At 39.0% G+C, this 72,089-nt stretch overlaps 1 protein-coding gene across 1 annotated transcript; it reads right to left on the minus strand.

Moving 5' to 3' along the window:
• Positions 1 to 28,739: 28,739 nt before the first annotated feature.
• LOC117280168 (uncharacterized) lies at positions 28,740 to 31,836 on the minus strand. Its single transcript, XM_070183552.1, has 4 exons — positions 31,701 to 31,836; positions 30,613 to 30,741; positions 30,269 to 30,531; positions 28,740 to 29,552 (listed from the first exon to the last, which is right to left on the minus strand). Exons 1-4 carry the CDS (start codon positions 31,834 to 31,836, stop codon positions 28,740 to 28,742), a joined length of 1,341 nt encoding a protein of 446 aa, XP_070039653.1.
• Between the last annotated feature and the right edge of the window lie 40,253 nt (positions 31,837 to 72,089).

The following is a 72,089-nucleotide window of genomic DNA, read 5'->3' on the forward strand; positions in this document are numbered from 1 at the left end:
GATTTTATATCAAACGCACGAATTTAAAATTGAGTAATTTGTGAAAGGCTCATTGATTATGTAGCCCATTTTTTCAAGTTTATAGTCAGGTATTGGATAGGCCATCACTATAAAAGAATGATCATACCGCTTATCTAGGAGGATAATTATACTACTTACTTAGGAGGATAAATATAATACTATAACTATACAGATTATATACATTGTATAGTTATAAAGTTATATTTCTATACTCCCTCCATTTCAAAAAGATTGTCTTGGTTTGACTTGGTATAACCTTTAATAAAAAAGGGAAGACTTTTGAAAAATATGATCTTATATAAGTCATAACATTTGTGTGACTGTAAAACTTTTGAAACTTGTAGTCTAAAGCCTGTTATAGCATTTGTATGGCTATAAATGCTTCCTATTAAGAAAATATTGAAAGGTACCAATTTTTTTGAAATTGAGCAATAGGTGTCAATCTTTTTGAAACACACAAAGTACATTATATGGTTATATAAAAATATAGTTTTTTCATAGTTTTTGAGTTAATTAAAACTAACATTTCTTTCCTTCATAATAAAAGAAAAATTTATGTAACTTCAGCTTTTATATATATATATATATATATATATATATATATATATATATATATGCTTTTGAGGCACTACATGGTGTCTTACCAGTAGCAGTAGTTTTCATGGACTTCCCTATGATCGAAAATACGTTTTACTTTAGCTAAATTAATTTGGCAAAAGTAATTATGGCTTTGAAAAATGTATTAATTAACATATTCCCAAATCTATCCTTGATCCAATAAATGATCTACAAAATATGATAATATTCAAAGAGTAATTTAGAAGATATAAAGAATAATGCTATTAAATGATTCTCTTAATAGGTATGTCAAAAACTTAGAAGCACTTATTTTGAACGAGAGATAGTATCACCTAAGAAATTATCCATATCTATTTTAAAAACTTGATATTGTAAGTAAAATTTTATATTACAAATATAAATAAATTAAGAAGAAAATTTACACATACTAATTCGTATAACCTAAACATAGTTTTATTGGGCCCATGTACAACATGGGCTATCCCTTGCTAGTTTGTATATAGCAGAGAATGAAACATAATTTTCACAAAAAGTCTTTCTCTATTTTTTTTAATTATTACTAAAACAATTAAATTATATAAAATTAATTAGTTTTAATTCTATGATCATTAAAATTTGAATTACTGTCAAATATCATACACAAAATTAATAAATAAAATTTTAGTAATTTTGAAGCTCTAAATATTAGAAACACTAACATGAAAATATTATTATGTTACATAATTCAAATAAGGACATGAGTTGAGTTGTTTAAGGTAAAATCTTAATTGATTTAAAAAATTTAATATTAGAATTTCCTCCATAATACAAATAAATAGATATTTAATAATCAAAAGTTAGCTGATATAAAAGTTTTAAATATTCTAAAATAATTATATTATCATTTTATCAAATAATTAAGTTAAAAGTATTTTACCTTGTTTTTCAATAAGTTTATGTTTTAAATTTTTTTCATATATTTCTCCCGCATAATCTCAAAACTTGGGTTTTGAGTTTAGAAAAATCGAAGGAGTACCAACTGATGTTATACAAGATATTTAAGATAGAACTTATATAATCCAAAGAAGGATTTAAGGGACAGAGTGGGAGTATCCTCCGTGGAGGACAAGATGCGGGAGTCTAGGCTGAGATGGTTCGAACATGTTAAGAGAAGAAGCATTGATGCTCCTGTCAGGAGGTGTGAGAGGTTGGCCATGGAGAGTTTGAGAAGAGGTCGAGGTAGGCCTAAGAAGTACTGGGGATAAGTGATTAGACAGGACATGGCGCTGCTTCAGCTCACTGAGGACATGACCCTTGATAGGAGGGTGTGGAGGTCGAGGATTAATGTAGAAGGTTAGTGGGTAGTTTTTAGTTGTTCACCGATTGTCTTAGTAGCATGCATGTCCATTCATATTCTTAGATTTTTATTACGTTATGTGGTTTTGTTCGCCTCAGGTATTGTATTCCCTATTGCTATTATTTGGTACTACTTATCTGTTATCTCTCCCTTTTTCTTTTCTCTTCCTTCTTTCTTCCTTCCTTGCTTTCCTCTTCTTCTTCTTGCCCTTCCTGAGCCAAGGGTCTATTGAAAATAACCTCTCTACCTGCATTAGGTAGGAGTAAGGTCTGTGTACAGATTACCCTCTCCATACCCCACATGTTAGGATCATACTGGGTTTGTTGTTGTTGTTGTTGTTGATTTAATGTACAAAATTTAGTTGATTTTAAACTTTTAATCTCTAAGCACAAAGTTTTTAAAAATTACATAATAAAAATCATTAAAATATGTTTCAGTTATAAAATAAAAGTTAATATCAAACACATAAGTTTTTTAAAATAATAAATATAAACATAAAGCTTAGATTGTTAAATAAAACTGAAAAACACAATATAAAGGCCAGAGAATTTAAAGTAAAATAAAGTGAAAATAAGAGAGGTATTCAAAACAAGATGAAAAAATATTCATTAAAAGATCAGAATGAGTAATAGACAATACATTTATAACAAGTAACAGATGAAAATACTTTTATTTTTAATACACTCAATGTCAATTACTATTATTTATTACGTACACATTTCACACAAAAGTCTTTACATAAAACTTTTGATCAACTTATTCATAGTTATCGTGGATTCATGGTAACGATAGTCCAAAAAATAAAGGAAGAAAAATTATATAGAACCTTGTCACGACCCGATATTTTCACCATCGGGATCGTGATGGCACCTAACATTTCACTTGCTAGGCAAGCCAACGTTAGAACAATTTATCCTTTTTAACAATTTAAATTTAATTAATGAAGAAGAACTGATTTAACTGTAATAATCCAAATATAAATGCGGAAGCTAAAACCGTAAAAATATCTGCTACAACTCCCTGAACCCAGTGTTATAAGTGCACGAGCTTCTAGAATAATATATACAAGGGTGTGAAATAATTACAAAGCTATCTAAATGAAAATACACAGCTAAATAAAATAAAGACGGGGACTTCAGGAGCTGCGGGGGTTGAGCAGCTGTACCTCAAGTCTCTGCAGGCTGTCCAATATGAGCTCTCTAGTAGCTGCCGCTGGGACCGTCTCCAAAATCTGCATAGTGTGTAGAGTGTAGTATCCGTACAACCGACCCCATATACTGGTAAGTGCCGAACCTAACCTCGACGAAGTAGTGACGAGACTAAGGCGGTCACCTACATTACAACCTAAATGTAGTATATAATAATGACAGAAAAATAGTAATACTAAACAGAATTAAATAACCAACCGAAAACAATAACCACAGCCTCAAGAATAAACCTGTGTCGTCCAAAATTACCAATCTTTAATAACTTAGATATAAATACCAAAACAAAACCAACACAACTCAAGAAATGAAAACATATAAGTTGTTGTCCCACCAGACAACACAAATTCCTCTCTTATTTCATCGTAATGATATCAACAACAGTAAATGATATATATATATATATATATATGTTGCAGCGCGCAACCCGATCCCACCATATGTCAATATCAGTATCATAATTCACTCTTATTTCACCATGTCAATCTACCCTTATTCCACATATTGCGGCATGCAACCTGATCCCACCGTATAGTACAAATTCACCCTTATTCCACCTCAACATAACGCCCTTATTTCACCTATTGCGGCGTGTAACCCAATCCCACCATATCAATATCAAGTACTCAATAAGCACAGTAAAACTCACGATTCAATTATAGGAAAAATATTTACAATTCCAAGACACCAACTGAACAAATGGGAACCTTGTACAATATGATAATCTGAATAAGTAATACTACACAGCGAGACCAATTCAGAATTTACAATTACATGTACAGATAAACCAACTTGAGAAAATAATAGGAGATTATGAAACTATGGAAAGAACTAATATCATGAACATGAGGAACAATGACTACAAATAGCAATTAGGCATGGAAACACATTTAGAGCATATAACAACTAAGACAGGGAAAGAGATAATATAAGAAGGACGGGGAAATAGGGAAAAACAGATAATTCGGCGGCGCATAAGCACATGTCACCTCATATATACGCCGCTCACATAAAATTCACATAGCAAATAGTCTGAGGGTTCCTAATTCCCTTAAGTCAAGGTTAGATACAACACTTACCTCGCTCCAAAGGCCACTCAATGCTCAATCATAGCTTTTTTTCAAAAATCCACCTCCAAACCACTCGTATCTATCCACAAACATCTCAATAATATCAATTATTGCTAAAGAAATCAATTACAATGCATAAATTTAGATTTCCCAAACTTTCTCCCCAAAAGTCAAAAATTGACCCCGGGCCCGCTTGGTCAAAACCCGAGGTTCGGACCAAAATTCATTTACTTATTCACCCCCGAGCCCGATTATGTAATTTATTTCGAAGTTCGAATTTCAAATATACAAAAATCCCTGATTCTACCCAAACCCTAATTTCTACCATGAAAATCCTAGATTTTAGGTTGAAAACTCATGAAATGTAATGGGTAATTGAAAGAAATTAGGTTAGAATCACTTACCAACAAATTGGGAAAGAAAAACTTTTAGGAAAATCGCCTCTAGGTCTTCTAGTTTTGAAATTTTAAAGGAATGGAAAAAATCCCGTTTTGGTTCTGTTTTGAATAACTGGGCGTCAGGTATTCATCCCATTCGCGTGAATCCTGACGCGTTCACGAAGAGCAGTGCATGTTAGTCTTATGTGATAGCGAGAGGCTACATGCGTTCGCGAAGGTTTAGCCCCCCTGACCTCCGCGTTCGCGAGACAAGACCCGCGTTCGCGTAGTGTAACCTCAAGTCTCTTGCCGAGCCTAGCTAACGCTACGCGTTCGCGTGTGACGGGTCGCGTTCGCATAGAGCAACCCCCCATTTGCTTCACGTTCGTGACCATAGTCTCACGTTCGCGTAGTGTAAAATCCTTCCCTAACCCAGATCCCCTTCGCGATCACGAGAATGGCTTCGCGATCGCGAAGCACAACACACCAGAAACCTAGCTGCAGCAAAAACATCAGATTTTTCTAAGTCCAATTCACCCCATAGCCTATCGGAAACTCACCCGAGCCCTCGGGGCTCCAAACCAATCGTGCACACAAGTCCTAAAACATCATACGAACTCGCTCGCTCGATCAAAACACCAAAATAACGCCTAGAACTACGATTAAGACACCAAATCAAATGAAATTTTCAAGAAAACTTTAAAACTTCTATTTTCACAACCGAACGTCCGAATAACGTCAAATCAACTCTGTTTCTCACCAAATTCGACAGACAAGTTATAAATTTTATAAGGACCTGTACCAGACTCCGGAACTAAAATACAGACTCAGTATCAATAAATCCAAACATCAGTTAATCCTTAAAAACCATAAAACTTTCAAACTTTCAATTTTTCAAGTAAAATCAATAACTCGAGCTAGGGACCTCCAAATTCGATTCCGGGCATACGCTCAGGTCCCAAATTACGATACGGACCCCGGTGGCAATGCAAGCCTATAGGCCACCTCTCTCACTCTCTCCAGAATCTCAAAGGGCCCGATATACCTAGGGCTCAACTTGCCCTTCTTTCCGAACCTCATGACACCCTTCATGGGTGATACCCGGAGCAACGCTCTCTCCCCAACCATGAATGCAACATCACCAACTTACGGTTGGCATAACTCTTCTGCCTAGACTGAGCTGTGCGAAGTCGATCCTGAATAATCTTGACCTTATCCAAGGCATCCTGTACTAGGTCTATACCCAACAACTTAGCCTCCCCCGACTTGAACCACCCAACCGGCGACCGACACCGCCTACCATATAATGCCTCATAGGGAGCCATCTGAATGCTCGACTGGTAACTATTATTGTAGGCAAACTCTGCAAGGGGCAAGAACTGATCCCACGATCCTCCGAAGTCTATAACACATGCGCGGAGCATATCCTCAAATATCTAAATAGTGCGCTCGGACTGTCCGTCCGACTAAGGATGAAACTTTGTGCTCAACTCAACGTGCGTGCCTAACTCACATTGTACTGCCCTCCAGAAGTGCGAGGTGAACTGCGTACCTCGATCAAAAATGATAGACACGGGCACACCGTGAAGACGGACGATCTCGCGGATATAAATCTCTGTCAACCGCTCCGAAGAATAAGTAACTGCCACAGGAATGAAATGCGCTGACTTAGTCAGCCTGTCCACAATGACCCAAACTGCGTCGAACTTCCTCTGAGTCTGTGGGAGTCCAACAACGAAATCCATAGTGATACGCTCCCATTTCCACTCAGGAATCTCTATCTTCTGAAGCAAACCACCAGGTCTCTGATGCTCATACTTTACTTGCTGACAATTTAGACACCGAGCTACATAAGCAACTATATCCTTCTTCATCCTCCTCCATCAATAATGCTGCCGCAGGTCCTGATACATCTTAGCGGCGCCCGGATGAATAGAATACCGGGAACTCTGGGCCTCCTCAAGAATCAACTCACGAAGTACATCCACATTAGGCACACAAACACGAACCTGCATCCTCAAGACTCTGTCATCTCCAATAGTAACCTGCTTGGCACCATTGTGCCGCACTGTGTCCCTAAGGACCAATAAATATGGGTCGTCATACTGCCGATCTCTGATACGCTCAAACAAAGAAGACCGAGTGACTGTACAAGCTAGAACACGGCTGGGCTCTGAAATATCCAACCTCACAATCTGGTTGGCTAAAGTCTGAACATCTGATGCAAGCTGCCTCTCACCGACTGGAATGAACGCAAGGCTGCCCATACTCGCTGCCTTTCTACTCAAGGCGTCGGCCACCACATTGGCCTTCCCGGGATAATACAAGATGGTGATATCATAGTCTTTCAATAGTTCTAACTACCTCTTCTTCCTCAAATTGAGATACTTTTGCTTGAACAAATACTGAAGGCCCTGATGATCCGTGAAGACCTCACACGACATGCCGTAAAGATAGTGCCTCCAAATCTTCAGTGCATGAACAATGGCTGCCAACTCTAGGTCATGGACAAGGTAATTTTTCTTGTGAACTTTCAACTGCCGTGACGCATATGCATTCACCCTTCCCTCCTACATCAATACTGCACCGAGCCCAATACGGGACACATCACAATATACCGTATAAGATCCTGAACCTGTGGGCAACACTAACACCGGCATTGTAGTCAAAGTTGTCTTGAGCTTCTGAAAGCTCGCCTCACACTCATCTGACCATCTGAACGGGGCACCCTTCTGGGTCAATCTGGTCAACAGGGCTACTATAGATGAAAACTCATCCACAAAGCGACGGTAATAGCCCGCCAAACCCAAGAAACTTCGGATCTCTATAGCTGAAGTGGGTCTAGGACAGTTCTGAACTGCCTCAATTTTCTTAGGATCTACCTGAATGCCCTCTGCTGATACAATGTGGCCCAAGAAAGCGACTGAATCCAACCAAAACTCGCACTTTGAAAATTTAGCATATAATTGGCTGTCTCTCAGAGTCTGAAGCACAATCCTAAAATGCTGCTCATGCTCCTCTCGACTGTGGGAGCAGATCAAGATATCATCAATAAACACAATCACAAAGGAGTCCAGATAAGGCTTGAACACTCGGTTCATCAAATCCATGAATGCTGCTGGGGCATTTGTCAACCCAAAGGACATCACTAGAAACTCATAATGCCCGTAACGAGTCCAAAAAGCTGTCTTAGGGACATCAGATGCCCTAATCCTCAACTGATGGTAGCCAGATCTCAAATCAATCTTCGAAAATACCTTGGCACCCTAAAGCTGATCAAATAAATCATCAATCCTCGGCAATGGATACTTGTTCTTGATGATGACTTTGTTCAACTGCCGATAATCTATACACATCCTCATCGATCCATCCTTCTTCTTCACGAACAACACAGGTGCACCCCAGGGCGAGACACTAGGTCTGATGAAGCCCTTATCAAGCAAATCTTGCAACTGTTACTTCAATTCTTTTAACTTTGGCAGAGCCATATGGTATGGCGAAATGGAAATGGGCTGAGTGCCCGGAGCCAAATCAATACAGAAATCAATATCCCTGTCGGGTGGCATCCCTGACAGGTCTGCTGGAAATACCTCTGGAAACTCACGAACAACTGGTACTGAATCTATGGAAGGAACCTCCACACTATAATCGCGTACATAAGCGAAATAAGCTAGACACCCCTTCTCGACCATATGCCGAGCCTTCATATAAGAGATAACCCTGCTGGTAGAATGGCCAAGAGTCCCCCTCCACTCTAATTGAGACAACCCCGGTAAGGCTAAGGTCACCGTCTTGGCGTAACAATCCAATATAGCACGATAAGGTGACAGCCAATCCATACCAAAGATAACATCAAAATCGACCATATCGAGAAGTAGAGGATCTACACTAGTCTTAAGACTCCCAATGGCGACCACACATGAATGATAAACACGATCTACAACAATAGCATCCCCCATAGGTGTGGACACATACACATGAGCAATCAAAGAATCACGAGGCACAACCAAATATGAAGCAAAATAGGATGACACATAGGAGTAAGAAACTTCTCTAGTAAGAGCAGGCGACCCAGCTGGTATGGTCAATAAATAATCCCTCCACCATATCTTGGCGGAACCAGACATATGAAATGCAGCAAAACCGACCCCATTGGTCTCCACTATGCCCATGTTCCGTAGCACCTCATGACAACTGTCAAGATACTCCTGGGGATCCTCTGAAGGAGCTCCAATGAAGTGAACTGGGAAGAGTTTGGTAAACCTGTCCAATCTCCATAAAGCCTTGGAAGACATAGCTGACCCATCATCAGCCTGTGTCGCAGAACCGACTGAACTACTCTGACTGGATGAGCTGCTAGAGTCTGATATTGGGGAGCCATCTGCTCTAGAGTGTGAGTAGTAGCAATATGTGCTCCTCCTCCAGCCTGAGAGACGGCTTGTGCCATGGGGAATGCGCCAGTATGGGCCATACTCTCCATAAGGCCCACCAAACGGACCAAAGCATCCTGAAGCACTTAGGTGGCAGTGAACCCCTCCGGGACCTGAGCTGGTCCGACAGGCACAGCATGGGCTGGAACCTCCTCATCGAACTTTACCTGAGGCTTCACTGCTGGTGTTGCTGCTCGAGCTCTGGGCTGAGCTCTGTCCCTGCCTCGGCCTCTCGCACGACCTCGGCCTCGACCTCTGCCCCCGTAGGAGCTGCCACTGGGGGCTCTGACTGCTGCTTAACTAAAGCTGCAGTACAAGTTCTCGCCATCTGTGAGAGAACAGAATAGAAGGATCCAATCAGCAATGATAGAATAAAATTGCACGACAGAGAAGAATAGAAGTGAAATTGTTCCAAACTCCATAGCCTCCAGAAGATAAGTACAGACGTCTCCGTACCGATCCTTCAGACTCTACTAAGTTTGCTCGTGACTCATGAGACCTATGTAACCTAGTGCTCTGATACCAACTTGTCACGACCCGATATTTCCACCGTCAGGACCGTGATGGCGCCTAATATTTCACTTGCTAGACAAGCCAATGTTAGAATAATTTATCCTTTTTAACAATTTAAATTTAATTAATGAAGAAGAACTGATTTAACTGTAATAATCCAAATATAAATGCGGAATTTAAAATCATAAAAACATCTGCTACAACTCCCTGAACCAGGTGTCATAAGTGCACGAGCTTCTAGAGTAATACATACAAGGGTCTGAAATAAATACAAAGTTGGCTGAATGAAAATACACAGCTAAATAAAATAAAGACGAGGACTTCAGGAGCTGCTGGCGCTGAGCAGCTATACCTCAAGTCTCCGCAGGCTGTCTAATACGAGCTCTCTAGTAGCCGCCGCTAGGACCGTCTCCAAAATCTACATAGTGTGTAGAGTGTAGTATCCGTACAACTGACCCCATATACTGGTAAGTGCCGAACCTAACCTCGACGAAGTAGTAACGAGGCTAAGGCGGTCACCTACATTACAACCTGAACGTAGTATATAATAATGACAGAAAAATGGGAATACTGAACAGAATTAAATAACCAACCGAAAACAATAACCACAGCCTCAAGAATAAACCTGTGTCGTCCAGAATTACCAATCTTTAATAACTCAGATATAAATACCAAAACAAAACCAACACAACTCAAGAAATGGAAACATATAGGTTGTTGCGGCGCGCAACCCGATCCCACCAGACAATACAAATTCCTCTCTTATTTCACCGTAACGATATCAACAACAGTAAATGATATATATATATATAAATATATATATATGTGTGTGTGTGTGTGTGTGTTGCAGCGCGCAACCCGATCCCACCGTATAGTACAAATTCACCCTTATTCCACCTCAACTTATCACCCTTATTTCACCTGTTGCGGCGTGCAACCCGATCCCACCATATCAATATCAAGTACTCAATAAGAACAGTAAAACTCACGATTCAAATTATAGGAAAAAACTTTACAATTCCAAGACACCAACTGAATAAATGGGAACCTTGTACAATATGATAATCCGAATAAGTAATACTACACACCGAGACCAATCCAGAATTTACAATTACAAGTACAAATAAACCAACTTGAGCAAATAGTAGGAGATTATGAAACTATGGAAAGAACTAATATCATGAATAGGAGGAACAATGACTACAAATAGCAATTAGGCATGGAAACACATTTAGAGCATATAACAACTAAGACATGGAAAGAGATAATATAAGAAGGACAGGGACACATGGAAAAATAGATAATTCGGTGGCGCATAAGCACTTGTCACCTCACATATACGTCGCTCACATGAAATTCACATAGCAAATAGTCCGAGAGTTCCTAATTCCCTCAAGTCAAGGTTAGATACAACACTTACCTCGCTCCAAAGACCACTCAATGCTCAATCACAGTTTTTTCTCTAGAATCCACCTCCAAACCACTCGTATCTATCCACAAACGACTCAATAATATCAATTATTGCTAAAGGAATCAATTACAATGGATAAATTTAGATTTCCCAAACTTTCTCCCAAATAGTCAAAAATCGACCCCGGGCCCGCTTGGTCAAAACCCGAGGTTCGGACAAAATCCATTTACCCATTAAAAACCATAAAACTTTCAAACTTTTAATTTTTCAACAAAAATCAATAACTCGAGCTAGGGACCTCCGAATTCGATTCCGGGCATACACTCAGGTCCCAAATTACGATATGGACCCACCGAGACCATCAAAATACGAATCCGTGTCCGTTTGCACAAAACATTGACCAAAGTCAACTCAAATCGTTTTCAAAGTAAAATTTCATATTTTCACAGTTTTTAACATAAAAGCTTTCCGAAAACAAGCCCGAACTGCGCACGCAAATCGAGGAGGGTAAAAATGAGATTTTTATGGCTTCGGATCACAAAATTGAGTTTTAAAACATAAGATGACCTATCGGGTCATCACAAATCTATAATAAATAAGATCAACTTATTCTTCCCGTTAAAGGTCTTTTTCACTTTCTCTTGTGCTTTGGTCATGGCATATGGGGTTTTCATCAGTTCAGACATTGCCCATTAAATTATTGTGGATGAAGTTTCAGTTCTCCCGAAAAACATGTCATATATTATTGAAGTTTGACCATTACTATCATTTTGTGAAATCGTGGAACTAACTTATGAAAGTACAAGAAGGGGGGTGTCTTTTAGTCGACTAACTTGGCTCGTAGTTGACTATCGTGATTATGCAGACAATAGTTAGTATACCAAATAAAATTAAAAGCAAGTAACAAAAAAATAACAGGAGAGACAGAGATTTTTATACTGTTTCATGTACCGGTGTGGTACCTACATCCATATCTCTTGGCTCACAAGGGTTCTCTTAGATCTTCAATGTCAGTTATTATGAGAGTGGTTTTCTTACATTTACCACCAACAAGTCACAACTGATTTCTTGACACAATCTTTCAATAGCTTTCTTTTCTCTCTATCTTCTGATAGACTAGTAAGCTTAGGAATATAGTGTTTAGTAAGAAGTAGAAAGACTGAAAACTTGGATGAAAGTTGCGTAATCTTTTACGTCCTTTCTCCTCTTCCTTAATAGTGCTCGATGAATTCCTTGATTCCTTTTTCTAAGATTTTGGAAAATCATTGATAGTGCGACTTTCCTTTTGGGGAAGTATTCTCTAAGAGTAGGACCCAAGGGTAGCCTCATGAATCCAGCGTGTGAAGTACAACCAGATTCCTTCTTAATGTGCAGAGTAGCTCCTTTATCTTCTCAATCATTTGCTCTTGAGCCTTCACCTGATTTCTCGTACTTGATTGATTCCCTTTCCTTCTTGTATCCTTGAAAGTATTTTGCCTGTTTTACTGATTTTTTTTCCTTTCTTATATTCCTTTGATGGACAAATTTGAATGCCATAGCCGTTGGCTCTTAAATTGCTTCTTACGCCTCTTACGCCTCCATAGCTTTGATTAGTGAATCTGCACACATAGTAGATTCACATTAATCATGTCTTTTTTGTTTTTAGTCATCATTAAAATTCTAAACCTAACAATCTCCCCCTTTTTGATGATGACAATAAACCAAAAAGAGTTTGACGGATTTGGGGACACTTCCCTTTCAAGGTTGTACTTTTGCTCCCTCTGCCTTTGCTTCTTGTTTGTACTCCTGCTCCCCCTGTCTTTGTACTCTTTTTCTTATCTCCCTTTGACATCAAACAAAAGGAGCAAGAAGAGATACAGATAATAACAGATAATAATAATAAAGCATGCAGGACATATTTATATACAACTAAACAGTCATAGTCAAGAAAAAGTGGGCATAGTCGACTGTACGCCTGATCAAACACAACCAAAAATAAAGTTTTATTAGAAACACAAATAAAATATTGTTTAGATAGCCCAGAAAATTAGTTCCTCCCAAGGAAATACTTCAAGTGTTGATCACTTTGGTATAGAAGCTATCATAAGAGACATCAATCTCCTTGGTGACTTTGTTCAACTTCTCAGTGACATCCTGCATAGTCCCGATCCCTTGCCTTTTGTGATTTGAAGTTTTGATCCTTAATCTGGCCACGCCTGCTCCAGTTTCCTTTGTCACACCCTGATTTTGTTCAAATGTTCCTACATAGAGGTTAGCGATTCCTTGATACCTACAATGTTTTGATGCATTAGTAGCAGCTGTTCTGAGGAAGAGGATTTGTTTGCTTTAGATTTAATTCCTCCGGTGCCCTATTGAGGAGTGAATTCTGATGCTTTGTCTTTCTTGAACCAAGTTTTCTCAACCAGAGTGTACCCCATCATAGCAAAGGCAGTCTTGTCATAGGTGTTGGATATGATCTTAGGGGCAAAGGAAAAAAAAACCACTTTCATGACTTGCAAAATATGAGAGATTAGTAAACCGTAAGGCAAGCCGTTAGCAGAGGAAGATACATCCCTAATGCTTTCAAACATATACTGACGTACCCAAGCAAACCAGTCAATAGCTTTTCTATTCACAAGACAGTATAGAAAAAACACATCTCTAATAGACAAAGTGCTGAGAGATCCAGTGCGGGGTAACAGAGTGGTAGCAATAATGTGGGCTAGAACACGATGCTCAAATTTCAGGTTTTTAAGACCTATATCGGGGGGGGGGGGATTTCAGACAGACCACTTTTTGTTTCTTTAAAAGACACTTCAAAATTATCAGGTCAAGAATATTGCATAAAAAACTATACCCAACAAACTTAGTTGCAAAGATCTTTTCAAATTGATAAGAGTCAAGAATGATGCGAGTTCCCAAGATCATAGATTCCAAGTTATCTTTGTCATTCACAAAAAGACTAGCATAAAACATACACACAGGCTCTCCATAACAGTGTCACCAACAATCGCAAATAGAGAGAGAAGTTTTTTAGTTTCAAACACAGAGTAAACATCATAGTGAGAGTTTTTCATAGATTTCAAACTTACAGTGCGTCCATAGGCAATCGACTTCCTTTGAAGGAAATAAATTTGGCTTTCTCCTCGGGACCATAGAAATTCGTCTTGCCCTCAAGCCCAAATTCTACACTTTCGATTTTTTCCTTCTATTGTGACAACTGTTTGGAGTTTGGCTCCATTGGACATTTTTCAGCTCTCTTTTGAGTAATGGGGATTCCTTTTATGAATCACTGGACTCATCTTCAAACTGTTGATGGTCTAGACTCTCTGACGATTCAACATCTATGAGATCATCAGTTTGTGGGGTCTTCTTGAAACGATGACTTCTTCGAGGCGTAGAGGAAGACGTAGAGGGTTTGATTTTGGCCATGAGAGAAAAACAGAGTTCTTTTTTGTGAGTAGGTGATATGAACGAGAAGGGAGTTAAAAAGATAGGTAAATTAGTGATGAAGGGTTGCCTCGGTTTTGGAGAGACGTGTGAAAAGCAACTGAAAAATTACCTTCTAAAGACGCACCATCAATTATATAATTAATGCATGCACAAAGTAATCAAATCAATTAGGGATATTTTAGGCGTAAATTTCAAAAATATTATAGAGAATTCTTTTGAAAAAAGTATGAGACTTAGAGAAATTAAACAGAATTTAAACAAATGCCTATTTTATCACGAAGAAAACAAAATCTTTCTTCAAGCAGAAGTTTTGTAAAAATATCTGCCAGCTGATTTTCAGTGTTAATAAATTCTAACACAATATCACCTTTTGCAATATGGTCACAAATAAAGTGATGCTTGATTTTAATGTGTTTATCTCTAGAATGATGCACAGAGTTTTTTGAAAGACAAATAATACTAGTGTTATCACACATAATTGAAACACAATTGAGATGTAAACCATAGTCTAAAGGTTGATGCATAATCCATAGAACTGTGTGGAGCAGTTTCCTACAACCAAGTATCCCGCTTCAGTAGTAGATATGGAAACACGACTTTGATTCTTGTTGTGCCAAGAGATAAGAGATTTTCAAGTAATTGACACGTTCCACTTATGCTTTTCCTATCAATTTTATCTCCTGCAAAGTCTGCATCTGAAAAACATTTGAGATCAAAGACATTTAAGATTTCATACCATAGTCCATTGCTGACTGTCCCTATCAGATATATGATAATTCATTTAACTGCAGTTAAATGAGATTCTTTGGGAGCTGACTGATACCTTACACACTTACAGACACTAAACATGATATCAGGTCGACTAGAAGTAATAAAGATTAGAGATCCGATCATACCTTGTTGCACCCTATTTTGCACAAGTCAAAACAATGTACAACTTATAGTACTCTACAAGGTTAGTTAAAATATAGAGTCGCTACCTAGTATTTAAAGTTTACTAGGACGCCTATACTACCATTATGTAATGTACATTTGATTATGGTCTGCGAAATCATTGAGAGTCCAGCTAAGGGTTCAAGTTATCTTGAGGAGAAGGTGTTAGGCATCCCTCAATATCCACAAAATGTGGTTCCTCTGGACTCAATCAAATAAATGAAGAAATGTTAAAAAGAATGATTAATTTGATATATACAAAGAACGATAAAGTAGTTTGAATGAAGAGTGATTGAACAAGAATGTTACATGGTGAAAGATAAATGTCATATATGATAAATTATATATAAAAGGGGGATGAGGTATGTGAGAATTATATTTTTTTTTTTATAAATTGACAAAATGCTAAGCAAATATGTAGTAACAAGTGAAATATTTATAAATTAACTAGATGAATTGTAGTTAAAGAATGCACTTGGAAGAATTTGATTTATGTCCAAACATTAGCTATTTAAGTAAAAGGCTAAATGTGAAAAAAAATAAATTACTCTACATGATTGGCAAAAGGTGAAAAAGAATAATCTTTGAACAATCTTTGCATATCATGAATAAAGTAAAAGAATTAATTTGATGAATAGAGAACGAATGTGGTATAAAAAGATGTGTCAAAATATTTATGGCATAAAACTTATCCCGCCAATATAAAGAAATATTTTGCGCTAAAGAATGGGTTATCATTCAATGAGCAACTAAAGATCAGCTTTAGAGTCATGGTCTTGAAATACAATTATGTGAGGCAAGCCCAAATGACTACAAGACCCAAGTCTCTCAAAGAAAAGCACAATAATTTAATTATAATATTTTTACAAATTATGTCTATCCGAAGCGCATTAATTAAAGAATAATTTACATACAAAGAGGTTCGAAAAACTTGCTAGTAAAACTTTAAGAAAATAATATTTTTTTTATGTATAGGGAAGAAGATGTCGTGTTTTATCTTAAGCATAAAACCAACCTAACTGATTATGTGCATGTCAATCCTAGTTAATCCACCAAGTAAAAATAAATTTGACATCCTAAGTATACGTATAAATTTTACGAATTATCTAATGCACGACATTATAGGTTAATCAGATTATTAACTAAATGCAATCTACCCTAAGTATTTAGCAAGTAGGTATGTATCCAAGCAGGCAAGCAAACACAAATTCTATCTACGATTTTACTATACTTTACGTTTTGACTACATCCGAGAACGAGAAGTAAGAAGCGGGAATTTCACGGGGTAGGTTTCATCTTCGAATGTCGTCTTCCGAAAACGACTTCACGTAATAGTACCTCGCACTACAAGAGAAGTAAAATTAGCAGTAAAATAATATGTAATAGTCAAACTAATAGAGTGACATGTTTTTGAAACGGGTTTTGTTTTAAAAGTGTTTTTGGAAAACTTCTCTTGAAAATGATTTGAAAATATTCTTTGTTTTTGAAAGATTGTTTGCAAAATGTTTTTGGGGAATTATTTTTGGAAAATAGTTTTGAAAAATTATTTTAAAAAATAATATAGGAGGCTCAGATATATGTAATATCCGTCTAGACATGAGAACGGGAACCGCCTTGGTTGCGACTATGGTAGCTAATCGTGTCGCCTCCGAAGGGTTATTGGTTCGTCACGTTCTTGTCTTTTCTTTTTCGATGTTTATCATCACATCCTCGTTATTTCGGGCCCAATTCGGAGGGACATTCGGAGCGTCGTGATCTCAAAAAATTATTTTCATCGACTTGTGTAATACTTTATTAAATCCGATTCGAAAGCAAACCGGCTACAGGATGCACAATATTCACCAACTATCACTGTAATGTGATATATATATTCCAAATTGGTAATATCTAGCGTTGACCAAAGTATCACAAGGCAGCAGTAAAGGTGGATGGTCCTATAGCTAACGATGAACGGATCAAACGAATTATCCAAAGGGTCGTTGGCATGCTAGAATAGGAATTCTAGTAAGTGTATACGGTTAAAATCGGGCTCACCCCTTATGTGACCAATTAGACTGGAATATGATTAGTTAGGGTTCGATCGCGAATTATATCGAACCAAGGTGAGGTCCGACCCCGGGACCAGGCAAAATCGAGACCAGGCGAGATCGAGAGAAATTTGCCAAGCTGGATAACAAAAAGACAAAGTATCTGAGATCAGTTGTAAATCATGGCAAAAATCTCGGCGCGTATCAAGGAGGGGCCAAATAATTAGTAAATCATAGGATTTTTACCTTATATAGAATTGTACCAAAAGTAGGACACCCTACTATATAAAGGGGGTCAGATCATTTGTAAAAGATATGATATCAACGCAACATAAAGCAATATACTGACACTTTCTATCTTTTATTATCTTGTTACTCTATTAGCCTATTCATACTTCAGTTAAAATATCTTTGGTTCAAAGGTAGTCAAACTCAAGGGCCAAGGCAATTCGATACGTGTGGTTTGGATTTATTCTTCTATTGTCACTTTCAATATTAATTTATCTTCTTAATTTGTGCCAAGTTATATCACGTATCCTTAAAATCGCGTATAAATTCAATTGTTATCCGTTTTTTAGGGTAAACAGTTTGGCGCCCACCGTGGGGTTAAGGATAATAGTGATTATTTGGTGCAAACTTTCATAACACACACTATTTTACACTTGTTCTTTGGAGTATTTTTGATTCCAGGACCAAAATGTCGAACTCACAATCGGCACCCCTTCACATTGATAATGATTCCGGCCACCATGGCGAGAATGAAAACATAGCACCAGGGAACGACGTACCTCCAGTCGATCTCGATGGAGTTCCGGCTGTAGATCCGGTTGACGTCAGTTCGCATGTATCCATCAACGCAAATTTGGCCGTCGATCCCCAGGGCAGTGTCCTTAGGGATATTCGATCAGCCGCTCAAAGCACCCATGGCAACGAAGAGAGTGGATCAGCCTGCGAGTAATCTTCGAAATGTTGCAGGCTCAACAGGCAGCGATAGCCCAGCTCCAAAACCAGAATCGCCCACCGGACAGGATCGAGACCGAGCCATCCCAGGAAGTTTTCCACAGGGTCAAATCAGCTTCAAGAAAATCGAACGAGAAAGAATCGGGAACCGACCCTGCAATCATGAAGTGCTCAAAGAGTTGACAAAATGAATCGAGTCGGGGGAAACGAAGATCGAGGCAAATGATAAGAATGTGAAAACTTACAATTCCAGGGTCGATTAAATCCCGGGAGCACCACTGATATTGAAGGGCCTGGACTCCAAAAGGTTCATGCAAAAGCCTTTCCCCCCGCGCGCGGCTCCCAAGCATATTCCCAAGAAATTCTGAATGCCCGAAATTCTAAATATAACGGAACGACCGACGCGAACGAGCATGTCACCTCTTACACATGCGCTATCATAGGGAATGATCTAGAGGATGATGAGATCGAATCAATGTTGCTAAAGAAATTTGGAGAGACCTTGTCAAAGGGGGCTATGGTACGGTACCACAATTTTCCACCTAATTCTATTGACTCATTTGCTATGCTTGCAGATTCTTTCGTAAAGGCACACGCCGGAGCCATCAAGGTCGAAACTAGGAAATCGGACCTTTTCAAGGTAAGGTAGAAGGACAACAAAATGCTCAGAGAATTCGTGTCTCGATTCCAAATGGAACGGATGGACTTGCCACCAGTCGTCGAAGATTGGGCAGTTCAAGCTTTCACCCAAGGACTCAATGTTCGAAGCTCGGTGGCTTCGCAACAGTTGAAGCAGAATTTGATAGAATACCCGGCTGTCACTTGGGCCGATGTACATAACCAGTATCAATTGAAGATCAGTGTCAAAGACGACCAACTCGGATCTCCTTCCGGGTCCATTTATCCTATCAAACCCATCGATAGAATTAAGGGGGATATCGACCGAGAACCGAGGTCGAATAGAAAACGATATCAGCCATATAATAGAGATCGCAGGAGTGGCGGACCTGGGCAGAATCCTATATGAAATGAAAGGAGAAGTGATCGAGGTCAGATCTCTTGAGGGCTCATGAGTAAGAACGGCTTCGACATGCCCATCGGACCCAAAGAGACACCTCGGTTATCAGAGTACAACTTTAGTGTTGACGCAGCTGCCATCGTATCAGCTATCGGACGTATCAAAGATACCAGATGGCCTCGACCTCTACAAACCAATCCAACACAAAGGGATCCCAACCAAATATTCAAATATCATGGCACACATGGCCACAGAACGGAGTATTGTCGACAATTGAGAGAAGAAGTAGCCCGGTTATTTAACAACGGGCATCTTCGAGAATTTCTGAGCGATCGAGCTAAGAATCATTTCGGAAATAGGGATTCCAATAAATAAAATGAACAAGACGAGCCCCAACACGTCATTCATATGATCATCAGAGGGGTCGATATTCCTCAAGGTCCGATGATAAAATGCACCAAAGTATCAATCATAAGGGAAAAACGGACTCGAGATTACATACCAGAAGGAACTTTATCTTTCAACGATGAGGACGCAGAAGGAATCATGCAACCCCATAATGATGCACTGGTAATTTCTTTTCTCATGAATAAAACTCGAGTTAAACGTGTGTTAATTGATCCATGTAGTTCGGCCAACATCATTCGATCGAAGGTCGTAGAACAACTCGGCCTACAGGACCAAATCGTGCCTGCAGCCCGAGTGCTAAACGGATTCAACATGGCTTGCGAAACTACTAAGGGGGAAATAACGTTGCCGGTACCACTTAGGAGACCAAGTTTTATGTGATCGAAGGGGACATGAGGTACAATGCCCTGTTCGAGAGGCCATGGATCCACAACATGAGGGTTGTGCCCTCGACCCTTCACCAGGTATTAAAATATTCGATACCAGAAGGGATAAAGACGGTTTACAGGGAGCGACCCGCCGCAAAGGAGATGTTTGCCGTCGATGAAGTAATTCTGATATCAACACTCTCATCGACAAAGGACTCAGGTTCAAAGTGAAACAGGAAGCCAAATAGCAATCATCGATGCTAGCCTCGACCCAATCGGACAAGCAGGGGATTGACGAAGTCGACGATTACGGGGTTCCTCGATCCTTTATAGCTCTTGATGATTCTAATGCTACTCAATCGACGGTTGAAGAGTTGGAGCGAGTCATACTGATCGAACATTTGCCCGATCGAAAGGTATACTTGGGCACGGGATTAACTCCCGAGCTCAGGAAAAGACTCATTCAATTTCTTATTGCTAATATGGATTGTTTTGCTTGGTCCCATATCGATATGACAGGGATTCCACCGGAGATCACCACTCACAATCTAAGCCTGGACCCGAAATTCCATCTGGTCAAGCAGAAAAGGAGACCGCAGTCTGAGATCAAGAATGCTTTCATCAAAGACGAGGTAACTAAACTCCTTAAAATAGGGTTCATCAGGAAAGTCAAATACCCGAAATGGCTAGCAAACATAGTGGTAGTGTCACGACTCAAAATCCCGCCACAGACATCGTGATGGCACTTAGTCTGTAAGACTAGATAAGCCGATTATAATAATAATTCAGGCCATATTTTTTAATAGATAATCGAAACCAAAAGCGGAAACAAATATAAATATGATAACCTCCCAAGACTGGTAATACTGAGTCACGAACTCTAACTGAATACATGAAATGATCTCAAGGATCGAATACTCAATACTGTTTGATTAATAATTAACAGTACAATAAAATGAAAAGACTTCAAGGAACTGCGACGACCAATCAGCTCTACCTTGAATCCTTGCGATCACACTTTAACTCTGTCTGAGTCTGATAGCTCCAATACCTGGCTCTGCACAAAAATATGCAGAAGTGTAGTATGAGTACACCACGGTCGGTACCCAGTAAGTATCAAGACTAACCTCAGTGGAGTAGTGACGAGGTACAGTCGAGACACTCACTAGTCTAATAAACCTGTACAATATATTATACAAAAATAATAGGAAATAAATAACAATGATGGCAATAATAATCAACCAGTGATATACACAGTAGGGCGATAAGAACACCATAAATATTGCGCAATAAATAATGAACACAAGTACAACCAATTAATCAAGTCCTTCCAATATAAATCTTTCGCCTATATGTTTTTCAAATAGAAATCTTCGGGATATAATACTTTCAAATAAATCTCTTTCGAATAAAAGTCACCCTGTGACACAGCATTTCAAAATCATAAAAATACGGGTCTCAACCCACTTTCATATTTCCACGGCACCTCGTGCCAGTTTCTCTATCACAACCGCACGGACAACTCACGTGCCAAATATCATCATCATTTAACCACGGCACTTCGTACCCACATTTCATATCACAACTGCACGGACAATTCACGTGCCAATATCATCATTATTTACTCACGGCACTTCGTGCCAATATTTCATATCACAACTGCATGGACAGTTCACGTGCCAATATCATCATTATTTACTCACGGCACCTCGTGCCCATATTTTATTTCATAATCCACCTGGCAATAACCACAGGCTCCCAATTTCAACATAGATCAAACTATTATCAATTTATTAATAACAAGATAAATTGCACAAGGTATAAAAATAAACACAAGAAAAATCACAACATCACATGAAAATTAACAACGCAATAACCCCACATCATCACATATCATCCCTGATAATAGCCACCCTTATCTCTCTTATAGCCACCCTTATCACTCCTATAATAGCCTCATTTATCCCTCTACCCTGACAATATCAATAGTCACCCTTATCGCTCTTATAGCCGCCCTTGTCGCTCCTATAGCCACTTTTATCGCTCCTATAGCCACCCTTATCGCTCCGCCCATACAATATCCGAACACACATAACAATAGTGAAATGCCACCATGATACCCACATAATATCAACAGTGAAATGCGACCCTTATATCCTCAAAATAATAACTCAAATAATACAGCAATTTACACGGAATATTATTACGGCAACATAACAAAATTAATTCATATCACAATGTGCCCAATGGCCACAACCAATTCCAAAGATATAGCAAAATTAATTAATTTCACAACAAATAGCCCAAGGTTCTACACAATGTATATAAAACCTCAAAACAACAACAGAGATGGAAAATACTCAGTATAGGGCAACGCCTTCATTAATCCAAATTCTTGATAATTATATAACGCCTCGGTTTAAACTTATTTTATTAATTATTTGCAGATAAAAAATCCATAATATAATTATTTTCAGGAAATATCAAATCACCAAACTCACGAAATTCACATAAATATACAAGCAATAACCACATCAAATTGTCATATAAAAATAAATTCAACAAACGCGAATTGAGGCATGGCAAATAGATGATTTAATAAATACCAACAATTATCCAATTTACTACACAATATGCCTAAGACTTTAACCCAAGCAATTTTGCACATATAAGCCCGAGTACGTACTCGTCACCTCGCGTACACGGCTTTTCACATTTCACAAATGGCACATAAGACTCGATGCCTAAGGGGTAATTCCCCCCTCAAGGTTAGGCAAGATACTTACCTTATTGAAGTTAGATCGATATTCTATAATAGCCTTCTTGCTTGAATTGACCTCCGGACAGCTCAAATCTATCCAAATTAATTGTATAACTTCATTAAAATTCATCGGAAACAATTCTGAACAACTCGGGGCCCAAACTTAGGAAATTTTATTCTAAAAAGTCAATGCGGGGCCTGCCCCTCGGAACCCAACAGAATTTTTATGAAATCCGAATACCCATTCTGATACGAGTTCAACCATACCAAAATTATAAAATTCCGATAACGGATCGCCCTTCAAATCTTAAATTAAAGTTTAGAGGATTTCTACAATTTTCAACCTGATTCACTAATTTAGTGATAAAAATAACAATAGATTCATGTAATTTAACCAAAATCAAGTTAGGAATTCTTACACCAATATTTTTCTTGAAAAACTCTCGAATATTCGCCTCACCCAAGCTTCCTTGGTCCAAAAATGGAAGAATGAGACGAATTTGGACTTTATTCTGCTGCCCAGGGGTTTGTTCTTCGCGTTCGCGACCCTCCCCTCGCGTTCGCGATGAACAAATTCTCCAACAGCCATTTTCAAACTCTTCTCAGACAACCTGTAGTATAATGGTCATAACTCTTTGTACAAAACTCCAAATGATGAATGTACAAAACTCCAACAGCCATTTTCAAACTCTTCCCAGACAACCTGTAGTTTATATACCATAACTTTTTGTACACAAAATCTAAATGATAAATAGTTTTCCTTTTCTGATAACTAGACACAAAGGGCTACAACTTTTGTTTTTGGATCATCTCCAAATTCTTTATAGATTGCGAGATATGAGCCTCCAAAATCAGACGACGGACAACAAAAATTCCTTCTGTGCGAACGCGAAGAAAAAAGTCCCATCAGCAAAATCCTTCTTCGCGAACACGAAGAACAATACCAGAACCAGCAACCAGCAGCATCAAAACACCCAAACTTGGTCCGGAACCACCCCGAATCAAACCCGAGGCCCCCGGGACCCCGTCCAATCGTAGCAACCAGTCCCAATACATAACACGAACCTGGTCGAGGCCTCAAATCACATCAAACAACATGAGAACCACGAATCACACCCCAATTCAAGCTTTATGAACTTTAGAACTTCAAACTTCTACATTCGACGTCGAAACCTATCAAATCAAATCCGATTGACCACAAGTCATAATTGACATTACTAACCTACTCCCAACTTCCAGAATCGGAATCCGACCTCGATATCAAAAAGTCCACTCCCGGTCAAACTTCCCAAAAACTTTCAAATTTTTAACTTTCGCCAAATGACCCCGAAATGACCTACATACTTCCAAATCCACATCTGGACGCTCCCCTAAGACAAAAATCATCATGCGGAGCTATTCACATGCTCAGAATCCCAAACGGACATCGATAACATCAAAATCCACTTCAACCCAAACTTAGGAAATTTTTAAACTTTAAAAATTCCAACCTTCAGTAATAGGCACGGAAATACTCCCGGGCCACCGATACTCGACCCGAACATACGCCCAAGTCTGAAATCATCATACAGACCTATTGGAATTATTAAAATTCCATTCCGGAGTCATTTTCTCAATAGTCAATCTCCGGTCAACTCTTTTCATTTAAGCTTCAAAAATGAGAATTGTTCTTTCAATTTAAATTCTGAATCTTCCAAAAATCAAACGACCGTACACGCAAGTCATAATACATATTACGAAGTTGTTCGGGACCTTAAGTAGCTGAATGGGGCGTAGATTCTTAAAATAACAAGTCGGGTCATTTCAAGTAGTCCCTAAAAAGAGAATAAACTGAGAATGTGTGTGGATTACAAGGTTTTAAATAAAGCATGCCCCAAAGGACTCTTTCCCGTTGCCTAACTTCGATTGCATGATCGACGCCACGGCCGGCCACGAGATCCTCAGCTTTCTCGATGCCTATTTCGGGTATAACAAAATATGAATGAACCCCTAATGATCAAGAAAAGACCTCTTTCATCACTAAGTACGGCACATAATGTTATAATGTAATGCCACTTGGGTTAAAAAATGTCGGTGCCACTTACCAACGTCTAGTAAATCGAATATTCGAAGAACAAATAGGAAAATCTATGGAAGTTTACATTGATGATATGTTATTTAAGTCCCTGCGAGCAGAGGACCATTTAAAGCATTTGTAGGCAACTTTCAGTATACTGAAGAAATACAACATGAAGCTGAATCCGGAAAAAATGCGCGTTCGGAGTCAGATCGGGTAAATTTGTTGGGTTCATGGTATCCAATCGGAGAATCGAGATCAACCCCGACAAGATCAAAGCCATTGAGGATATCATGGTAGTAGACAATGTGAAGGTCGTACAAAGGCTAACCGGGGGCATATCTGCCCTGGGACGGTTCATCTCGAGGTCTTCCGACAAGAGTCATCAATTTTTCTCGTTGTTGAAGAAGAAAAATAACTTCACATGGACCCCGGAATGCCAACGGGTCTTGGAAGAACTCAAGCAGTACCTATCGAGCCCGCCACTGCTTCACACATCGAAGGCGGACAAACGGCTATACTTGTATTTGGCAGTATCAGAGATAACGGTAAGTGGAATCCTAGTTTGGGAAGAACAAGGTACGCAATTTCCGATTTATTATGTTAGCCGGACCTTAGGTGAGGCCGAAAATAGATATCCTCACTTGGAAAAACTGGCGCTCGCTTTTCTAAGCGCCTCTAGGAAACCAAAATCGAACTTTCAGTGCCACCCTATATGTGTTGTAACAACTTACCCATTGTGAAATATAATGCATAAGTCCGAACTCTCGAGGCGACTGGCCAAATGTGCTGTAGAAATCAGCGGGTACAATATTGAATATCGACCCCGGACGGCTATTAAGTCTCAAATTTTGGCAGATTTTGTGGCCGACTTCACGCCATCCCTAATACCCGAGGTCGAAAAAGAGTTACTGGTAAACTCGGGGACATCTTCGGGAATCTGGACCCTCTTTACGGACGGTGAATCGAACGTAAAGGGGTTCGGACTTGGCATCGTACTGAAGCCACCCATAGGCAACATAGTCAGGCAATCCATTAGAACTGTGAAATTGACAAACAACGAGGCCGAATATGAGGCCATGATTGCAGGTTTCGAACTGGCGAAGAGCTTAGGGGCGGAGGTGATTGAAGCTAAGTGTGACTCCCTCCTTGTGGTAAATCAAGTTAACGGAACGTTCGAAGTCAGAGAAGAACGGATGCAAAGGTACCTGGATAAGCTACAAGTAACATTACATCGATTCAAAGAGTGGACCTTACAGCACATACCTCGAGATCAGAATAGTGAGGCCGATGCACTTGCAAACTTAGGCTCTTCGGTCGAGGACGATGAGCTTAAATCGGGGGCAGTCGTACAGCTCATAAGATCGGTAGTAGTGGAAGGTCATACCGAAATAAACTCTACAAGCCTAACTTGGGATTGGTGGAATAAATACATAGAATATTTGAGGACCGACAAAGTACCCGCATATCCTTAAGAGTCGAGGGCCCTGCGCACAAAGGCAGCTCGATTATGCTTGACCGAAGATGGAACCTAGTTCAAAAGAATGCTCGATGGCCCACTAGCTATATGTCTGGGACCGGGAGATACCGAGTACGTTCTGAGGGAAGTCCACAAAGGCACCTGCGGGTATCACTCAGGCGCCAAATCATTGGTTCGAAAGGTATTCAGAGCCAGCTATTACTGAATCGATATGGAAAAAGATGCGAAGGAGTTCGTACAAAAATGTGATAAATGTCAAAGGCATGCTCCGATGATTCATCAACCCGGAGAACTGCTGCATTCAGTCTTGTCGCTATGGCCATTCATGAAGTGGGGAATAGACATTGTTGGCCCTCTTCCATGGGCACCAGGTAAAGCTCAATTTATCTTATTTATGACTGACTATTCTTTTAAGTGGGTTGAAGCCCATGCGTACGAGAAAGTCAGGGAGAAGGAGGTCATTGACTTCATTTGGGATCACATCATATGTCGGTTCGGGATGCCATCCGAAATCGTATGTGACAACGGGAAATAATTTATCGGCAGCAAAGTGACCAAGTTTCTCGAAGATCATAAGATCAAAAGGATCTTGTCCACACCATACCACCCCAGTGGGAACGGACAAGACGAATCGACCAACAAAACCATAATCCAAAACCTTAAGAAAAGGCTGACTGGTGCTAAGGTAAAATGGCAAGAGATCCTGCCGAAGTTCTTTGGGCATATCGCACAACTTCGAAGTCCAGTACCAGGGCTACCCCGTTCTCATTGGTTTATGGCGCCGAAGTTCTAATACCGATTGAAGTCGGTGAGTCGAGTATCAGATTCTGATATGCAACAAAGGAATTAAATGACTAGGCCATGAACACGAGCCTGGAGCTATTGGATGAAAGGCATGGAGCCATCCTTGTTCGATTGGCCGCCCAAAAGCAACGGATCGAGAGATATTACAATCGAAGGGCCAACCTTTGATACTTCAATGTTGGGGACTTAGTACTAAGGAAGGTCATACTAAGCACCCGAAATTCGAACAAAGTGAAATTGGGTCCGAACTGGGAAGGACCATACCATATTCTCGAGGTCACAAAGAAAGGATCGTATAAGCTCGGAATGACAAACGGAGAACAGCTACCGAACAATTGGAACGTAACTCACCTAAAATGATATTACTGCTAAGGTACGACCCCATTTCATTTCTTTTTATTTTCGGACTAACACTTGCAGGTGGTCGGAAAGGAGTGGCACGAAGTCTTTAGGTCTGAAAGCACTCGTTGCACTCTTTTTCCCTTGAACCATTTTTGTCCCAATTGGGTTTTTCGGCAAGGTTTTTAACGAGGCAATAGTAGATCGTGCTAACTTTGAACCAAAGGCCGATCACGAATCGGTGTCGAAGACAACACTAACAGTATCCGAGGTTCCTCTACAATCAACCTCGAATACTGGGGAGCATTACCCTTGGATATCGACTTTTGCGAGAAAATTACTTCGTAATAAAAGGGTCTCGATAGGTAAGATTCGTTGTAAGGGCCAAACAATCAAACGAACCATGCCCACATAGGTTGTTCGAGCCCTGGCATAAAATATGTACGCATATGTATAACTGTTTTTCACAAGAATAAAGAGAAGTACTTTCCTTGCAATTATCTTATGTCTTAGAAACATTTTCTATTTACAATTTTGTACTTTCGATCTCTTAAGGAAATGAGCTCAAGGGCCAATTATAACCAGAGTTCGGATGGTCACTCCCTCACTCGGGGACTGTCGTCCGAAAAATAAACTCATACAGATCGAACTATTAAACATCAGGGCCATAAGACCTCTAAGGCAACCCCCAAATTTTAAAGGCCACGGCCATACCCACTCGAAGACTGTTATCTTAGGCAAGCCTAAATAACTCGGGAAAGCAAGCTCACTGGTCTACACCCGAATTAAAAGGCTACGGCCATATTAACACGACTCAGAGACGTCCGAGAACCGTAACATAAAATAGGCCTTCGAAATTTTCATAACCGATTTTAAAGGCTACCCTCGGCAAACTATAATCTGAGTTACTTACTTTGGGAGAAGGTTCCCGGTAACACCGAACCTCCAAGATGACTCAAAAATAAAAATAATGTAAAGGCAGGGTTTGTTCGAACTTACACAACCTAAGCTATTTTGTGCTAAGGCATTCCGACTTTGTGAATACAAGTAATAAAGCAGAGGAAAAATTTGAAAGCCAAAAGGGAAAATAATGCCTTGTATATATTTACCCAATAATCTTTTTACAGAGGCCAGAATGGCTTAATTCAAAAATTTACAATGGCCGAAACGACCTCAAAAAAGATGCAAAAGAAAGCAAAAAATATAAAGGCCTAAGTGGCCTGGTCTTCATCGGAGGTAGCATCTTCGCCCTCGGGATCTTCCCCGCCTTCAGACTCGCTTAAACTCTCGGAATCTTCCTCATAAAAGGCCAGCTTCCGGGCCCTGGCTTCTTCTGCTTTGGCGTTCTCGATTTCAGCCAGTATATCAAAATCCTGAGCATGGACTCCCTCGAGGGCTTCCCTTGCTTTCCACCTTGCATGATCCACCATGCTCTTGGCCTGTGCCTGGATGGCCTCGACGTCAACCTTGAATTGGGACACTTTAGCATCGGCTTTGATATTGGCCATGGACACCTCAGATTTGGCCGCCTCGAGTTCATTAGCCAAATTTGCCTTATCAGAAATAGCCAAGTCCAATTGGGATTGAAGCTCCTCGATTTTCTTGACCTGCACCGAGGCCTTCTCTTTTGCAGCTCGGAGCTGGGTCTCGATCGACTCCAGTTGTGCTTGGGCAACTTCCCTTTTCGAGGCTAAGATGTCCATATTTTTCTTGAACTCCTCAGCCTCAGCTTGAATTGTATCTACCTGTGCCTGAATCTCCCTGATCTGTTCAAGCCTTTGCCGGACCTCCAGGATCAGATCGTTAGTCACTATCTTCAATTCGTCTTCACTATCATGAAGCACTCGAAATACCTGCTCGGCCATCTCGGCATGCTCATTCCGAACCGTTACTAAATCGGCCCGAAGCTTCTCACTGAGAAGCTTGTAGGTGTCACTTTTCTCAGTGAGGTCCCGAACCTCAGCCTCGTGGTGAGTTAATTCCTCCCGACATCGGAGAAAAGTCTCATGATGCAGCACCGAAGCCTGCAAGCATAAGAGAATGTGTTATGGTTATTTACAACTTTAAATTTAGAATATATGAGAAGAAAGACACACAAAGTTACCCAATTTAATGCTTCTTGGGCTTCATTGAATAGGCAGGTGGTTTCCACCTTGTCCATCACTGCCTGATCTTCTTCGGTCACCAAGTACCGAAGGTAGCTAGCGACCCCCACGGGGGCAGAGAAAACCCGGGCATCCTCCGGGATAGAGAAAGCTATTGACCGTCTTCAGTCAGGATCGGCGCTCGGGGCCGGAACCGGCTCACCAATTTTGGGCTCGAGAAAGACCCACTGGCTCCCGGCGATGGTACCTTCTTTGGCACCAGCAAGTCTCCGATCCCAGTGACATCCTCGAAGGCAGTGGACTCAAATCCGTCCAAGAAGTGGTGGATATCAGTCGCCCTTGAGGCCTCTCGTAAGAACGTGTTTTAACATACCGGCCTCGCGAATCATGGCGTCTGAAATCTGAGGGGACCCGGTAATGTCGATTGCCCCAAGCTCGTCTCTCGGAATACCATCCTCTACTCGAGAAGCGTCACCCCTAGTATCTCTCTCGACCCCCTTAACTGGGGGCGGAGTGGCCTCAACCCCTTCTGGTTCATGAGCTTCGGCTAAGACTCCCTCATCGACCTCCTCATGTCGGAACGGTCCGATTTCGGCATCCGCCAGTTCAGAGGACCCTTGCATCACAACACCTACCCGCACACGGGCCACCAACTGGGATTTCTCTTCTTCTTCTTCTTCCTTGGACTCGTCCCTTAATCGGCGGATTGAGTCCGAGGATAGAGTGTCGGTGCTTCCCTTGGGCTTGCGCGACCTCTTCTTCAGTTTCTTCTTTTTCGAGTTCGGGGAATTCGGGACCCTTTTCCTCTTCTTTTCATCACCCTGCTTTGGAGCAGGGGACTTGAGAGGCACATCCTCCTCACCGGATGGAGGCATCATGGCAACATCTTTGGGGAGACCTACAAAAGAAAATAGAACTATAAGAATTCGACTATATGAGGAGGGAATTAAACATTATTACATCAAAAGAGAAAACTTACCATGATTACGGACCTCCCATCGACCCTTCGATAATTCCATCCAAGCACGCTCGGAATATGGTTTCTGTGACACAAGGCCCTCGACCCATTCCTTGAGGTCAGGAACTACGTCCGACACCTGGGCCACAACTGCAACACCAAAAATTTCGATAAGGAAGGAGATAAGAGGTAAAACAACAAGATTGAACATTCAAGGCGAAGTACTTAGGATTCGTATTCCATTTCTCAGGAAATGGCATGCCTTCGGTAGGGATCAGGTCCAAAGTCTTTATTCGAACAAATTGGCCCATCCAACCTCGATCCCGAGCCTCGTCTATACTCGAGAACGGGGCCTTGCTGGCCCGGCGAGAAGGTTTGATCAGCCCTTCTCGATAGAGTCGGGGACTGTAGAGGCGCATAAGGTGATCGAGGGTAAAGGAACATCTCTCAATTTTGCTTACGAAAAATCGGAGGAGAATCACTATTCTCCCGAAGGAGGGGTGGATCTGGCCAAGAGTCACATCATACCTCTAACAAAAGGCAATGATGATGGGGTCTAAGGGACCCAACGTGAAGGGATAAGTGTAAACACTTAGAAAATCCTCCACGTAGGTAGTGATCGATTCCTCGGGCGAAGGAACCACCACATGCTTATTGACCCAGTTGCATTCCACCTTAACCTTGGTGAGGAGGCCATCGATGATTGTGCATATGTACCTCGAGACCGGCTCACATCGGCCCGGTACCGAGGAGGTCTTTTCAACCTTAAAATCGGCAACAGTAGGGCACCCTACTGGAATGAATTCCTCAGGGTGAGGTTCCGCCGCAGTCCCGCCATCGGCGGGTGGTGATGAAGAAGCGGCCTCCTTTTGCAGTACAATCTTAGAAGTTTTCGTCATTGAAAAACAAAAGAAAAGAGAATTAATATGGTATGCGGTCTGATGAAAGTTTAAGGAATTTGGGTGCAAGAGTTGCAAAGCAAAGGGATTTTTGAATAAGAAACAAGAATAAGAGGAGTTTTGAACGTAAAGTTTGAATGAGGAAAAGCTAGGGTACTTATAGCTTGCTGGTGACGGCTCAGAACCGGTAGTGGCCGACCAGCGACTGACAGACATTTAATGCCTTGATAACTGGACCGACGGGACGTTTCGATATCCATTTATCGCTTACGTCATAGTCAGGTTCGTCACTTACATCATGGCCCATCGAGACAGGATTTGGAAGTTCAATATCGTTTCTCGTCATCTTCTCTCCGAGAAAACGAGAGGACTATCTGTATACGATCAAAACCGGGCTCGCCCCTTATGTGACCAATCGAGACTGGAATATGATTAGTTAGGGTTCGATCGCGAATTATATCAAACCAAGGTAAGGTCCGACCCTGGGACCAGGCAAAATCGAGACCGGGCGAGATCGGGGAAAATTTGCCAAGCTGGATAACAGAAAGACGAAGTATCCGCGATCAATTGTAAATCATAGCAAAAATCTCGACGTGTCTCAAGAAGGGGACGAATAATTAGCAAATCATAAGATTTTTACCTTATATAAAATTGTACCAAAAGTAAAACTCATAAGATTTTTACCTTATATAAAATTGTACCAAAAGTAGAACACCTCTACTATATAAAGGGGTCAGGATCATTTGTAAAAGACATGATATCAGCACAACATAAATCAATATACTGACACTTTCTAGCTTTTATTATCTTGTTACTCTATTAGCCTATTCATACTTCAGTTGAAACATCTTTGGTTCAAAGGTGGTCAAACTCAAGGATTAAGGCAATTCGATACATGTGATTTGCATTTGTTCTTCTATTCTCAATTTCAATATTAATCTGACTTCTTAATTTGTGTCAAATTATATCATATATTTTTAAAATCGCGTATAAATTCAATTGATATCCGTTTTTTTAAGGTAAATGGTAAGGCATCATTCCAAATTTGCAATTAACACAAATGTTGAGTGAAACACCAAACGGTGGTGCGTCGTCAAGAATTGATTTCCCTTTTTGTATACCTATAAACGAATCAAGGTCAGAGAAATGGTCACAAAGCTCACTGTAGAACAGTGGTTCGCCGGATTCTGTGCAGGTCTGCCGGAAAAGTACACTGGCCGCCGGAAAATGCTACAACAACACTAAATTAGTAATAAAACTAAAATAACGATAACCATAGTCCGAAACAGCAGTAATGAACCGAAACAGTGGCAAAGATATAAGGCTCGCGGAACGATAGCAAGTCACCGGGAAATCTAATGAGAGCAGACACCGACCAACAGAATCACATAGACAATAACAATAAAATGTAGGAAAATATAGAAATCCAGTCAGCCCTGAAGATATTGTCGTAGCGATAATAAGCCGCCGAAAGAAAATCACTAACAGAGGTCGCCGAAAAAATGTTTTCCCGATGACAGCACACTCAAACAGAGCCACATCAAGCTGAGGCAGCATCGAAAACTCAAGACGCTGCTTCAAACGGCGAGTCGCCGGAGCAGCGGTCAAAACGACTGCACGAGTGCGGTCGGAGAACCTAAATCCGGCCAGATCTAAAGAGATCTGGATTTTATTTGAAACAAAAATGACGAAGCAGTAGATTTTCGATAAAGGAAATTCCGGTCAGATCTGTTATCCGGTGGGATTCATACAGGGGCGGACGGAGCAGAGGTGGTCGCCGCCTGGCCGGTCATCACCTCCGGCGACGGCGACAGAAATGGAGGGAAAGAGAGAGAAGCCGGCTGATGGGAGAGAGGGTGAGAGAGTCTCCTCAAAATGGGGGGAAGATGATGGGGAGAGTCTCAAAACCTTGAGGGAGTGCGGCTCTCTCTCTTGAAAGAGAGATGATATATGAAGTTAGGGGTCGTTTGCGGTTAAAAAAAAGTTATTCATGTATTAAAATTAGGATAACTTTACACATTATTTGATTAAAAGAAGGGAAAAAAATATTTTTCACAGAGAAAATAGAATAAGTTATACAATATTTAGTTATTTTTTTTTCTTTTCCATATAAAATGTATCATTGCTAGTACAATATTTGGTTCATGTTTTTCTTTTCCGCATAACTAATACATGTATAAGTTATGAGGAAATTTATATATTATTTATGCAGGGTAGAAGGTGGAATAACTTATACATGTATTAGTAATACTTGTATTAAAACACAAAATGATAAGAATACCCTTTATTCAAACTTGTATTTTTTTTATTTAAAAATATATATTTAAACCATACAAACAATTTTAATAAAATAAAGTAAGCTAATAATAAATAACACTCAAATTACATTTATATTACTAATCCTTATATAACTACCGCATAACTAATCAATGCATAACTAATCCCAACATAGCTCAACCTTGCATAACTTATCCCTGCATAACTAATACATGCATAACTAATCCCTGCATTACTTATTCCTGCATAATTAATACATACATAACTAATACATGCATAACTAATACATGTATAACTAATACCTGCATAACTATAACCGGCAACCAAACGACCCCTTAGGGTTTCCAACACACCCTTAAAAAAATCTGATCCCCCTCTATTAAAAGCACCCATTTTTATTATATAGTGCAAATAGGCCCATCCCTTTACCTATTGGATGAGAAACATCATCATTATTAGTTTTTTAGTTATTACCCAATTTATAAAATTGTGATTAGTCATGTGAGAGGTCAAGTCAAATGTCTAGTCATATCACATATCGTGTCGTGTCATATGTCATATCGCATCACTTGCGTTATCACATCGGACATTGATGGGACATTAGGTTTAACTGGACTCGATCCGTATTTTTGAATTAAATTCTATCGGCTTCCAAGTAATTAACAGATTGTGTTGTAAGAATTGAAAATGATTATTTAAGACTTGTAATATTTATTGAAAATGTAACTACTACAATTGTATCGTAGTAATTATTTTTTTTGAAAAGATAATAAATTGATAAAATATCATAGTATTTGAAAAATAGGACAATTATTAATGAATTTTTTAAAATTTATAAAAATGCACAAAAATGGTAGTATTTAACCAATTATAATAAAATGATAAAAATTCTCATATTTTGTAAAAAATAGAAATAATTATCAATAAATTGCATTATAGTTAAAAATATGCAAAATATTATATTTTATCATTTTTAGAAAAGGAAACCTACATAATTTATTTTTTAAGTACGGATGGTCAAAATTGACTGTCAACATACCTCGATACATTTTTTCATCAATAATCTTACCGTTTCTATCTTCATCATGGGTGATTGATGGACTCGTGAGAGTCCATATGGCTTTGGCATTGGACATGCCAAATTTTTTTATGAGCTCTTTTGTGTACTTTGTTTAGCTAATAAAGATCCCTTTCTGTGATTGCTTGATTTGTAGCCCAAGGAAGAATGTTAATTCTCTCATCATGCTCATTTAAAATTCCCCTTTCATGATGTTTGAAAAATCCTTGCATAATTCTGAGTTAGTACTTCCAAAGATAATATCATCAACGTAAATTTGTACAATTAAATTGCCTTCTATTGAGCGCTTAATGAAGAGATTAGTGTCAATATTACCTCGATCAAACCCATGTTTGACTAGAAATGAACTTAGCCTTCCATACCATGCTCTAAGGGCTTGCTTTATCCCATATAGAGCTTTGGATAACTTGTAGATATGATTTGGAAAGGATTCATTTATAAATTTTGGGGGTTGCTTAACGTACACTTGTAAGCAGCATAGGCTAATAGTATACGAATTGACTCTAACATGGAAACAAGAGCGAAAGTTTCCTCATAGTTAATTCCCTCTTGTTGCGAGTATCCTTGACCAACCAGCCTAGCTTTATTTCGTATCAATTGGCCAGACTCGTTTAACTTGTTCTTGTAAACCCACTTTATTCCAAATTAGGGGGTTTAGGGATAAGCTTCCATACCTTATTTTTCTCGAATTGATCAAGTTCCTCTTGCATTGCATTTATCCAACTATTATCTCCAAGATCCCCATGTACCTTTTTTGGCTCAAGTTGTGAGATGAGGCAATATTTGACGCCTGCTTTTGAGATCTTCTAGTTTTCATGCCTTCTTGAGGATTACCTATGATGAATTTATGTGGATATCCAGGTTCACTTTTCCATTCATTTGGGACAGCTGAGGCTGACTCCTTTTCGATAAGAATTGGTTGTTCAGATGTAAGTGATTCCTAATTTTCGATGTGACTGTCAGTCGATTGATGCTGCTGTTTAGTCGCCTCATCGTGAATGTCCTCAACTGCATGAACAAATTTTGTAACTATGGCAATTTTCTCATCATCAGGAAATTTTTCATTCCTCAAGCGAGGGTTAGCATCAACAAATACAACATGAATGGATTCTTCAATAGATAAAGTTCATTTATTAAAAACTCTATATGCTCTACTTGAGGGAGAGTATCCAAGAAAAATAGTTCATCGCTCTTTGGATCAAACTACCAAGATTGTCTTTTTCATTATTATGGATAAAGCATTTGCAACCAAATAGATGAAAATAACTGATGTTGGGTCTTTTACCTTTCCATAGCTCATATGGAGTCTTTTGGAGAATGGGTCGTATCAAACATCTGTTAATGATGTGACATGCGGTGCTTACTGCTTCTTCCTAGAAGTGGTGTGGAAGAGAGTTTTACACAATCATGGTTCTTTACATATCTTGCAAGGTTCTACTTTTGCATTTATCACTCTATTTTGTTGGGTCGATCCGGGGGATGAGAAGTTGTGAGAGATTCCTTGGTCATTGCAGAAATTTTCAAATATTCTGCTTTCAAATTTTCCTCTGTGATCACTCCATATGGAAAAGATCTCATATCCATTTTCCCGTTGTACCTTCTTGCAGAAGACTTCAAAATTATGTAATGCTTCATCTTTATGACTCAGAAAAATAACCCAGGTAAATCGAGAAAAATCATCTACTATAACAAAAGCATATTTTCTACCACCAATGCTAGCAGTTTTGGTTGGACCAAAGAGGTCTATATGCAAAAGCTGAAGAGGTTTTATAGTACAGACTATGTTTTTGACTTGAAAGAGGATCAGGTTTTTTTTCCTAATTGACATGCATCGCAAATTTGATCTTTTGAAAAATCTAGTTTTGGGAGACCAATGACCAGTTCCATTTGAAAAGTTTTTGAATAGTATGCATGCTAGCATGATCAAGTTTTCTATGCCATACCCAGGGATCATCAATCATAGAAGCTAGACAGAGTTGATTTCCCAAGCTATTAATATTACTGAGTGTATAGACATTTCTATCTCTATTCCCAGATAGAATGGTTTTACCTAGTTCGTCTTCAATAATCCAACCATGCTTTTTAAAACGAACAGCATAGTCATTATCACATAGTTGACTGATGCTGAGTAAGTTGTAACCAAGTTCATCTACCAAGTAGACTTCGTCTACATCACATGATGAGCTGAGGGGGACTCTTCCAACTCCAATTATATTTTCTTTTGATTTGTCTCCAAAGGTGACTGATCCGCCATCCAGTTTAGTGATAGTTTTGAATAGTTGTTTGTCACCAGTCATGTGTTTGGAACACGCGTTGTCAAAATACCATTTTCCTCTTCGATCCTTCTTGCGATGTTCCTACACCAATAAATTACTTATTTTTAGGTGCCCAAGCCTGCTTGGGTCCTGGTTGGTTAGTATTTTGATTATTAGCCTGATGTGAGGCCTTAGATCGCCAAACTCATTTTTTATTGTTCTTAAACCTGCAATGGTTAGATGTATGACCTAGTTTTCCACAATAAAAACAAGATGGATCATTAAAACTTTCAGAAGCCTTTTCTCTGCCATTTCTATACCTGCAATGGTTAGAGTTGTGACCACATTTGCCACAATGAATGCATGCCGAATGATTTCTTGTCCTAAATGAGTTTTTACCAAAAGTTGACTGGTTTGATTTATTGAAACTGTGACTGGTGGATTTTTGCAATCCATTTAGTTGAAGTTGAAGTTCATGAACTCCTTATTAAAGCATGTCTTTTTCAATTTCACATACTTCTAGTTTCAGTGCCTAGTCTTTCTTTTCTCTTTGAATCTTTCGAAGTTCATGTAGAACTTTCTCAATGTCTGCAAGAGCAATATCAATAAATTCTTGGAGTTTATTACATTTAGGACACATAGGCGAACATACCTCACTTGTTCCTTCATCTGCCATGAAGCCAAGCTCACCGAAATCTTCATCACTGTCTTCTTAGTTGGCATGAAACACATGTTGGCAATTTCCTCATGATCAGATTCTTCTTCATCGCTCCATGCTCCAAATAATTTCTTCTTTTGATAATTTCATAGCATCTTCCGTATTTTCCACATTCATAGCATCTTCCATTATTTTTGTCATTCTCATTTCCCATTCTCCCTCTTTTGAAATTTGGTTTGCCTCCTCTAATATTTTTGTTTCTTCTCATCATGCTTGTTACAACTTTTAAAAGCATAGCTATGTTCTCATGTTGTTCTCCATCTTCTTCTTCTTCTTCTTCTTCTTCTTCTTCTTCTTCTTCTTCTTCTTCTTCTTCTTCTTCTTCTTCCGACTCAGCCACTGTTGTTTTAAATGCAATAGTTTTCTTTTTTTCTTGCTGTATTTTTTCGTCCAAATGAGTTTTCTCAAAGGAAATTAGATCACCTCTGAGTTCATCATATGATATTATGTCGAGATCCTGACATTCCAGTGCAATGAATTTGGATTGCCAAATGGTAGGTAGGCTCCTTAGTATTTTCCTGACATGTTCTCCACTTTTGATTGGTTTACCAAAGAATTTCAGGTCTCTAATAATTTTGCTGAATCGAGAGAACATTTCTTCCACTAATTCTCTATCTTTCATTTGGAATAGTTCATAGTCACCAACCGGTAGATTTATTCCTATTTCTTTGACTTTGTTTGTTCCTTCATAGGTAACTTCTAGCTTGTCCCACATTTTCTTCGCAGTTTCACAGCTTGAGATCTTTTTGTATTCTTCACCACTTATTGGATTATACAGAAGGTTCTTGGCTTTGGCATTTACCTGCACCATAGCAGATTATTCGTCAGTATATGACTTTGCATATGTTTTCATGCGCATTTTTTAGTGTGAAAAATGTTGTCCATTGAAGTAAGGTGGTCTAACTTGTGAGGTTCCTTCTTGAAATAGTGCTCCAACGACAGTGTTTGATCCCATGATATTTTCTCACTTTGCTGTTAAGCAAATGTTTTCCTCTGAGTGTGAGACCTGCTCTAATACCAGTTGAACGTACAAGAGGGGAGTGAATTGTAAAAATTCTTTTAGTCAACTAACTTGGCTAGTAGTTGACTATCGTGATTCTGCAGACAGTAGTTAGTATACCAAATAAAGGTAAAGGCAAGTAACGAAAAATGAACAGGAGAGATAGAGATTTTTATATTGGTTCGTGTACTGGTATGGTACCTACATCCAGTTCCTTGAGTCATACGGGTTCTCTTAGATCTTCAATGTCAGTTACAATGAGAGTGGTTTTCTTACGTTTACCACCAACGAGTTACAACTGATTTCTGACACAATCTTTCAATAGCTTCTTTTTCTCTTTATCTTTTGATACACTATTAAGCTTAGGAATACAGTGTTTAGTAAGAAGTAGAAAGAATGAAAATTTGGATGAAAGCTGCGTAATCTTCCACATCCTTTCTTCTCTTCTTTAATAGTGCTTGATGAAGTCCTTGATTCCTTTTTCCGAGATTTTGGAAAATCATTGATAGTGCGACTTTTCTTTTGAGGCAGTATTCTCTAAGAGTAGGATCCATGGGTAGCCTCATGAATCAAGTATGTGAAGTACAACCAGATTCATTCTTAATATGCAGAGTAGCTCCTTTATCTTCTCAATCATTTGCTCTTGAACCTTCTGCCGATTTCTCGTACTTGATTGATTTCCTTTTCTTTCTTGTATCCTTGTAAGTCTTTTGCCCGTATGACTGATTTTCTTTCCTTTCTTGTATTCCTTTGATGAACAAATTTTAATGTCATAGCCGTTGGCTCTTTGATTGCTTCTTACGCCTCCATAACTTTGATCAGTGAATCTGCACACATAGCAGATTCACATTAGTCAGATCTTTTTATTTTTAATCATCATTAAAATTCTAAACCTAACAGCTTAAACTAGCATTTCATGTATATATTGTCATTTGTGAGGTGAAACTGAAGTTCGTCATTCCTAACTCGTTGTTGCCTTTTTCCATTTGCTAGCTAGATTCTCTCTATGTTCATTAATAAATTTTTCCAATATTATATCAATCTTTTGATGCATATTTATCAATCTGTTTCTCAATACACTGATTTGGTAAAGTAATTTCCAAGAAGGAAACTTATCTGCCACGTCAAGCCCGGCTAATAACTAAAGGTGGTAGTTCCTTAATACTAATCATTAGCAAATCATCTCGATCTTCCCATACTTTTCCAAACTGATCTACATTACATATCATGAAGTTGGTATGTATGAAGGAGTCCAGAACCAAAGTGTGATTCTTTTGGACTCAAAGAACCATAGTATGTGGGGAAAAAACTGGGCACCATAAACGTGCCGTTAAGGTATAGCGCGGTGAATAACCGCGCTATACATAAAAGTTGGGCCCACCAATAATTCTTCTGGACTTAACTGACAAACCAATAATTTATAGGGGTATAGCGCGTATATTTAAGGCGCTATACATCAAATAATTGTACCCCCCGGACTGGTTTTTTCCTTATTTAAAGGGTTTCAGGATTTTGTAAAAATCCATTCAGGATCCTTCAAGTCTTCCGAAATATTTGTTCGTTAAGTTATTTTGCATTTTGTTATAATGTCTGAAGAGCAAAGAATTAGGATTTCATTATATTGGAGGGTGAGGTTGTGGTGGTGAATAACTCAGTACGCTATAGTTGTTCTCCACAATGTCATGTTAAGTTACAATTTACAATGGAGTACGATACATTGGTATCGTTACATTAGTATCGTTGTTATGTAAAACAAATGAGTGTGAGTAAACGTTTGGTGAATATTAAAGTAACCAGAAGATATTTGTATTTTGTTACTCCGCAAGGAGTTGCTTGTTATGCTGAGTTTAACATCGAAGACGATGAAACTCTGAGAGACTTTTTGAGGACTCTGGATGAATACCAGGAATTACTTGTGATAAAAATGTTGGAAATGTACGTCAAGGCTGTAGACTTTCGCAATAATGAGGTTCCGCAAAGTAGGGATATCCCTCAATCATTGGGTGGTTATTTTGGAGCAATTTTAGCCGAACAGGTTCCAGGTGAAAGAGTTTGGCCTGATCTAAACTTATCTCCACGGGAGAATGAGGAGCGAGGAAATAATTTCTCCCCAGGTTTACATAATCCATAAGCCGAGTAGTAAACTTCAATTTTTCTCTATGTTATGATGTTTATTTTTATGTATTGAATTTATATTAATACTCATATATTCCCCAGGGGATACCGACCAGATATGAATTTTACAAGTTATAAACCAACTACCAGTTAGAATATGCCTAGTTTTGATGTGTTGGATTATAGTGGTCCATCCGGGAGTCATCATCAGCAGGATAATACGCATCATGAGATATCAACACATTATGATTTGTAAGTGAAGTGATAAAGTTTATATGTAAAGTTTGGATCAATTTTAGAAACTCATTATTTTATTGGTTGTGTAGTGAAAACGAGCAACTTGAAGGTCCTGTCCTTACTCAATTGCCTGAAGACGACATGTTTAATCGAGATCTGGCATATGCACAAAGTCAGGAAGAGAATAATGATTATGAAAACAATACTGATGAGTCTGGAGATGACACACCCTTCCCCGATAAGGGTGATGATGTTGAGAATGAGAATGATGAACCTGATTTGACGAGGGAGCATGCTCCACCTCCCGTTAGACCAAGAGTGTACGAGTCCCACGTGCCGTTTCATTCAAGAGAGATTCCCTACCTTGATTATTTGCCAAGTATGTTGGATGTGGCTGCCCTTACAAGGGATCTTGACGAAATTTGGACAGCAATGTGGGATGAATCTAGAGCAACAATGTTGTCAAACATCATGTTTTTTGCTGATAAAGCGTGCCTAAGCAGGGCGGTGCGAATGTACAGCATAAAAGAGTGTCATGAGATCGTGGTTCATGATTCTTCTCCAGACGTATACAAGGTGATTTATCGTAGATGCTTTACGGGTTGTAATTGGATGCTGCGTGCGAGGAAGCTGAAAACAAATATGTGGGTTGTGGGTAAATACATTGGCACCCATAATTGTGAAATGGACACATTCAGTGGGAATAATTTTAACTTGAATGTTGACTTGAATTCTCTTGTCTTGATTCCACACATTGAAGCGTCCATAAGGTACAAGATCAAAAAGTGTATAACATCTGTCCACCAGGTATATGGATGTACCATTACCAAAAGAAAGGCATTTCTCGGGCGCAAACGTGTGATTGAAATTGTTTATGTTAACTGGGATAAGTCCTTTACCTCTCTACCCAGGTACATGACCGCATTGCAACACTTTAACCTCGGGACTGTTGTTGAATGGAAGCTTGAGCAGAGTCCGGGAATACTAGAACATATATTCAGATATGTGTTATGGGCATTTAAACTAGCCATTGATGGTTTTGTGCATTGTCGACCAGTAATATCCATAGACGTCACTCATGTCTATAGAAAGTATGATATTAAATTGTTGATCGTCGTTGCAGTAGATGCTAATGGAAGTATATTTCCCCTAGCATTTGCTATTTGTGCCAATGAAAGCTAAGAGACGTGGACATTATTTTTGAATCACTTGAAGGGGCATGTTGTCAGACAACATTTAGGTATTTGTCTAATATCTGATCGGCATGGCGGTATTTTAAGTTCTGTACAGAATTTGCGTGCATGGCAGGAACCGTATGCCTACCACCGTTACTGTGTTAGGAACTTGAAAGCCAACTTCTAGAGGGCTTATCCGAACAAGGACTTGCATGATTTAATGTGGATGACTGCAACAGATCACCAAGAGTGTAAATTCAGGAGGCGAATGGAATTGATCAGGCAGGAAGACCAAGGAGCCTATAGTTGGTTGATGCGATATGAGCTTGACAAGTGGACTTTGCATGCGGATAGTGGCAACAAATGGGGAATTCTGACTACAAATGTGTCAGAGTCTTTCAACGAGTTATTGAAGTCTGCACGTGGATTGCTTGTCACTGCCATGGTGCGGATATCATTCAAGCAGATGGCAGAGAGTTTTGTTGAAAGATCGAGAGGTGCATCGTCGTTGATGGAAAGGGGTGTTGAATTTATGCCAATACCAATGAAAAGATTTGAGAAATACAGGAAGCAAGCACAATGACATTCATTTTTACAGTATTACAACGAGCAAAATATTTTTGAAGTTCGCACTACTATTCATCACAACCGGGGAAATAATACACACACCGTCAATGAAGCCAGAAGATTATGCTCATGTGGAAAATGGTCCATCTATCACATGCCGTGCTCACATGCCATGAAGTGCTTTCAACATACAGGTTTCGCGGCAATGAGGTACGTTGATAAAGAATATAGTGTTGCTTCATACTTAAACACCTATAGTGGACAGTTGCAGCCAGTGGGTGCTGAGCATTATTGGCCGCCGGAACCATTTAAAATGGTGTGTAACAAGAAGTATGTGCGTCAACGACAAGTGCAAAAAATAACGCGTATACAAAACTAAATGGATGTTGGTGATACCGTTTATGCGCGTAAATGTGGCATATGCTCGCAAACTGGACACGACCATCGTAAATGTCCTTTAGCTGGTTTGGGTAGTGGTGGTAATTCAGCTCCCGGTGGAAGTTTATCCAATGTGCCCAATTATGAAGGATACACGTAGTGTTTTGTTTGTAGTAGTTTGTTGTAATAAGTGTATGTACATGTTCAGTTTACAAAATATATGAAATAAAATTATGTTTCCATTGGGGTTAAATCTAATTGATATTTAGCATTAATACTTAAGTACAACAATTTAACATACACCCCAAAAAAAAATAACAATTGTCATTCGCCATTATCATCATTGTCTGGCACTATTTCATTGTCACTGTCTTCATCTTCTTCGTCAACATCGTGTACGTACCCTTCAGGATCGAGGGCATCGTAATCTAGGCCCCAGTTGACACACATTTCTCGTATTTCATCGCTATAATCAATAAGACCACTTGCTTGATTTCTACAATAATATGGGACTCCTATGTTCAACGTCTGTGGTAGAAACTTATGTAGTCCCTCCCACTCGACAACTGTTGGGAAAATAGGATAATCATTTCTCTATGCAATTTCTCATTTTCTAATAAATCCCAGTATTGATTTTCCGTTCCTCTCAGGAAGTTAAGATCATCCATTGCATGATGAACATCTAGTGCCTTTTCCATCTCTAGAATATTCTTCATCAAATGCCGAATCACTTCTGGTTCATCTTTGTGTGTGTTTGTTTGGAAGGTTTGAGACAGTGCTTGTGGCAAAACAAGCCCATGCCAGCGACATAGTACTTTATAATCACATCGTTTTGAGTAAAGGGGAACCCATTGTAGTTTTTCGCCCCAAATTTGCATACCTTCAGGCTTTGTAGAATGCGTTTCGCCCTCAATAATGTGCCCTGCAATTTTGAGATCAGTGTGCATATTGATAGGCTTATTTTCCAAGGTACGCAGAACACCATACCACTTGTCATCAACCAAATAAGTATAGCAACCTAGCATATTTTTTTCAAGGTAGGAATCGATAGTGTTAAGACGTGTTCCATGGGGATCTGTTAAACTACCTTCACCCTTTTGCCTCTTTTTTGAACCACTTATTAAGTTTTAGTGGCATTTTTTAAATGGATGTTGTAATGTTTCTTCCAATGGTCTTTGAATACAGATGTCTTGGTTCAGTTTAAGAAGCTGTCTTATACCCGAAAGAATCATTATCACGCAAAGCATAGCGCACCACCAATATGAGTTATGTGTATTGTCTTGTCGACCTGTAAAAGCTGCCGTTCTGGAAAGGCTATCTTGTACCCTAAAGAATCATCATCACGCGAAACATAGCGCGCCACCAATATGCGTTATGTGTATTGTCTTGTCAACTTGAAAAAGCTGTTGTTCTGCAAAAGTTGTCTTGTACCCTAAAGAATCATTATCACGCAAAACATAGCGCGCCACCAATATGCGTTATGTGTATTGTCTTGTCGACCTGAAAAAGTTGTTGTTCTGCAAAAGCTGTCTTGTACCCTAAAGAATCATTATCACGCGAAACATAGTGCACCACCAATATGCGTTATGTGTTTTATCTTGCCTATAAAAGCCTAGCGTATTTTAGTTATTATTTGCGCTTAACCAAACAAATAGAAAAACTTTCCATAAATTGTTCATTTTTCTTGTATTAAGAAATGTCTGGACGCAATGACGTACCAAGGTGTTATTGTGGCAAACGTGCGATTTTGAAGCCATGTTGGTCAAATAGTAATGTGGGGCGCAAACACTGGATCTGTCAACAACTTGTAAGTTATTGTTTTGGAAATAATGTTTGTTAATATTTTTTATATAACATGTTAATTAATAGTGTTGTGTTATAATCCCCATTGGTAGAACGGAAATCAATATAGATTTGAAGAATGGTATGATGAACTCATTAACCAAGAATACTACAAATCATGTTTGCAGTATATTTGGAATATGACTGGTGAATACGAATTCCAGATCTTTAAACTACAACAACAACTTGCGGCAGTGAAAGAGAAACTAAAAGATGCAGAAGAAGAAAAAAATAGGTTGGAAGAGAAATTTAAGTGGTTGAATCACAGAATAATGGGTGATAGTGACTAAACAAACACATGGATGCGTTGAGTGTAGTATTTTATTTTTATATTTTACGTGTCATGTATTATCATTAATTGTACCGAAATTAAATTATGTTAAGTTGTCGTTTTTGTTTTTGTGTTGTAGTATTAAACTAATAAATAACCTGAGAAATAAAAACACATGCGCAAATAATGTAAAACATAAATAATGTTGCCATTATATACTTAATGTCATATATATATAGATAATCATAAATGTCAATGTGTCCCACAACCTGTATGCTTTAAAGCATTGGCTGGCTGTCACGATCCAAAATCCGACTAATCGTGATGGCACCTAACCAACCCGCTAGGTAAGCCACTTAACCCCAAGAACTGGTAGTACAAATCATGAGCTTCTAAGAATAGAGTTTACAAAGCGGAAATAAAATAAATACATAGTCTGTTTGAAAAGTACATAGACAGAGTTTTATAGATCTAAGGCTACCACGAACAAGAGGCAGCTACAACCGGGACGTAGGTACATCTTCAATCCAGCTCCCATCGAACACAGTAACATCAGCAACAAACATCTGCACGCAAGGTGTAGAAGTGTAGTATGAGTACAACCGACCCCATGTACTCAATAAGTAACAAATCTAACCTTAGGTTGAAAGTAGTGACGAACTAACACAAGGTCGGGTCCAATACCAATATCCCACAATAATTCATAACAGCATAATACAATAACGAAGATGTATCTCAGAAGTAAAATGCTCAGCTCGTTCACAGTTCCAGAAAAATAGTCATGCTTTTCAAGTATCTAAGTGAAAATTCAAATCTTTTACCGAAAATGCCAAAAATACGAGTAAGTTTGAAAATTATAATTTTTCCAAATATCCTTTCCACAATAAATAAGATGTTTCATTTTCTTTCCAGATAGCAAGTGTGAAATACCTCTCTATGCCCACATATCAATGTGTGTAAAAATTCATAAATGACGTGATACCGTATAGTATGAGGAAAAATGTATCTCTATGCTTGTATGTCATGTGTGCATGCCAATGCCATGTATCTCAGAGATGAATCATGTACTCACACTCTCAGAGTACTCAATCTCACTGTCTCACACTTTTCACTCATCATGCTCAACCACTCGGTACTATATATGGCCCATACGGCCCAAGGAAGATCCATCCCGGAATATATACATCACTGACCATCAGTCACTCAGTACCGAGGAAGGCCAATCCGGCCCCATGGAGAAGATCCATCTCCAGGTATATAATGCTTCGGACAAGATCCATGTCCAGGGAAGATCCATCCCTCAATATAATCAACCGCGCACACTGGGCGTGTGCAGACTTTGGATGGGCTCCTACAGCCCAAGCGCTATCATAAGTCAGATCCAGGCATAAATCAATATAGCATGATGCGGCGTGCAGCCCGATCCCATAACTGTCACTCATAATCAGGCTCTCGACCTCACCTAGTCATCAATCTCTCCTGTCTCACTCACGGGCTCATAATGTCATGAAACTAGCCCGACAACAATGATATGATGTATCAATAAATAACAACTGAGATTGAGATATGATATGAATGCATAAATATGACTGAGTACGAAATATCAATGAAATCAGTGAGATGACAGCAAGAAACGACCACTATGGGTCCCAACGGTATCGCCATAAAGCCTAAACATGATATCTAGCATGATTGACGGCTCAATTACTTTATCAAATGGTAAAAACACGGATATCAACAAAGTAGGACCACTATACAGTGCCATGGAAGCAACAGAGTCCCAATTCACATGGTGCACGCCCACACGCCCGTCACCTAGCATGTGCGTCACCTCAATACCAATCACATAACACGTATTTCGGGAATTCATACCCTCAGCACTAAGATTAGAAGAGTTATTTACCTCGAACAAGCCAATACCAATGTTGAGCAAGCCAATCAATGCTCCAAAGATACCATCCCGCGCGTTCCGACCTCAGAACGGCTCAAAACTAACCAAAAACAACTCAAATTCGTCTCCAAACGTCCCGAATCTAGCCACAAGCTGCTCAATACAATCAATATAGGCTAAAGGAATTAATTCAACAAGAAAAATATGAAATTATAGCCAAAATCTAAAACCGGCCCAAACCCGACCCCTGGGCCCACGTCTCAAAATCTGACAAAAGTCACAAAATCCGAAATCTCATTCACTCACGAGCCCAACCATACCAAATTCATCAAAATCCGACACCAATTGGTCATTCAAATCCTCAAAACTAACTCTCTAAATCCCTAGCCTCAAATCCCCAATTTACACCTCAAAAACACACCATCTAGGTGGAAAATCAGTGGGAAAACATAATTATTGAAGAAAAATGAAGACAAGGAACTTACCTCAAGAATCCCACTTGAAAAGCCTTCTCAAAATCTCTAAAATACGAGCTCAAAATGATGAAATGAAGCCAAAAATCTCAGACCCCGCTGATATAGGTTCTGCCCAGGCACTTCCGCACCTGAGGAGCCTGGGCTCGCACCTGCATTCCCGCTGGTGCGAAAAATCTGGGCGCACCTGCGAAAATAACTAACTCTGGCTGCCTTCGCTCCTGCGATGCATGGTCCGCATCTGCGCTATCGCATGTGCGGAGAAACCATCGCACCTGTGACCCCTGCTGGTCTCCACCCTTTCCACACCTGCGCTCAACCTGCCGCACTTGCGGCATCGCATCTGCGGTCCCCTCTCCGCAGGTGCGGTCACACCAGCAGCTCTCAGACTCTTGCAAGTTCTCAAATCACATTCCAAGTCCGTTAACCACCCGAAATCAACCCGAGGCCCCCTGGGACTTCAACCAAACATAACAACAAATCTTATAACATCATACGAACTTAATCAAATTTTCAAATCACCTCCAACATCATCGAAAACATGAATTACACACGGATTCAAGCCTAAGAAACTTCAAAACTTTCAAATTCTACAAATGGCGCCAAAACCTATCAAATCACGTCCGATTGACCTCAAATTTTGCACACTAGTCACATTCGACATTACGGACCTGCTCCAACTTCCAGAATCGAAATCCGACCCCGATATCAAAAAGTCCACTCCCGGTCAAACTTTCCAAATTTCAACTTTCGCCATTTCGAGTCAAATTCAACCACGGACCTCCAAATCACAATCCGGACGGGCTCCTAAGTCCAAAATCACCCAACGGAGCTAACAGAACTATCAAAATTCCAATCCGAGGTCAAATGCTAAAAAGTCAAACTTGGTCAACTCTCCCAATTTAAAGCTTCAACAATAAAATTCTTTCTTCCAATTCGATTCCGAAAAACCTGAAAGTCAAAAATGATGATTCACACAAGTCAAAATACATCATACAGAGCTACTCATGCCCTCAAACAACCGAGCGAAGTGTAAATACTCAAAATGACCGGTTGGGTCGTTATATCCTCCCCTACTTAAACATGCATCCGTCCTCGAACGTGCCAAGAGTTATTCTAAAAGCCATCAAATCGTCGTGTAACCTTACCATGCACATACCCGGGGGTGATCTCTCGTCACCCTATCCCATATAGGCCCGACAACACAGCATAACTATAGTTTCTTAATTCAACCTAGCCCATAAACCTTAGAATCCAATTTCCAACATCCGGAATTTCTATAAGATCAGAATCTCGCATTTACACACTGTATAAGTCTGAAAAATATGTAACAAGCCTTCACCATAACCCAAGATGTAATCACATGATGTACCACATAACTCAAATATTCATAGCGATAATTTCAAATCACAGTAGCTGCTCAAAATAACCCAATACCGATAATAAACCTCATATCAAACAAAACCTCGTTCTAAAACCTTCGTACACTCCGATGATGAAAGAAACATGCAGAACTCATAACCATTCATCATATCAACCAGTCATGGAATTCCCTCTCATTCGACAAGAACTATAGCAAATTCTAAGCTAACTTTCAATATTATCCTTCCAAACATGCTGTAATCAATTCTGATAGTATCCATTCTAGGTCCAATGATCTCATCTCATCCAAAACGACCACCCCAGTGACATGCCACATCAATACAATCTGACGCCATAACCCATGCAATCCGTGCATCAATAAGCAACCTTCCAAATATACTCAAATCATAGAAAACTGATTCAGACGGGAGAACTATCCCGCAAGCTCAACAAGTACCACCACAACGCAATGCTAAGAACCTATCACACACCGTAGAACCAAAACACACGAATCTAACACAAAAGATCATATCTCAACATAACTCTGCTGCAATACGTGACCCGGTCCAAACACTGTTCCATATGAAATACCTCAGCCACCATGCTCAAAATCAATAACCACACGAAATTCGACATCAAGTACCCAAGGTGCATTACCGTAACCCCGGAGAGCAAATAGCACAATACCACAATCCGGAAAGAACATAGCCAACGCGCAAACAATCACGCAATACTCAAATACTCATCTTGCTCAATTTTCGCTATAAAGCCCAAATAGAACCACACCGTATGTGCATATAACCCACGAATCGCAACCCCTCGTAGCATAGAAGAGTAACTCACAGATCATTTCAGAACACAAATAAGCTCAACAACAACCGAATGGCACATCCCTCAATAATAGCAGTACGGATCCAACCAATCCGACTCGACGTAGAATACCCATCCTAGTTGGGCCTACCAATTGGCCCCCAAATCAACTCTGGGCACCCACACATGGATAAATAACCCTCCGAAAGCCCACAATGACTGAATCATAACACATACTATTGTCTAGCTTGCTTCGGCCATGACTTCACAGTCCACAACCATGAAAACAACCTGCTCTTGATAACTTCCAGTCTCCAAATCCATAGAACACATGAATCACCATAATCCCATCTCCACCGCCCGAATGTCTAACACATCTCTTATCCACGATCATCCCACGAGGAATACTTCTATAATTCTTCCGTGCCACATACAAAATTTGAATATCAGCAGTCGATCAACCAGGAGTGCCGCAATACCAATGAAGTATCCATAAATCAAAACACATTGCCCCTTATGAAATGTATACTTTCATCCAGCCATACCAAATAGTAATATCATTCACCTAGTCATCTGAAACCGTCCATGTTGCCTAAGAATACACCGTGACCTTGCTCATGCAAATCTCAATCCCACATAACACACCGCATATACCATGCCATCGTATGAAAAGTTCAAAAATCTCATAATCCACTCTGAGTCACAGTAAACTACATACTCAACCAGTTAGAAACCTTCCATTTGATCTCATCCAGAAGAAAATCCCTATTCTCAACATGTTCCACACACCGGTAGGAAATATACACCTTGAACTATGGTAGTAACCATTGAAAACTCTTCGAAACTCATTTGCACATAATCAAGCCATCAAAACTAAATCTTTCTAACTCAACCCAGTCACGCAGGTTGCCAAAACCCAAGAGCATTGCCACAAAATACCTGTGGAGACTAGCCACATCACAGGTATCTAAAGAACCGATTATATCCATTACTGTGCTGATCTAACCTACTATCACACTGTTCTATTTCTCCAAGTCCCTTCCAGCTGCCTTCAAATTGATACTTCTCCTTGCTTGAACACCACGATCCTTAACCAAAATTCACCACACAAAAGACCCTAGTATAAAACCACAACGCCCTAAGGCCCATAAGCCGTTGACTCCCCTCTTAAGCACCCCAAAGCACCACAATCGCGACACCCACTCTAAGGAGACCTTATGTGAACCTAAAATTATTTCCTTCACCTTCTTGATGCTGAAATGCATAATCCACAATGGTATAAAAATGCCACAAGTCTCGACACCATCCAATGTAACTCTCAGTTTCTAGCCATATACAAATCTTGAAAATTCCAAATCGCTACATATAAATCTTAAATCCATTAGAACCATTCTCGAGAGTCATCCACTCTACTCAAATCTCAATTAAACCGACCAAACGGACCGAACGACCTGTGCCCCATTAGCACACCAACACCCAAGGGAGTAACCCACACTCCTAAGCAACTGAGCAGATTCCTACTCCATGTACACTACACCCTTCACGAATAACCACTCAATTATTTTATGATTCCCATATACCCATAGAGTGTAATACAACCTGCATCCCGAATTTCCTTTACCTGAGTCATCCCCGATCTCGACCTCTGCAAGTCATAACTGATTCACTAGTATACCCCGAACCGAAACCAATACAACACATAACCGTGCAATCAAATCATCGATAGAAGACTCCCCTACTTGGCTCAAAGGCACAGAACAAAACACTGGATAACATCACGATACCCATACTCTAGTACTGCCAGAATCCGACACTGAAATTCAACTAAATCCTTCGTAAGCTCATGTAACACAAACCATATAATACCTCAAATCATCTGCAAATCTCGCATTCATCCTCGTGATAGTCAGGTCAACTATTACAACCGATCCAAACTCAAATCGCACAATTATCATTCACTGGTAAAGGAGAACTCTCTATAAAACATCATAGGGATCACACAACCTCAGGACACCTCAAAGGAGATAACCCACCGGCTTGCTTCAAGCTAACATTTCTCTATACTCTTCCAAAGTCATAACTATTACGCAATCACTTAATCTTCCTGAGTCTGAACTCATATCACCACATGAAAATCTACTTCACTCCTCAACTAAAAAACATGAAAGGATCCTTCAACACACCCATAACTCGAGACTATACGTCAAATCAAGACGAAAATCATGCACCAAATTTACATCTCAATCAAAATCTTTTCATCACATTCGAACGATCTGAACACTTTCCACAGTCACATCATACTCGCCACATAGTCATCCAATCACAAATCCCACTAATAGGGATACCACCAGACATATAAGTCCCAAAAGCACGTGCTCACACAATCGAAATCTCCGTGCTCAAGCTACCGTTAAAACCCGGCCTCAAGTCCTCTAAACTGGCCCATCATCAGCACGCCAAAATCATATTTCGCACCTCAACCATGGAATCATAAGCTGCCGGCGCACAGCCGATACCGAGCACTCACATGCGCATACGAATGTGTGGAAGGAATTCAAAGGGTTACGCTTCAAGCTGAATCAATGACGCACGATAAAGAAAGAAAGATGGGAAGTATATCCTAAATGTCATGTAGCCTCTCGAAGATAGGTATGGACATCATCATACCGATCCGTAAGACTCTACTAGACACTTGCTCATGATTTGTACAACTGGGACGTAGGTACATCTTCAATCCAGCTCTCATCGAACACAGCAACATCAGCAACCAACATCTGCACGCAAGATACAGAAGTGTAGTATGAGTACAACCGACCCCATCTACTCAATAAGTAACAAACCTAACCTCATGTTGAAAGTAGTGACAAGCTAACACAAGGTCAGGTCCAATACCAATATCACACAATAGTTCATAACAGCATAATACAATAACAAAGATGTATCTCAGAAGTAAAATGCTCAGCTCGTTCACAGTTCCAGAAAAATAGTCATGCTTTTCAAGTATCTTAGTGAAAATCCAAATCTTTTACCGAAAATGCCAAAAATATGAGTAAGTTTAAAAATTGTAATTTTTCCAAATATCCATTCCACAATAAATAAGATGTTTCATTTTTTTTCCAGATAGCAAGTGTGAAATACCTCTCTATGCCCACATATCAATATGTGTAAAAAGTCATGAATGACGTGATACCATACAACATGGGGAAAAATGCATCTCTATGCCTGTATGTCATGTGTGCATGCCAATGCCATGTATCTCAGAGATGAATCATGTACTCACACTCTTATAGTACTCAATCTCACTGTCTCACACTTTTCACTCATCATGGTCAACCACTCGGTACTATATATGGCCCATACGGCCCAGGGAAGATCCATCCCGGAATATAGACATCACCGACCATCAGTCACTCAGTACCGAGGAAGGCCAATCCATCCCCATGGAGAAGATCCATCTCCAGGTATATAATGCTTCGGACAAGATCCATGTCCAGGGAAGATCCATCCCTCAATATAATCAACCGCGCTCACTGGGCGTGTGCAGACTTTGGATGGGCTCCTACAACCCAAGCGCTATCATAAGCCAGATCCAGGCGTAAATCAATAGAGCATGCTGCGGCGTGCAGCCCGATCCCATAACTGTCACTCATAATCAGGCTCTCGGCCTCACTCAGTCATCAATCTCTCCTGTCTCACTCATGGGCTCACAATGTCATGAAACTAGCCCGACAACAATGATATGATGTATCAATAAATAACAACTGAGACTGAGATATGATATGAATGCATGAATATGACTGAGTACGAAATATCAATAAAATCAGTGAGATGACAGTAAGAAACGACCACTATGGGTCCCAAAAGTATCGCCATAAAGCCTAAACATGATATCTAGCATGATTGACAACTCAATTAATTTATCAAATGGTGAAAACACGGATATCAACAAAGTAGGACAACTATACAGTGCCATGGAAGCAACAGAGTCCCAATTCACATGGTGCACGCCCACACGCCTGTCACCTAGCATATGCGTCACCTCAATACCAATCACATAACACGTATTTTGGGGGTCATACCCTCAGCACTAAGATTAGAAGAGTTACTTACCTCGAACAATCCAATACCAATGCTGAGCAAGCCAAGCGATGCTCCAAAGATGCCATCCCTCTCGTTCCGACCTTTGAACGGCTCAAAACTAACCAAAAACAACTAATATTCGTCTACAAACGTCCCGAATCTAGCCACAAGCAGTTCAATACAATCTATATAGGCTAAAGGAATTAAATCCACAAGAAAAATACAAAATTATAGCCAAAATCCGAAATCGACCCTAACCTGACCCCCAGGCCCATATCTCGAAATCCGACAAAAGTCACAAAATCCAAAAGCTCATTCACTCACGAGCCCAACCATACCAAATTCATCAAAATCCGACACCAATTGGTCATTCAAATCCTCAAAACCAACTCTCCAAATCCCTAGCCTCAAATTCCCAATTTACACTTCAAAAACACACCATTTAGGTGGAAAATCAGTGGGGAAACATAATTATTGAAGAAAAATGAAGACAAGGAACTTACCTCAAGAATCCCACTTGAAAAGCCCTCTCAAAATCTCTAATGTCCGAGCTCAAAATGTTGAAATGAAGCCAAAAATCTCGGACCCCGCTGATATAGGTTCTGCCTAGGCACTTCTGCACCTGCGGAGCCTGGGCTCGCACCTGCGTGCCCGCTAGTGCGAAAAGTCTGGGCGCACCTGCAAAAATGACTAACTCCGGCTACCTCCGCTCCTGCGACCCATGGTCCGCATCTGCGCTATCGCAGGTGCGGAGAAATCATCGCACCTGCGACCCATGCTGGTCTCCACCCTTTCCGCACCTGTGCTCAACCTGCCGCACCTGCGGCATCGCAATCTACGGTCCCCTCTTATCAGGTGCGGTCACACCAGCAGCTCTTAGACTTCAGCAAGTTCTCAAATCACATTCCAAGTCCGTTAACTACCCGAAATCAACCCGAGGCTCCCCGGGACCTCAACCAAACATACCAATCTAAATTGGGATTGAAGAAACGAATTCGTGAACTTTTTGCAGTATGGTATCTTGCATGAGGACAAGAAGAAGTCACAATTTCTTCAACAAAAAGCTGCTTGGTATTGCTTAATTCGTGGAAATTTATATCGAAAGATGTTTGGTGGACCTTTATCACGGTGCCTCGGTCCATCACAAATGGAGTATGTGATGAGAGAAGTACATGATGGGCATTGCGGCAATCACGCCGGGGGAAGATCATTGGTAAAGACATTAATAAGAGCAGGATATTATTGGCCAAAAATAAAAGAAGAAGCAAAAAACTTTGTAGCCAGGTGCGATAAATGTCAACGATATGCCAATAACATGCACCTCCCGGCAGAGCTGTTGCATTCAGTTATTTCACCGTGGCCCTTCATGAAATAGGGCATGAATATTGCAGGGTTGTTGCTTCAAGATAAAGGAAAGGTACGGTTTCTGTTAGTTCTGACAGATTATTTTTCAAAATGGGTAGAAGTAGGTGCTTTCAAACAGGTGAGGGAAAAAGAAGTCAGGGATTTTATTTGGCGAAACATTATATATCGATTGGGGGTTCCAAAGGAAATCATATGTGACAATGTCTCGCAGTTCATAGGCACGAAAATCACAGAATTCTTTCAAAGTTGGTAGATTAAACGGATTACATCCGCACCTTACCACCATGCGGGCAACGGACAAGCTGAATCGACAAATAAAGTTATTATCAATAACTTGAAGAAGAGATTAAAAGAATCAAAACTCAAATGTCCAAAAGTATTACCGGGGGTGTTATGGGCTTATCGAACGACATCAAAAACAAGTACGGGTGAGACTCCATTTTCACTTGTATATGATGCAGAAGCTTTGATTCCGGTAGAGATAGGTGAACCAAGTACGAGGTACACACATGCTACTGAAGAGGCAAATAAGGAGGAGATGCGGGTAAATTTAGATTTATTAGAAGAAAGGAGAGAAGCAGCATTAATTCGAATGGCAGCTCAAAAATAGATGATTAAACGACATTACAATAGGAAAGCTAATTTAAGGTACTTCAAGATTGGGGACTTCGTCCTCAAAAAGGTATTCCAGTCAACAAAAGCGCCCAATACAGGAAAGTTGAGCCCAAATTGGGAAGGACCATATAGGGTTCGAGGCATCACTGGCAAATGAGCATACGAGTTGGAAACCATGGATGGCAAGGCGCTACCATCAAATTGGAATGCAATTCATTTGAAAAAGTATTACTTCTAGATGAGAAAAGTACCCACGGTCAGGTATCACGCAAGTTCAATTTTATTTTGTTCTTTTAAATTTTACTAACCATTTTAGATGATAGACAAAAAGCTGGCCCGTAGCAAATAATAATATTAAATCCGAAAGACACACAAAATACTAGTTATTCCCGGTCTAGGTTGCAACTTTTCTGATTGAAAAAAGGTTATGCAGTCATCATCTAAATAATTATCTCTGAGTCCCGTTTCTATTTTCCTTTTCAGGGAATGGACCAAAAGAAAGGAATGATCCATTGTTCGAGATTTCATACTTTAAAGCTCCAACACTGGGGGGGACTATGCACATAGAAGGAAGCGCGAAAAGAACCAAAGGCATAGTTCAGCCTGAGTCAAAAACCTTGAGAAATTTTTCAAAGGAGTTCGAACTCGCGAAAAGGATGCAAGATACTCCATATTCTCACGAGTTTTAGGTTAAGGCCAAAAATTTAGATACGGATAATAGACCCGAATTTGTATTTGTAAATCTGCTACAATGAAAGCAGGTATGAATGTGTTGTATGAATAATTATGAGATGATGTACGCAATTTATTTGAAAGTTCAAAACATAAAACTTCCTCAAATTATTTCTCTTTTCATGTCTACTTCATGTTTCATATATTTGCACCAATATGAAGATAAGACGTCATCTTCATCTGTATCGTTAACATAAAAGGGCCCTCTTTTATAAAAACCCGTGTTTATCGAAGTCACGAACTATTAAGGCATTTTTAAATGCAAGAAAAAGATCAAATATTAAAATGGCAAAGAGCATAATATGCGGCAAAAGCAACCGGAGTATTCATATATATTAACCTTAAAAAACAATGGTGATAACTTGTCATCAAACCCCAAAAAGACAGGGGCAACCAAAATAAACTTTCCAAAAAGTTGTTAAACTAAGGGGGAAAACAACATTAGGAATTCCAAATAAAAGCCAATAAAAGGGTAAGGAAAAGGAGAAAAGCTAAGGAACATCATCAATGAGAGAAGAAGGATCAACTTGGGGAGAAGAGGCTTGAACATCAGCTCCGCCAGGAACAAGTCCATCTCCATCATTCTTAGAACCTTCATCTTCAGGTGTGGAAAAGCTTTGACGTTGCTGAGTTTTATCAATTGCTTCTTTAGCCCTAGAAATCCCAGCATTAAGATCAGAACCCTCATGGTTGACTTTAATTAAAGTCTTGAGGCGAGTGTTCAGAAAAGCCCAGCTAACATCCAGCAATAACTTATCCTCAAGTGCCTCGTAATCCTTCTCCCACTAATCAATCTCAGCTCTCAACTCTTCTTTTTCTGCTTCTGAGGCTTCACATATTGTCTTCAAAGGGGCAAGAGAACTTTCCAAGAACTGAATTTTATCTGTAGAGGTGTGGAGATATTCCTGAGCTTGAGTAAGTGTTTGAACCAATTCACCCGCGTAAACCTCTTTTTGATTAAGGAGTTCTTGCAAACCCCTTATGTTTTCAGTAGCCTTGGAGAGCTTTTCAGCAAAAGAGGATTCCAGTCTATCCTTATCCTTCCCGACTTGACTGAAAAATGATTTTTTAACCGCTAACTCAGCGGAAACCATTCTCATTTGTTGCTCCAAAGCACCCTTCTCTTCTGAAAGAACTTCCTTTTCCAATTGTAGACCTACAAATTGTTCTTTCCAGTTGTCAGCCACGGTACACAATTCAATAATTTGCTGGTCAGTTTGAGAAACTCTTTTCATAAGCTCTGTGCCAATTAAATTAATCTGCAAAAAAAGGTAGGGAAAGAAGAGTCATGAATGAGGAAAACGAAGGAAGGATATGTAAGTAAACTTATACCTTCAGAGAAGAATAAGTGATGTCATTCATTAAGGTTAGTGAACTATGGCTTTCCAACTTCTTCTTCTCCACGGGGCCTAACAATGGCTTCAGCCACACATCAGCTTGACTAGACTTCCTCAGTAAGTTCCCGCCCTCAAGAACTTCAATCATAACTCTTTTTATCTCCCTTCTGCTACTAGAAGGCTCAGCTTCTACGTGAAAAACAACAACATGAGCGACAACTGGAGTAAGATTAGGTAGAGACATAGGGGGGTTAATAGTAGATAGAACTGGAATAGAAGCGAGAGGTGATTCTTCAGAAACAGGCCCGAAGCTGTCACGACCCAAACCGATGGGCTGCGACAGGCACCCGGTACCTTACTCAACCGATTACCAACGTAACATATCTTTCTTATTACATCATCATATACACATGACATACGGGCCTAATGGGCCAACATGATTATTTATAAATTCAAAACATAGGCCGACAAGGCCGTACAATCTTTCACGTACACGACATATGTCTACAAGCCTCTAAGAGTACATAAATATCATAAAGGTCGGGACAGAGCCCCGCCATACTAATCAGTACATGTCCTAATCATACTGACCACATAAGTAACTCCGAAGCAAATGGAGTGCACCAACACCTCCCGCTGAGCTGATAGCCTACTTGAAGGACTTTCAAACTGTCTATCAGGACCTGCGGGCATGAAACGCAGCGTCCCCAGGCAAAAAGGGACGTCAGTACAAATAATATATCGAGTATGTAAGGAATGAAAATCAGTAAATAATAGACAATAGACATGAGAGAGACATGGCGTAAAAGACTCAACATGTATATCTGAATATCTCTGTGAATCATTTAATATTATAATGTCATGCATATGCGTATAAATATCATACCATGCATGGGTATATGCGTTCATAACATCATCAAGCCTCTGAGTGCATCCCGTCATATCATCTTGGCCACTGTGGGCAAATCATCAACGTATACCAGCTGATCAGGTGGTGGTGTGTATATAACGCCGTGACCTTTTTTCATATCCCATATACATATATTATACATATATATGCGCATATAATGCCATATGGTCATGGGTCAATGTAAATGAATGCAATGCATGAGAATTACGTCAATAAAATCTTTCGGAATGTCATAAGACCATTTTGCCTTTGATTAACATCATAAAGTAAACTTTATCAACTTACGTATTTTTTGAGACCCATGAACAAATGATAGAATAATATGACACATGGGGAATCAAGAACATAAGCATCTCTAGTATTTCTATGAATAGAGTCATTTATGGAAATTATGCATTTGCTCGTTTCGTTTGTGTCGTATAGATCATGCCAAAAGAAATAAGGGATAGCCTTAACATACCTGAGCCAATTCTCTTGACAATCCCTTTAATATACGTCAATTGCAACAAATCACGTAACGGCGAGATCGGAGTAAGAAAAAATCCATATGATATTCTTGCGAAAAATTGCACCGTACTCCCTTAAAATTGCAACATCTCACGTTGCTAAGATGCTAAGAGATTTTGTTTGCATAAAGTCACGTACTAAGGATTAGAATGCGAACTTTTTGAATTTGCTGAAGCAGTAATGTTCCCATTCCCTTTCTTTAGGAGTTCCATCCGTATTTCATGTAGTCAAAATCCCTTAATTTGTGGTCTTAAGAGGTCTTTTATATAATTAGGTGTGGGACCCACTTCTTTGATGACTTAGCAACCAAAATCCTCTAAAGTTACCACCAAGTTACATGTTTATGAGTCATAAATCTTGAAATTGGGGGCTGCCACGTTAAGCCCCCCTTAAACTTATCCAAATTGTTTTAATTTCTTAATTAGCTTTATTAATTAATTAATCTCTCATTAATCCAACAATTAACCAATTTTTCACATAATTAAGAATCATCTCAAATTATTTAAAATACTACTTACTTTTAACATACCTTATACACCTAACTATCATGGTCATGTAGTACCTTGTATGGCACTAGTCCATAAATACCGGGTATTTTAGCTTGGGCCGTATTTTATCCCAAAATGCCATCTTTGACGAAACTCATTTTCTTTAATTTGCTTACCCTCGCACCTTTACGAATTTACTCATTACTTGTCTGAAATAGCATAATGCTTATAATCTCAAGATAATCTCATTCCCGAACTTACGTCGATTAACTTACGACGAAACTTTAACGTATGAAAATGCGCGACGTAACATCAGCCTTCTTCACACTCAAAGCCTTGAGCAAACTACCTATCAATAGGACTGGGTGGGGGTTAGTTACGTCTTCATCAGAAATTTCTAAAGGAGTATTTTCTGGCTCATCGATGAGTCTGAAAGGAATTGAACTCGATGGAGGGTCATGAGAAGTAGGAGTTTCATCCTCAGAAACCACACGTCTCATAAAGCACGGGTTTCTCACCAAAGAACCTTCTTCTACCTCCTCTTCATCATCAGAACCACGAGCTTCATCAGTTTTCCTCTTGGAGGAAGAAGCACTCAAAATCCGTTCCTGGGTAAGACTTACAGAAAGCTTGGTTGATGGAACAGACACGGGACTAATACTACGAATAGCGAACCCTAATAAAAAAAGGGAGAGGATGAAAAATTTTCATATGAACAAGTAAAAGAAGGAGAAGAATTATGAAGGTAAAAAGTACCGTGCGTTTTCACTTTCCAACCGAATTTTTGAGAAAGAAACTTCCAAGATCTTTTGTCCATAAGAGCAGCAGTCAACATCTTTTCTACCCAAGCACGGAAGTCGGGAATCTCATCAAAGACTTCCATGTTGCTGAAAAAATGGGTATGTGATTACATGAAGGAATTCAAGACATATAAAAAGAAAAAGAGAAGAAAACTTACGTGCAAATTTCCACTTTTATGGAAAAGACATATTTTCTTCACCAACTAACCTACTAGAGGGGGAAACAACAAAACGGGTATACCAGCCACGGTCCCGTTCATCCTCGGGGCTAACTAATACTCTTTTACTTCTAGCCACGAGGGAAAAAACTCCTTCACGAAACAACTTGGGGGAGTAAAGGTGAAGTAAGTGTCGAAAGGTAAAAGGAACGGAAACCAAATCTGACAAATAACGAAGGCATGCTATAACCCTCCACATGATGGGTCCAATCTGGCCAAGGCACACATTAAAGTAGCGAAAAAACTCTATGATCACTGAATCAATGGAAGGCTTAAACCCTAAAGTAAAGGGGTAGGTATAAACAAAAGAAAAACCGGCATGGTAAGAGGTGATTCTTTGGTTGGCACCAGGGACTAAAACTGGAAAATCTGGTTTCCAATGACATTCTCGTCAAACTAAGGAAAGAAGACCGGCAGTGATTAAGCTTGGGTAAAGTTAAGCAGGGTTAAGGGAAGCTATAGAAGAGACTTGATTTCTCATGGTTTCACGATCTCTAACAAAAGAAAACTCTTGAGGGTCAATCTCAGCAACTGTAGGTTCACGCACAGGTTCATTCAGATCCCTATTTCTAGACGAAGATCTAGGGGTTAGAGGATCCCTAGGTCTAGAAGAAGATGACCTGGCAGAATTACTTTGAGAAGAGGAACCACGATTAGATAACAAACCAAGATTACGAAGTCTACCACCTCTCCTACTTCTAGTAGGAGCAGTAAAGGGAGAAAGTTCGTCAACGATCACAACTTTGCGAGGGTATGGTATTGACGAAGACATGTTTAACAAAGGAAGTATAGAAGAAAGGTACAGAGATACGAAGAAGGACTAAGGCAATAGTTAAAGAAGAAAGAAGGTTTCAAGAGATAAAAAAGAATGAAGTATTTATATGGAGATATAACCGTCGTGAAAATTGGTCATTATGAAGCGTCATAATGGAACCGTCACTTCGTGACTAACGCAGCCGCAGAAAAAACCTTAAAAAGCGTTGAGAAATTGCAGATCCAATCATAAGAAGCCATATGATATGGGCATTAAATAAATGTAACATACGTCGCATCGATTCTGAAGGAGGCATGATGATCCTCGAGAAACGGCGACAAAGAATTCTCACCATAAAAACTTACCACTTCCCGAATATTCAGTTGAGAATATTTAAAAAGTGGGGAGACTATCTGTATTGGTGGAAAAAAAATATGACACATGGACTGTCAACAAGCTAACAGGGCATGACACATGGAGCATCAATATAACGACAAGTGGCATTCTCAATTAGACGAATTAAGAATGCAGAAAAGGTACGGGAGAAATACCCACAGGGTTACGTTGAGAAAAAAACCGGACTTGACAACTGTTAAAGGAGAAATATGAATGAAATGAATGAATGCCGCAAAAAAAGGAAGATACACGAACTAGAAGTAAATAAGGACATAAATCTCATTTGTAATGGCAAGTGACGATTATTATTGAAATCCACACCATTATTCTTTGCTTATTTCTCCAAGCTTTAAGCCTTAATTTTGGGGAGTGATTATTAGTTCATTTCTTATTTTTCTTTGTTAATTATTTTCATCTTTGATTTATTCTTCCAAAATTGTTGGAAAAGTGAAGTAAATCTTGGTTATCAGTAATTCGATTTTTTCTAGATATTGACTTTGACCAAGAAATCTATTTTTTAGTTAAACAAAATGATTTGACCATCTTTGGACCGAGGAACTCTGACATATCCTAGATGCAGTAATCCCCATATTTTGCAAATGCAATATCCTTTTAATTGTAAAAGACTGTATCAAAAGTTTTGGCCTAGATGCAAGGGAAAGGTCATGAACTTTTGCGACTTGTTTTGCCATGTGAGAAGATGATACTACAATTGCATGAATTTGGATCGAGACTAATTTTGTAAGAGCATGATGTGGTAGTGCTCCAACTAGGTGATACAAGCTTCCAATTAGAGGCAGTTTCCATGGACCTGGTGGCAATCTAATTTGGTTACCCGTAGTTATCTTTTTTCCCCATTTTCTACGACGATAAACAGGAGGGAAAAGAAAAGGCAAGAATGGATTTAAATTGAAATACAACGATAGAATCACCGTATTATCACCGTAAGGAAGATAATAGGGGTTTCAATTGATATTCGAAAACCGATTAAACCGATCGAATCGTACCGCACCGAATCAATTTTTAGGTTTCTTTTTAAGAAACCATAGGTTTTTATATAAATCTATAACCGCACCGATAATTAGGGTAGATTTTTTATTTTATAAAAATAAATCAAAACCAAACCGTACCGAATAAATTTTCCATGTGAAAAATATATTTATCTAGTAAGTTTAAAAATAATAATGCATTAAATTTTTCTTTGGGCCTCGGAATTATGCAAACTATTACAAGCTAATAAGTAATTAAACTCAAAATATTAATTCCTAAAATCTATTATTCTACATTTACTTAAACTAAGTTATTTCAAGTATCTTTATTACCAAAACACAAAGTATTCTAGCGATAATGAGTAGCAAATTATAATGTATTGAATATGTTTTCTTTCATATAATTTAGATTTATCTTTTTGAATATTTAATCTTATATAGACTTTATTCTTGAGTCTCAACTTGGTTAATATCTTTCCACTCGTGTGATTTATATTTTTTTTGCCTTTCCTTGTTTCTTTTACGTTGTTGTAGAATAGTTGATGGATCTATACTATAGCCATCTTTCATATTTTTTTTAATTCATCACCCTTTAAACAGTAAAAATATCTAGAGAGTTTTGCTAAGTCCCATAAAAGAACGTATGTTATTGCATTCTACTTCTACTAGTGAATTTTACATGATATTTAAAAAAATACCGAAAATTAACCGAACCGTACCGATACCGAAGAGAAACTGACGTGATTGGGACGGTTTCAAAAAGTCTAATTTTGGTTATACATAATAGAATAACCGAAAAATTAGTATGGTACCAATTTTATAAAATAACCGACCGAACCGAACCATTGACACCCTTAGAAGACAAGGATATGTCTTACTTAGATAACGCCTAATTTATAATGGCCAGGTCTAATTTGAAGAAGATTTTGCGACAAAGGGATAGGTAGATATCCATATAAAGTTAGGTAGATAATATATAGATCTAAGATTCAATTTAGCTGATTAAATAAGTTAACCGTCATATATATATAATACTATATCTATTATCAATAAATTTTGGGCAATTGCAACATACCAATGATTTGAGATCATCTACGTGATTGCAAATCCAGCCAAATGAAAATCTTCAGAATTTTGTAAGAATTATATTTATGCCTTAATACATCACGATGAGGTTGGCATGTAGCTCCTACGAAAAAAATTAATAAGTGGAAATATAAACTTTAAAAATGACTAATGTTGAGTCAATAATAAATTAATATTTAAAAAATTTAGGGAGCTGTTATTTATTAGAATATTTACAAAAAGAAACAAAAATAATTAACAATAACTCACTTAAAATATATTTTCTACTGTTTTATTCTTATTGTTTCAAGTTTGTATAGGTTAACAGAAAAATAATTATTATCTTTATGTTGTTTTATAATTATTGAGCAAATTCTACACTTTTAGAATATGTTTGCAAGTCGAAATAATTATTGACAATAGTTTTAAATATTATAGAAAAAGTGTAATAAATAAAGTTTTAGTCAATTTCATTATTCTAAATATTAGTAAAAACAATTAACATAAAAGGTATTATACTTATGGCATACACATCAAATAAGTAAATAATTTATTTTAGGTAAAATTATAATTGATTTAAAATTTTAAATATTAGAATTTCATATATAATTAAAATAAAGAGTCATTTAATAATTAAAATTTTAATTAATTTAAGCATTTTAAATATTAAATACATAATTAATTTATAATTTTGCCTAGTAATTAAGTTAAGAGTGTTTTACCTTGAGTGAGCTGTATATTGATGTTTTTGTATTACTTTTCCATATAGTTGTCATGTACTATTTTAAAACTTGGGTTTTATATTTTTCATAGTACTCATGATTTTAAAATGGTTAGAATGGGTTAATATTATAGGTAGTCAATGTTGCTGACCAATTTTGACCTTCCCTTTTAAAATCAAATTATTTACACTTATTAATCAACAATAAATGTAGCAAAATATTTATCAAATCAATAATACCTATTTTTCTTAAAATACAAATAATATAATACTTAATAATAATTAATAAATATTTAATTAATAAGAATTCAGTATTAAATATTTATAAATTATATTACTCCTATTATTTCAAATTTTTAAAATAACTTTCACATCTTAATAAATAAGTTTTACAATTAGTTTAATAAATTAGTCTTTAATTTATAATTATACTATCTTTAATTAGCCAAAATTAGTTTTTCACAAATGAAGTATTATAATCAATTTTTAATAACTAATTAATTACAATAATTGATAAATATATTTTATTGCATTTAATTAGGATTATTTAGGTTTAATTAAGTTAATTTTAAAAGGGAGTTAAAAACTTAAAAGGTTGTAATTATAATTGATTAAATAAACTCAAGTAGGCTACTTTTTAAACTTCATTCCAGCTGATTTAGCCAACACCCGAGCCCAATACACCTTTGACCCGATCCAGATCCACCCCTTCATCGAAGTTGGCGATCTGTGTCACTCTGCCCGAGCCAATTAACAAGCGACACGTCACCCCTCTTCTACACTCATAAAGGAAACACGGTGCATCTGGACCGTTGATTCAAATTATCAACGGTCCATAATTAATCTCAAAATCTCTTTTATTTTTGATTCCCAGTGCCCCATCTCAACCGTTGGATTCAAATATTTTATTCACTTTAAATATTTTTCCTTTCTTTTATCTCCAAATTATCAGAGCCGTCGATCATAATGATCTAACAGCTCCCCTTGACTCGAGCACTTTAAACCTATAAAAAAGTCTAACCTTAATTATTTCAACCTCACCTGGCCGCCCTAATTTCCCTTTTCCTTCTCTTTTCTCCAATCCCATCAGACCCCATAAATCAAAAAACCTTGCATAAATTTATGCAAGGTCACTCGATTCAACCTCAAATCATCTCATTTGTCCCTGCTAGCCATGAATCACATCGGTTTCTTCCCCTTTTGTCACTACAATTGAAAACCCTCAAATCCAAACCTAGGTCTAAATTGTGCAACCTGAAACTCGTCTGTTCTCCCTTCGTTCTTTTAAATTCAGAGCATGTATGGCTATTATCTCTAATTTTATCATATTTATTCGTGTTCAGAGGTCAAACGCAGTGGCTTCTGAACATAGGGTTTTGACTGATGGTTCTTCACTCTTCAATGGTCTTATTCATCCATCCTCGTGCCCAAGTAAAAGTCTTCATCGTTTTTCCCTCTGTTCTACCCTGATTTCATCGTATTTCTATCATTATCCACCTATCATCATCATTCACTAACTATTTCAAATTATCGGAACCCTAAGTGACTTGAATGCCATTATAAATAGGGCATTCAACATTCACACCAACACACAGCTTATACGATAAGAAACACTAAAGATAAAAAGAAAAGCATTAAATTTAAGGCTTCCTACTAAGTCCAGTAGTTCCCCTATAATTTCGCTTTCTTTCTTTTCATTCTCTGTTCGAGTCCAATTGTTGTGCTTTGGTCATGAGTTTAGATTCTTAAAAAGTGTAATGACCCGACCGTTCATTTTGTGCATTTGCATTTCGCTCGGTAGTTTGAGGGTATTAATAGCTCCGTATGATATATTATGACTTGTGTGAATCATCGGTTTTGATTTTCAAGTTATTCGAAATCGATTTGGAAGAATGAATTTTATTATTGAAGCTTTAAGTTGGAAGAGTTGACCAAGTTTGACTTTTATAAATTTGACCTCGGAACGGAGTTTTGATGGTTTCGTTAGGTCAGTATGGTGATTTTGGACTCGGGCGTATGCCAAGATTTGCATTTGGATGTTCTTAGAAGGATTCGACACTAATTGGCGAAAGTTGGAAATTTGAAGGTTTGGAAAGTTCAAAAGTTTGACCGAGAGTTGACTTTGATAATATCGGGTTCGTATCATGGTTCCGAAAATTTGAATAGATTTTTTATGTCATTTGGGACTTGTGTGTAAAATTTGAGTTCATTCCAGGTTGATTTGATGTGATTCGGCACGAGTTTTGGAAGTTGAAAGTTCAAAATTCATTTAGGTTTGATTTGATGTGCGATTCATCGTTTCAATATTTTTATGCCTAATTTGATATCCCGAGTAGGTCCGTGTTAGGTTGTGGGACTTGTTGGTATGTTCGGACGGAGTCCCGAGGGGCTCGGGTGAGTTGCGGACGTGTTTCAGATCATTTTCCTTCATTTTGGCCTTGCTGATTCCTGCTGGTGTCTGGTGCACCAAGTCTTCTTCGCGATCGCGAAGCTAGATATGCGATCGCATAGGTAAAGATCTGGAGTTGAGTAGTTCCTTCTTCGCGTTCGCAAGTATCCTTATGCAATAGCGTAGTTTTCTGGAGATTGGGCATCGCGTTCGCATGAGTTATAACGCGATCGCGTAGTGCTTTTGCTGGAGGCAGTGTTGCTTGTTCTTTGCGATCGCCTAGCTTTGTCCGCGATCGCATATGGTATTTCTAAGGCAGTGCTTTTTCTTCTTCGCGGTCGCGATGGTATTTCCGCGATCGCGATTCATCTATTCGTCCAGTGATTATAAAGTACTCTATTTCGGGGGTTTCAACCATTTTTACATATTTGGAGCTATGGAGCTCGGATTGAGGCGGTTCTTGAAGCAATTTTCACCATATGGATTGGGGTAAGTGTTCTTTACTCATTTTATTTTATATCATGAATCTATCTTCATTTTTGGCATTTGACCGAGGTTTCAAGAGAGAAATTGGGGTCGTCTAAAACTTCATAAAGCAAATTTTTGAGTTTTGAGCATTGATTCGGAGTCGGATTTGAGTGAAACTAGTATGGTTGGACTCGTAATTGAATGAGTTATCGGATTTTGTAAGTTTTGTTGGGTTCCGAGGTGCGGGCTTGGGTTTGGCTTTTTGGTTAATTTTGGGCTTTTGATTAAAGATTCGACCTTTATTGATCGGGTTGTTTCCTTTGGTATTATATTATGTATTTGAGTTGCTTTTGGCTAGTTTCGAGCCATTCAGAGGTCGGTACGTGTGAGATGGCATTTTTGGAGTATCGTTTGGCTTGTCCGGTATTTGATTTGGCTTGTTCAAAGTAAGTAACACTTCTAAACTTGGTATTGAGGGTATGAACCCTAAATATACGTGTTATGTCTTTGGTGTTGAGGTGAGGCACATGCTAGATGACGGGCGTGTGGGCGTGCGCCGTGTGAATTGTGACTCCATTGTTTCTGTGGTACTGTGTAGTTACCTGATCTTATCTGTAACCATGAAATCTCTACGTACTAGAGCTATTAAGCTGTGATCCATGTTAGAAACTATATCTAGGCTACATGCTTATTCTGTTGGGACCCACTGAGGTTATTTTTGCTGTTGAGTTATTTGCTTACATTGCAATTACAAACTCAATCGTACATATTCATATGCATATCATGTCTCAGTCTCTGTTACCATTTATTGATACATCACATCATTATTTTTGGGCTGATTTTTCATGAGATTGCGAGCCCGAGAGGCTGGAGAGATTGGTGATTGAGCGAGGCCGAGGGACTGATTGTGAGGATATTGATGGGATCGGGTTGCACGCCGCAACAAGTATTATTGATTTATGATGGGAGTGGACTGCACGCCGCAGCAGATGTTATTGATTTACGCCATGATTGGCTTATCATAGTGCTTGGGCTGAAGGAGCCCCTCCGGAGTCTGTACACCAATAGTGAGTGCAGGTACCTATTGAGTACGAGTGCGAGTGCCGAGTGACTGTGAGGACTGAGTGACTGTGAGGACTGAGTGACTGGGAGGGCTGAGTGACTGGGAGGACTGAGTGAATTTGATACTCTGAGGGTATGAATATGGTTTTATCACTGAGCTGCATAACATTCGACATGCACACTTGACATACATGCATAGAGATGCATTTTCTCATGTTGTACGGTATCATGCCATTCATGACTTTTCATACACATTGACATGTAGGTGTAGAGATGTATTTTCCTCATGTCATTTGATAATAAAACATCTTATCTGTTGTTGAAAAGTTTTGGGAAAAATCACAGTTTTACAAACCTACTCATATTTTGGTAATTTCGGTAAAAGAATTGGATTTTCACTGATATACTTGAAAAGCATGCCTATTTTTCTGGAACTGTGAATGAGTTGAGCATCTTATATCTAAGTATGTTTCTTGTACCATTATTATTATTTTGTTATGAACTGTTATTGGCTATTGGTGTTGGACTCCGACCTCTGTTCCAGCTCGTCACTACTTTCAACCTAAGGTTAGATTTGCTACTTATTGAGTACATAGGATCGATTGTACTCATATTATACTTCTGCACCTTGCATGCAAATTTGGATGCTGACGTTGTTGTGTATGACGGGAGCTAGCATTGAAGGCGTACCTGTGTTTTGGTTATAGCTGCCTCTTGTTCATGGTAGCTCTAGACTTATGAAAAATCTGTTTATGTATAATTTGGACATATGATGTATTTATTTTACACTAGCTTTGTAAACTCTAAATCTTAGAAGCTCATGATTTGTACTACCAGTCCTTGGAAAATTCTTGTATAAATGCAATTGTATTATAATTCCTTTTCTTGATAAATCTCATTAACTTGGATAGTTGTAATTGGCTTACCTAGCGGGTTGGGTTAGGTGCCATCACGACTAGTTGGATTTGGAGTCATGACAAGTTGGTATTAGAGCCCTAGGTTTATAGGTTCTACAAGTCATGAGCAAGTGTCTAGTAGAGTCTTGCGGGTCGGTATGATGATGTCCATACCTATCTTCGAGAGGCTACAAGGCATTTAGGATAATTTCCCATCTTTCTTTCCTTATCATGCGGAATTGATTCAGCTTGAAACATAACTCTTTGAATTCCTTCCACGTATTCGTATACGCATGTGAGCGCTCGGTATCAGCTGTGCATCGACAACTTGTGATTTCATGGATGAGGTGCGAGATGTGATTTCTATGTGCTGATGATGGGCCATTCTAGAGGACTTGAGGCCGGATTTTGACTGTACCTTGAGCACGGGGATTTCGGTTGTGTGAGCATGTCACGACCCAAAATCTGCTAAAGGTTGTGATGGCGCCTAACACCGCCGTCAGGCAAGCCAACGGTAATCTAACAAGCTTTCTTACTCATTTTAGTAATTGAAATCAAAATTTCCCTTTAATTAAATTGTATGAAATAAATTTTTATTGAGTAAGTGATAATATTTACACAATTACAACAACGAACAACCCCATAAGAACCACCAAAATTCGGTGTCATAAGTGTATGGGCATTTTCTAAGGAATATAATAATAATACAACAGATGTCCCGAATGTAATTAGACAGAATACAATAAATAGTACAATGGAGACTCGATGGACTGCGATGCGTAGCCTGGAATGCAGCTCACATAAAGTCTCCTCAACAGGAGCGCCTACGCGCCAAGGTGATCATCAATGAACCTGTCAGATCCTGCACATTTTGTGCAGAAGTGCAGCATGAGTACGTAAATCAATGCGTACACAGTAAGTATCTAGCCTAACCCCGGAGAAGTAGTGACGGGGGGTCGACATCGACACTTACTAGAGGTCCAAATAAATAATATGATAATTCATAACAGATATGGAGTGTACAGCTATAGTGAAGTAAATCTGTAATCTCATAATTTTTCAATTATTTCCTTTAAAGTATAAATTTCTCGATCTTGCAATCTACCTTAATAGCTCAGAAAATGCGAAGTGTCAATACCAAATAAATAAATAATACCATAAAATGTCGAGCATCAGTGGGAGGTTTATTCCGTGAACATTCGGACGACTAGCGATATAACGCACGATTCCGCCGAGGTCGTTCGGCCCGATCCAGAATAACGTGTACACTGCCGAGGGACATACGACATGATCCATAGATGCATCTATATACTGATGAGGCATTCGGCCCGCTCCACAAGAAAAGAAAGAAGTTATCGAATTACGAGACACGTGTTTATAATACCGTACATGAGCACAGAACGAATATAATCTTTACCGTTTCTCAAATTACACGCCCACAACTCAAGGTGTTAAGGCTCGACCTAGTATACATATATTTATTTCTAAATCAAATTCAGTTGTAACTTTAATTAATTAAACCACCAGAACGAGTTCAATTAATTCAATTATCACATAATAAAGTCCTAAGTCTACCCGGACATAAATATGTTTTAGCTACGTACGGACTCTCGTCACCTCGTGCGTACGTAGCACCCACAGCTAGTTGAACATGACAATAAATATCACCTAGGGGTAGTTTCCCCTTCACAAGGTTAGACAGGAGACTTACCTCGCTCCGAAGTTCCATAACCAGTTCCAAAGCCTCTCCAACACCTCGAACCATACCCGTCACTTCAAAACTAGTCAAACAACGTGCAACCCAATCAAAATATACCCCAATACGTATAATTTAACAATTGAAAATGATTCCCAACTCCGCTCAAAAGCCAACAAAGACAACCCTCGGGCCCACGTACCCGGATTCCGAAACGTTTCGAAGATAAACTGTACCCATAACACCACGAACTAAAATATATAACTTCTCCCAAATTCCATATCCAATTTCTTGGTCAAAATCCAAAAATACCAAATTCTAGGTTTTCAACCAAAATCCCAAATTTCTACTAATTTCTATGTTTAAACCTATATACAAACCATGTATTTAACTTGTAATAGGTGGGAATCACTTACCTTGTGTTGCTCGATGAAAATATCTCCTTGAAGCTCTCCAAAATCACCCCAACCAAGTAAAAATGGAAGAAAAGGGGCCAAACCCCATTTTTATAAAACCTCATTGCCCAGCGACATCTCACATCTGCGGAACCTTAGCCATTTGTGCGGCTCTGCTTCTGCGGCTCCGAGTCCGCTTCTGTGGCTCCCCCTCAGGTCTCTCAACCTCCGCATCTGCAGCCCCTCCAGCACTTATGTGCCTGCACT

This window comes from Nicotiana tomentosiformis, chromosome 8, assembly GCF_000390325.3.
Source record: "Nicotiana tomentosiformis chromosome 8, ASM39032v3, whole genome shotgun sequence".
Taxonomy (NCBI): Eukaryota; Viridiplantae; Streptophyta; class Magnoliopsida; order Solanales; family Solanaceae; genus Nicotiana; species Nicotiana tomentosiformis.

Coding starts and splice junctions, on each gene's coding strand:
- LOC117280168 (XM_070183552.1), bottom strand. CDS start 31,836: ATGACGAGAAACGATATTGAACTTCCAAATCCTGTCTCGATGGGCCAT. Junction 30,742..31,700: donor TATCAAGGCATTAAATGTCT/GTCAGTCGCTGG, acceptor TTGGTGTTGCAG/TTGTGGCCCAGGTGTCGGAC. Junction 29,553..30,268: donor AGTTGGTGGCCCGTGTGCGG/GTAGGTGTTGTG, acceptor TTATGCTTGCAG/GCTTCGGTGCTGCATCATGA.